This window comes from Stenella coeruleoalba, assembly GCF_951394435.1.
Source record: "Stenella coeruleoalba genome assembly, chromosome: 8".
NCBI lineage: Eukaryota > Metazoa > Chordata > Mammalia > Artiodactyla > Delphinidae > Stenella > Stenella coeruleoalba.
The window spans coordinates 8,804,488-8,876,034 of NC_137154.1; the positions used below are offsets into that span (position 1 = coordinate 8,804,488).

The window sequence follows — 71,547 nt, forward strand, 5'->3', positions numbered from 1 at the left end:
CCAGGAGAGGGCAGTTGAGCTGGGATTTCTCAGGCTCTGAGCATCCCCTCTTTCATCTGAGGCTTCTGCTCTCCCGCACCGTCTGCTCCCAGAGGCTCAGCCCATCTTTTTTGCTCAGCTCTTCCGCCAAGCTGAGGGAGACCAACTGCAGGGCGGGCCCGTGCGAGGGCTGGGGGTAGGAAAGAAGGTGAGCAGAATAAAGCACTGCTCCGTTAGGGAGACGAGGTTTGAGATGGGCTCCAAGCTCCCGGCCAGACCGGGGGACACCATACCCCATGACAGGGTTTGAGCTTACCACCTCGCAGGACCACAGGCACCCACCCTCCTCACAGCCCCAGAAGATTGGAAACATTATCATTGTGCCCATTTTGCAGGCAAGGAGACTAAGGTGCAGCAAGTGGGATCCAGGCCTGGATACTACCTCTGCTAAGACTGCTTCCTGAAAAGAGATCCGGGACTTGTGGACAGAATGCATCTGCCGAACAAGAACCCAGCGAGCTCCTACCATAAGCCCAGTATGCAGCAAATAGGTCAGAGTCAGGCCCTGCCCTTATGGCCTCACGTTCAGGGGCAGGGGAGACAGATAATAAAGCCAGCCCATGATTTCAGGCAGTGATAAATGCTACGAAGAGCATAAAGCCGGGGAGAGCTTTATGTCAGTAGGTGTCAGTAGAGTTAAGGATGCGACTCCAGCTAGCATTGTCCTGGAAGGCCTCTCTGAGGAGGTGACGCTTTAGGAGCCAAGAAGGAGCTGGCCTTGGGGACAGCAAGTATAAAGATGCTGAAAGAGAATGAGTGCGGTGTGATACAAATCCACCACCCTCACCATGGGTGATCACAGAGAGGAAACCACATGGCTCTGATGTGAGGCCTCAGTGGGGAAGCATGTGGGCCGGTGTCCTCAGGTTGCCTGAGTCCCGGCACGGGCTCCATGGATGCCTCCACTCTCCCTCCAGGGGTCTGTGAGTCCCCGCCCGGAATGTGGGTCTGTGATGCTCTGTGTCGTCTTCGTTTCCTCCCATCTTCAACACCTTTCTGCACAAGGCCCAGCCCAAAGCAGGCTCTAGATAAACTTTGCCGAATAAACAACCTCTAGAAGGCCCTGCTCGCCAAATCCCGAGGGCCAGCAAGGAGGAGGTGTGAGGACAAACCCAAGGAAATCCTACCTTCTTCTACAAGGAATCACTTGATGGAGTTTGTGGCTCCTGTCGGTGGAGGAAGCAGAAAAGACAAAGGGATTCCAGAAGGTGGGAGGAGGGGTCGCCTACACAATTGGAAATTTTCGCACAGAAGTCCAGATTTCAAGCTATTTTTAAAATATTTGAAGATCTGGCAACCCCGAGCCTGCATATCCCCATGGCAACACCAGCTGGTGCTGAGCGGCCCTGGTGACTGGACATGCGCTCTGCACTTCGCCGCGGACAGGCGGCTCACTGCTGCAGACACTTAACCCACACCACTCGTTCACATCACTGGCCCCGTGGGCATCTGAATCGGACAACCCTGGTTTAAGAGATCTGATGAGCAGAGAGTCGTGCAGGGGGCATGGGGACCATGGCATCTGTCGCGTCAGCCTGCAGCTAAGGAGAGTCAGACTGAGGTCCCCTCCCTCAGGTTCTTATGGCAGTTGTCCAGTGTGCGGGGGTTTCCAGGTCCACTTAAATCGGTTCGCTGTGCTGTACTCTGGGTTCGGGTGCCGGGAGGGCTCCAAAACTTCGGCCGTTCAGCCGAGGCGAGACGTGCAGTTCCCGATGTGCAACAGCAGGAGGCATCTCTCCCTACTGCGTCCTCAGAACTGCAGGGCGGTACGGCGCGGGGCGCGCCACTCCCGGCCTTGACGGTGCAGCCAGGGCTCCAGCTGCTGGAAAACAATCCCTCAGTCATCCCGGGTCCCGGAATGATCCTGTGTCCCTGCATTTTCTCACTTGGGGTGACAGCTGAGGCCCAGCCTGCCCGACAACATGATGGGCTCAGCGGTGATTAGCTGGGCCAGGACATACTCCAGGTGCCCGAGGACAGCCTCAAGAGGTCCACAACCCACCTTGGGCACCCCTTCTGCCCTCCCTTCTCCTAGCAACCTTCTCTTCCTCCTCTACTGGGACTGCTCAGCCTTGCTGGTCCCTCAGGGCTGACCCTCAAATTAAGTACTATGTGCTTGGCACTTTAAATCCCAACAACCCTATAAGGTAGGTATTAATCCCCATTTTACAAGTGGGGAAAGTGAGGTTGAAACAGGAGACATCACGGGCCCAGGGCCAACCAATTAGCGAGTGGTGGAGTCATGATTCAAATCCAGGCCTGTGGAACCCCTCTTCCCTGGACTGCTTTGTTCCCATGAAGGAAATTTTAGAATCAGCCCGTGGAAGAGGAGGGGTTGCTTAGGGTTTGAGGGCAGAGGACAATCCCTTGCCCGGGTCCAGCTGAAACCACCCCCACGCAGGCCACCTATCCTGTTGGAGCCGTCCAAGGACAGGGGCAGAATCTGGAGCCCCTAAACCAGTGATGAAAGCTCAGGGCTTCAGCATGGCCACCAGGGAGGAATAGCTCCTGGCCCTTGGGAATTTACTGAATGCCTCACGATCCCCACCTGGGGCTCTAGTCTGAGCAGCGGGATAGGGTCTCACACGTGCTACAGCTTCTGCCTTGAACCCATGATGGGTGGTGAGCAGACAGCGCCAGGCACAGGGACACCTGGACAGTTCAAATGGCCAACTCAGCTGGAGGGGACCTAGAAGAGGGGCAAGAGACCCAGAGTCTGTACAAGGTGAGCTTAAGCACCGCTGAGCATGACTCGCTGAGCCACAACCTCGGGAGCTCCCCGCTCCCACCTACAGTGAGACAGAGAAGCCCAGGGATCGTCAGCCCCTCTGAGACTATCACAGCGATGTGACCAAGGCCACCACCCTGGGTAGGAAGGAGGTTCTGTCCATGCTATTTCATCCAGTTTACCTCCCATTTTCCCACCATGCCCTGCACTCACACCGCTGGGTCTGCAAGTCCCTCCCCATTTCTGCCTGCGTAAATGCCACCTTCTATGGGCAACCCACCTTGATCTGATCCCTCAGATCTGGTCATTTTCTCCCTCTCCTGAGACCACTGAAACTGTGTGGACCTCTCCTGTGGCATTGAGGTCAGTCTCGTTTATGCTGTAATTGTTTCTGGAACAGTCTTCTCTGACAAGTGGACTGCAAGTTTCAGCAGGCACCATAGCTCCTAGCATGGGGCCCCATACACACAAAGTATGAGACACATTGGATGGATGGAAGGAAGGAAGGGAGGAAGGGAGGAAGGAAGGAAGGAAGGGAGGAAGGAAGGAAGGAAGGAAGGAAGGAAGGAAGGAAGGATGGGGAGATGACAAGATAAACAGATGAACAAATGAGTGGGTAGGAGGGTGCATGGCCCACAGAGATTCAGTATGGCCTCCGTAATTGGCCAGAACTGCCCCTCCAAGGGAATGAGATTTCCCTGTTTCACTTATCACAGCCCCTCCCCTGCCTCAGTGAATTGAAGACTTAGAGACTGTACTGTGTGGAGCTGCAAGGGACACGGGGAGTCAGATCTGTGTTCCTTCCCTCACTGGACCTCAGTCTCCCTTATATAAGATGAGGACATTGGACTAGATGATTCTTTGGGCCTTTCCAGAGCAAAACACATGTCAGTGCTGGGCCCCAGCAAAGAACAGGGCAACTGATTGAACCTAGTTCAGCTTAGAGGCTCTAGAAGAGTTCAGGCAACAATGAAAGGAAGAAAGAGAAAGAAAGAAGCGGGAAGGAAGGAAGGGAGGAAAGAAGGAAGAAAATCGATTCCCATGCCCCAAATTAAAAATGCATTTTTTAAAAATGCATCTAGTATGTAAGATTTCCCAAATGCATCATTTCTTTTAAAAAAAAAAGTTAATTTCAACATATTGAATTTAGGATCACAGCGTGTAAGAGGAGGTGGATCCTCTTACATGGAGGATCCTCTATAATGGGGTTTCCTCAGGCTGGGATGGCCTGGGGTGAAAGGTGCCCAAGGGAAGGATGGGCTGGGAGGCTGGGGGTGTGGAGGGGGCTTTTCTCCACCCCCTTCACCACTTAAGCAGACCACCTCCTTTAGGATCTGACTTATATGTTGACCTTAGGAACCCACTATATTGTTTGAATAAAAGGTTCGCGCGTGTGTGTGTGTGTGTGTGTGTGTGTGTGTGTGTGTGTGTGTGTGTGTGTGTGTGTGTGTTTTAAGCCACTTAACTAATAAAGAGAAACAAGAGGCCCGGAGGGAGGTGATTTGCCCAAGGTCGTACAGCCAGTGTATCAACACATTCCTTCGGTTCAGATTCAGGAATCCAAGCACATCCCTGGGGTCGGGGGCACCGTCCCTGACTGGGCTATACTCTGGCTCAGCTCCAGCAGCCGCAGTGGGAGGTCATCAGGCTCCTTTAAACAACATTCCACTAGGACAGGAACAATCAGATAACCCTGGCCCAATTAGGAACCGGAAAGTCTCACAGAGGGCGAATGCCCAGAACCGGGGGGCTCAGGGCGGGGGCCCAGCTCTCTGCAAGCTTCACAGTCCAAAACCTTCCTAAAACAACCCCTTGGCTGCCTCGGAGCATAATTGAATCTTCCTTTGATGACTCCGGATCTCGCCCTGCCTCGGGCCACTTGAAGAACATCAATTACTGCTGGGCCCAGGTGGGGAGCGAGAGGAGGGGCTGGACCCGGGTTACAGCTGACCCTGCCCTTGGGGCGGCCGGTAGGGGAGGAAGCGCTGGAGGAGACTTCGTGGGGAGCCTGAGCCTCCAGCCTGAGCCCAGGGAGCTGGATGCTGCCTTGGTGGAGAAGGGGCCAAGGAAGAGAATGGGGAGCCCCCTCCCCAACCGAGAAGGGGAGTCCTAGGTGGGCTCCTTCTTAGCCCCCTGAGCAGGCAGGAGGGGCAGCTCCTAGGGTCCCTGGAGGAAGAACCCGACAGCTAAAGGCAGGCAGGAGTGGTGCTGAAGGCCAGGCTAGGAGACCTTGCTAAGGGAGAGGCAGCACAGTGCCCCACGGACTTTGCAGAAATGTTGGCTCCAAGAGACCGAAGTGGGCTTAGAGCCACACTGCCCCTGCCCTGCCACTTCCTGGCTGGGGAACCAGGAGCAAATTACTTAACCTCTCTGTGCCTCAATTTCTTAGGATAATGCTAGAATAGTAAAACAAGGCTGCTGTGAGGGTTAAACGAGACTCACGTTGGCTGCTAGAAAGTGGGGGCTTAGGGGGCTTCCCTGGTGGCACAGTGATTAAGAATCCACCTGCCAATGCAGGAGACACGGGTTCGAGCCCTGGTCCGGGAAGATCCCACATGCCGCGGAGCAACTAAGCCCATGCGCCACAGCTACTGAGCCCGCATGCCACAGCTAGTGAAGCCTGCATGCCTAGAGCCCGTGCTCTGCAACAAGAGAAGCCACGGCCATGAGAAGCCCACACAAGGAAGAGTAGCCTCCACTCGCCACAACTAGAGGAAGCCTGCGCACAGCAACAAAGACCCAACGCAGCCAAAAATAAATAAATAAAATGAATAAATTTATTTTTAAAAAAAAAAAAGAAAGTGGGGGCTTAGACCGCGGTCTCATGAGGAAAGGGCTGGAAGCACATACATCAGATCGCTCACAGGCCTGGCTGTCAGGTGAGACTGGGCGTTTTGTTTTGTTTGACTTGTTTGTGTTTCCTGTACTTTATGCGAGAAACAGTTGATTATACAATTAAAATAATATTCAGAGGAAAAAACAGAACCATAGGGCCTGCAAGCTGTCTTTAAAGGGAAGCAGTTGTCAGAAGAGGAGCCCATCCACTGAGCATGGGGATGGAAGGGGGCGTGGGTATTCCTCTGGGTCTGAGACTCAGACAGGGGAGCCCTGGCTGCCCCAGGGGCCCAGGGGGTGACAGCCCGGAGCCCTCAGGGACAGACACAGGTGACATTTTCGGCCTGGACGGGCCCTACTATTTCCTGTGTCCTACCAAGAGGCACCAGGCAGGGGAAGTCAGTGCAGTACACGGGCAGTACCACTTCTCCCACTGGCTCTTCTCAGCTCCAAGTCTTCAGACCGTCAGCTCAGAGAGGACCCTGGGCCCTCAGGACTCAAGCCAGCCCCCCACCCCCTCCCCAGACTCCCCCTGCCCGGACCACCTAGGCTTCTGTCCCCCCCCACCCCCACTAGGCTCCGCCACGCCACCACACCAGCCTTTGCTGAGGCAGCCCTTTGAGGAAAGCTGGGCTTAGTGGGTCCACAGCCCTGGCCCTGCCAGTGTCATTAATCCCCCAAAGAAAGTCAAACATTAGCCTGGGAAAGAGCTTATGCCTTATATAAGCTCCCCTGGGGAAGGTACAAATACAGCTTGTTGGAGCCGGGCTGCCAAAACACAGAGCTGCCGGACCCTGGGTCAGAGCAAGGGTTTCAGCCCCATCGGCCACCGACCCCGCCAGAGGGAGGAGCCAGGCCCAGCCACCAGGTGAGGAGGGACCCCTGGGAAGCCCCCAAGGCCGGGCCTTGCTTCCACACTGCAACTGACCAAGCCCCTTACGCCCTCTGGGATCTGCTTGGCCCCTTTCTGCTGCCCTGCTATGGTGCACCCAGCCCCAGGGGATCCCCAAAACCAGGAGGCGCGGGGCTTGGGGAGACCTTCCCAGCAGGCAACCTGAGCTCCGCCAGTCCTTTGTGTCTGCTGGAGGCAACCAGGGACCCCTCCCACTCACTCCTGACATCCATCCTGTGGGGACAACGTCCAAGACGGGGCCCCTTGGTCCCAGCGGCCTGGCCTGCACTGCCCCATGCCTGCAGCGCGTGTGACCAGCCTGGCTGAACACACACTCACACCCACAAGTCCCCACACGCACACAGCGACACACCCGTGCTCACACAGCTGTGCCCTTCCACTCCAGCCTAAATGTGCACATCCCAGCAGACACTGCCGTGAACACACACCACACCTGCGACCCCACGTCTGCAGGCGCAGTGGGTACATCCTCATCCACACGCAAATCTGTGGGTACACACAGCTGAGCCCCACATCCTCACACACTGCTACATACACAGGCTTACACACACACCGGGGCACACCCTCCCCCTTGTGCTTCCACACCCATCCCCCTGCCCGCCCTCACCCCCGTGCACACTTCCCTCTCCCCGGCCTGGTGCCCCACCCACCCGTAGCTCTGGCTCATCTTGTCCGGTGCCATGACCTTCGCCGAGCTCGTTGACCGCGTGGCCAGCAAAGGGCCCTTCCAGTTCCTGCACACAGTCCTGCTCGGCCTCCCGATCCTGAGCATGGCCAACCACAACCTGCTGCAGATCTTCACGGCGGCCACCCCCGCCCACCACTGTCGCCCGCCACCCAACGCCTCTGCGGGGCCCTGGGTGCTCCCCATGGGCCTGAATGAGAAGCCTGAGCCGTGCCTCCGTTTTGTGTATCCACCCAACGCCAGCCTGCCCAATGACACCCAGGGGGCCACCGAGCCCTGCCTGGATGGCTGGACCTACGACGTCAGCACCAGGGACTCCATTGTGACTGAGGTATGCCCAGAGGCCAGCCCTCTCCCTCCGATTACAGCAGGAACCCCACACTCGTGGACAGGGGAGCATGAGACCCAGGGACAGGGCACTGGGCAGGCAGAGAGGAAGGACCTGGGTGCAGAGACACACCAACCTAAAGGTTCCGTCTCTTCACTTTCAGAGTGCAAACAGTCCTTTCTATGCCAGGCGCAGTGCCAACCTCTGGGGATACAAAAATGCACTGTCCCTGTTCCCACGGGGTCCACCGCCTAGCAGGGGTAACAGCAATTAACGAGAGGACCACACAAAGAAATGTCAAATTACAACTTCAAAGTACTTAAGGTTGTGACCTTAGACTACTGCCTACCCCTGGGCTGGGGGCAGGGGCCAGGGAAAGCTTCCTTAAAGAAGTGACCTTGGGCAGAGATAAGGGAGTCCAGCAAGATTTAGCCAGGCAATGGGGAAAAGGAGGAAAATTCCATCTTGTGCAAAGGTCTCAAGGTGGGACAGTGTGTGGAGGAGGGGATGGACAGAAGTGAGGGTTGGAACATGCCTGAGCAGACCCAGAAAACATCTCATCCTCTCCTGCCGTCACTTATGTGTTCATCTCCCATTCATTCACATCCTCATTTATTCACTGATTCTTTTTTTTTTTTTTTTTTTTTTTTTTGCGGTACGCGGGCCTCTCACTGCTGTGGCCTCTCCCATTGCAGAGCACAGACTCCAGACGCACAGGCTCAGCGGCCATGGCTCACGGGCCCAGCCTCTCCGCAGCATGTGGGATCCTCCCGGACTGGGGCACGAACCAGCGTCCCCTGCATTGGCAGGCGGACTCTCAACCACTGCGCCACCAGGGAAGCCCCTATTCACTGATTCTTTTACCCACCATCTCCAGGAGTTACAGAGTTAAATCAGGCTCTCGAATGACCTGGAGACCATGGTCAGATGAAGAGAGCGAAACGGGAATTGGCATTTATTGAGGATCCACAAATGGTCAGGCACGTCTTGGCCTCTGGCAGACATTGTCTCCCACACTTTGATTCCCACAATGATATTCTGTTGAAGGTGATTTTATCTCCTTTTTCATTCAAAAAAAAACTAAGACTGAGAGGAGGGAAGTGAAGGTCCAGTGGCAGTACAAAAGAGTGGGGGGACCACGGGATTCTAGGGAGGCTTCCTGGAGGGGGTGACATCTGAGCAGTGAGCAGAGGCCAGTGTTTTCATTCTCCCTTCGGGGACCATGAGCCCCTCGAGGGCAGGATCTTGCTTTTGCCACATTAGAAGAGATGCATTTCAAAGTCTTTACCTGGTGCCAGTCCTGTGCTGGGCACACTATGAGCGTGGGCTCCTGGAATCCCTGGAGATGGCATCTCAGTGAGGGAAGTATTGTTAGTACCTTCAGATGAGGAAACTGAGGCTCAGCCTGGTTCAATGACTTTCCCAGGATCACATATGATTCGGACCTGGCAGAGAGACGATTTGAATCCAGGACTATCTATGTTCAGAATCTACGATTGCTATTCATTTGTCTAGTGAATATTTATTTCTGTATAAAGCACTGACTGCGCGCAAGGCACTGTCCTAAGCGCTTTATACATATTAACCCTTTTAACCTTCCTGACACCATTATAAGATAGTATGATAGGGCTTCCCTGGTGGCGCAGTGGTTGGGAGTCTGCCTGCCGATGCAGGGGACACGGGTTCGTGCCCCAGTCCCAGAGGATCCCACATGCCGCGGAGCGGCTGGGCCCGTGAGCCATGGACACTGAGCCTGCGCGTCCGGAGCCTGTGCTCCGCAACGGGAGAGGCCGCAACAGTGAGAGGCCCGCGTACGGCAAAAAAAAAAAAAAAAGATAGTATGATAAGCCCATTGTTGCGATGGGGAAACTGAAGCACACAGAGAATGAGGAGATTGTTCAAGCTCTCGCCACTAGTAAGAGGCAGATTCGGGATCTGAACACAGGCACCTGCCCCAGAGCTGCGCTCCTAACCATCACATCTGCTGCCTCTCATAGCCCCGGATACTCCATCCCTGTCCTATGCACTTTTTCTCCCCAGCACCCAGCCCAGTACCTGAAATACATCCAGCATCCAACATTTGTTGACAGCGACACTCACAGTACTGAGGACACAGACTCAAGGAACTCATGAGCCCTGCCTGTCCTCCAGGTGTTCACCTGTAGTGAGGAAAGTCGCCAGCAGCGTGGTGGGGTATGCAGGCTTCCCAGGGCAGGGGCTTTCAGCTGCTTTGCTGTATCCCCAGCAGCTGGAACAGTGCCTGGCACAGAGGAGGCGCTCTGTGAAATAAATATTTGTGTAATGAATGGATACGAGCTTTATAAACTCAGGGTGCTCGGGGAGCCCAGAGGAGGGGCATGGAATCTGCCTGGAGGGGGAACCCAGGGGGGCTCACTGGAGTCAGCAAAGCCTGAGCTGAGGGTGAAGGAGGGGTCAGGGTTAGGGCGGGGGCTGATGCGGGCAAGTGCAGCCCAGGCGAAAGGAACAGAGTGCCTGGAGTCACATGCACAGTCACAGGAGCATAAAGAGAGCAAAGCAGTAAGGACTGCAAGAGACTCAGGAAGGCTGGAGAGGCGGGCAGCGGGTTGCGGAGGCCAGGGACACAGGGAGGAAGCGGGCCAGCAGGAGGGCCTGCCGTGGATGCCGGGGCGAAGGGCTCTGTCTCGAAGGCGACAGGGAGCCGTTGCATGGTGTTATGCGGGAGTGTGGCGTGCTCAGATCGCCTTCTAAGGATCTGCACTCTGTGATCTCGGGTGGCCTCGGCCTACAGCAGCAGCTTGAAGCAGGATCTCGATCCCCAGCCAGAGATTGAAGTCAGGCCGCAGCAGTGAGAGCGCTGAATCCTAGTCACTAGACCGGTGGCCAGTGACAAGGCCCTGGCCCTTCGGCTCTGTAGAAATGAATTCCCACACAGACAGAAAGTGGTGAAACAAGTAAAGTATTTATTAGGAGGTAAAAGGGTACATGTGGATAGACACATGGCCCAACTCAGAGAGAGAGTTGCACCCTTGTGGTAGTTTTTTTTTTTTTTTTGCGGTACGCGGGCCTCTCACTGTTGTGGCCTCTCCCGTTGCGGAGCACAGGCTCTGGACATGCAGGCTCAGCGGCCATGGCTCACGGGCCCAGCCGCTCCGCAGCATGTGGAATCCTCCCGGACCGGGGCACGAACCCGCGTCCCCTGCATCGGCAGGCGGACTCTCAACCGCTGCGCCACCAGGGAAGCCCCCTTGTGGTAGTTTGAATCACTTATATGGGGCATTTCTTCCGGGTTTCCTTTGGCCACTCATCTCACTTTGCCTGGTTCTGAGTCCATATTTTGTTTATCTCAGGGTCCTCCCACGTGTGCGCGCGCATCTCTTAGCCAAGATGGATTCTAGCAAAGAGGCCTGTGGGTAGGTTGAGGTCACTTACTATGGAGCGGCGCCCCCTCCGTTGTTGACCTTCAAGGAGCCTTTCTGAGTACGTATAGTTGGGAAGGTCTCCTTGGCTTCAAGAATGAGGCATATGCAATCTTTTATCTCTTATCTGGACAGGGCTCAGCTCTCCTCCCTCCTGCTACTCTGGCATATCTGTCCACAGGGGACGAACTCCGGCTGCTCAGCCTGGGGCCCATCTATCTCCTGCCCCAACTGCAGGGCGGAGAGTAGCTTGCAGAGCATTTTGGTCCAGCAGCTGCGAGACCAGTTAGTAGGTTGCCACAGGGACCCAGGACCAAGATGACAGATGGCAGGGGCAGTCGGAGTAAATACCAGAGAGGTTTGGGGGTCAGAATCTCTGGGACTCGGGAACCAAATGGATGTTGGGGTGAGGAACAGGGCAGGGGTGGGGGGCGTGGAAATGCCCCAATATCTGTAACTAAGTTTCCAGGTGTGTGGGCAACTTGCTGTACGTCTGGTCCCTGGAAGACAGAGAGAAGGGGTAAAGCCACCGTCCGTGTCCTCCAGAACCTAGACGAGGAAACAAAAATCCTACAGGGAGCAACGAAATAATAACCATCGCTACCCTTACCGTGTGCTAACCCCTTGCCAGACGGCTCTAATCAGTTTGCTCGTATGAACTCATTTAATCCTCACAACAACTCTCTGAGGTTAGTACCTATATTATGTCCTTTTTGCAGATGAGGAAACCAAGGTACAGGTTACTGGCCCAAGGCACCACATCTTATAAATGCTGGAGCTGGGAGCCAAACCCAGGCAGCAGGGCTCCAGAGCCACCTGCCCCCACTTCCCCACCCTGTGCTCCTGGGGACTGCATCCCCCGGCCACTGCACCCTGGGCTAGGTTCTGGGAAGCGCTCAGTTAATGCTGAATGAAGGCCATATGCCCTCAGAGCCCGGCAGGAGGGACTCAGACAGTGCTGACTGCTGGGAAGTGTCTTCCCCTCCAAGGTGCACCTTGAGCTCCAGGGAGCCTGGCCAAGAGCAGAGCTTGCAGGTTTTTTTTTTAGCTGCCTTGGGTCTTCGTTGCTGCGCGTGGGCTTTCTCTGGTTGCCGCGAGCAGGGGCTACTCTTCGTTGCGGTGTGCAGACTTCTCATTGCGGTGGCTTCTCTTGTTGCGGAGCACAGGCTCTAGGTGCGTGGGCTTCAGTACTTGTGGCACATGGGCTCAGTAGTTGTGGCTCGCGGGCTCTGGAGTGCAGGCTCAGTAGTTGTGGTGCACGGACTTAGTTGCTCCGTGGCCTGTGGGATCTTCCCGAACCAAGGCTCGAACCCGTGTCCCCTGCATTGGCAGGCAGATTCTTAACCACTGCGCCACCAGGGAGGCCCAGCTTGCAGGTCTTGTACCCCGTCAAGCATCAGCTCACATCTGTACCAGCTGAGCACCCAGTCACCATTAAAGCTGTTAGGACCATGTGAATCTGCATCCCAAATACGCGGGGTTTCACCAGGCCTTGAGGTCTGCCCCCTTCTCCGGGTCGGGTCCTGGTCAGGCCCAGGCTCCCTGAGGACTCTCAGCCATGAGAACCCCTGATCAGGGTCCTCACCCAGTCAGGGAAATGTCAGTGGCCAGACCCAGCCAGGTGCTCTTAGCAGCACAGCAAGGTCAAACCCTCTCTGTTTGTGGTTCAAGCCATGGCAAATCCACGCTCCATCACTTGGGGTGGGGTGGGGCTCCGGTCCCTCACGGGGTGGAGGTAAGACAGTGGCTGGCTCACCTAGGGGTGTGTCTCTGGAGTGGAGGCAGGGACCTGGGTGTGCCAGCCCTGGAGGGAAGGGTGGTAATAAGGAAGACAGCACCTGGCAACCAACTCAGTCCAGGTGACCCTGGTTAGTAGGCAAGGAGCCATCTGCCAGGTGGACAGCGTGGCACCATGAGCCAGGGCCAAGCAGCAGAGTTCACATTCTGACTCTGCTGTTTACTAGGGATGTTACAACCCCAGAAGTCTCAGTTTCCTCATCTGTAAAATGGGGTAAGAGAACAAGTGTGACCATTAAAAGAGATAATGCAAGGCCAGCATTAGCACAGGGCCTGGCACCTACAAGGTGTTCAGCTAATGTTTGCTGCCACTGTTGCTGTTGTGGTGGTCGTGATGAATAGAGATGTCCTGAGAAGTAGGGGGTTAGTCCCCCCAGAAGAGTAGGGGGACTCCCAGTAAAAGGAGAATCAGCTGTCACAGCTCTTCCCAGCTCACCCTGGCGGCCGGGCTTTGTCTCACTCCACCCCCCAACCCAGCACAGGACAGCACGCAGGGCCCAGCTCCACCCCCCGAAGGCCGGGACCGGTGAGTCATCTCCCTCCCCACCTCAGTCCCCTCATCTGTAGAATGGGATAATAAGGACCTTCCCTGCAGAGGAGGCGAGGGTGGGAGGGCTGAGCTGGGTCCAGCCAGGAGCACGGGGGATTTCCCTCCCCCTTCTGATCCCATAAGCTTTGCTGGCAGAGGTGACCACACATTCCTTTCTCTGGGTTCAGCAGAGACAAGGTAGGAATTTTTCAGAAGGAGCTTTACCAGGACGTTAAGAGGAAACAAAGGCCTTTCTTTTAAGTCTGGAAAGTGTGAGGAGTGAGGACTGTGGACTCTGGATTCCCTGGAGAGGAGCCCACAGCTTCCACACCACAGAATACAGCCCTGTGGGGGCCCGGCTCAGTCTGGGGGCTCCGGAAACCCAACCCTGCAGCCCTCGAAGGCCCGGGCCTGGCCTTGGATGAGCAGGCCCTCCCTCTGAGGCCCCTGTGAGTACTCTCTGGGCCTTGGGCCTTCCCGTCCTGTCTCCAGGGCCACAGAAATCCTGTCTCCCCACACAGGTCCCTGGAGGCCCCAAGTCAGCCGCTGGAGAAGCAGAGATCCCACTCAGTGGTCCTCCCAAAAGCGGGTCTCCACCCTGGAAGTTTCCCCTGCCGAGTGTCTGGTCTTCCTCCACGCTCACCCCCAAATCCCCAGGCCGCGCACCTCCCAGACCATCTGTCCACCTCTTGTCTCCAGCTGAGCTCCTGCATCACCCCTACTTGCTCACCCTGGCCCCTGCCCTGGGCGCCCGTCCTATCATCTCCCCTTTCCTAGCCTCCAATCTGACTCTTGCGTAATGACCAGGGGGCCCCAGCTCAGCCACGTGTCTGGGCCAGCCTGACCCCACGCCATGGCAGCCCTCACCTAGGAAGCTGTAATCGCAGGCAAGAGGAGCCCGGGGCCATCCCCTGGGCTCTCCAGGGTCGAGGTGAACGTCTACCGTGTGCAGGGCCCTGGGCGGGTGCTTTGCTTTCCTTCTTTCACGACCCTGCTAATCTTCTTTTATGGCCACTGTGAACTTTGCCCCTTTTTACAGAGGAATACACTGGGGTCAGATCCAGAAGGTGGCTCTCTCAGCCATGATGGTGAAATCAAGTTTTTGTAGGAAGAGGGATGGGGGTCCTGACTGCAGAATCCACGCCCCTTCTACTGCATCACATGTCCCTGTGAGCACAGGCCTTACAATGACATGTGACAATAATAATAAAACACTATCACACAGAGTGCCGACTGTTTGCCAGGTATGGTGCTGGGTGCTCTTCATTCCTTATTTTATTTACAATCTTGAGAAGCAGGTATTAGTATTACCCCCATTCTACAGATAAAGAGACTGAGCCCCAGAGAGGTTAAGTAACTGGCCCAGGAACTCACAGCTACTAAGTGGCAGAGCTGGAGACGCATGCCTTTTTGAGTCTTCCCAGGTACCTGGCTCTCTGGCCGTTGCGTCCCAGCCTTGGTTCCATCAGAGGTCCAAGAGTAGACAGAGGCAGAGCAATTCTCCCCAAGTTCTAAACTGGAGCTAAAAGGCCCCAAATCTAGGGAAGTTTGTTCCCCTTGTCCTTGCTCTGGAGGGAGTACGGACCATGTGTGGGGTCCCCTGGCAGAGTCAGCCTACACACACACACACACACACACACACACACACACACACACACACACACACGGAGCAGGGTCCCCATCCTTGATCACACGTGGCTCGCCCTGACCGTTTACATCACGCCTTCTTCTTTGCCGTCTGAGGGGCCTCCTGGCCTATGATTTTGCTCCGCTCCAGCTCCTGAGCCTGTCCCTCACCCTTTGGGCCTGACATCAGATCAGCCCCCTTGGCTCTGGCCTTGGCTGCCTCCTTGACCATGACTCCAGCCCATCCTGTGCTTATGTCTTATAGTGACGCATGGCTACAGCTCCCATGGACTGAGCCTTCCCTCTGGCAGCTCAGGACTCAGAGCGCTAGTTGGGCGTCCAGAAGACCTGAGTTTGAGTCTCTGCCTTGAAATGAACCAAAGCTGTGCTTGGGCAAGTTATTTACCCTCTGAGTCTCGGGTTCTTGGTCTGTAAAATGGAGATAATAATAGTACCTGGGCTTCCGTGGTGGCACAGTGGTTGAGAGTCCGCCTGCCGATGCTGGGGAGGCGGGTTCGTGCCCCGGTCTGGGAAGATCTCACATGCCGCGGGGCGGCTGGGCCCGTGAGCCATGGCCGCTGGGCCTGCGCGTCCGGAGCCTGTGCTCCACAACGGGAGAGGCCACAACAGTGAGAGGCCCGCACACCGCAAAAAAATAAAAATAAATAAAATAAAGTAATAGTAGCCACTTCATACATTTATTATGGCATCATTTGCAAAGCTTGCTCCGGAGCAGAGTAAGCCCTCTCGTTCTCCCCCACCACCTTCCTGGTATATCATCACTCAGGAAGACACCGCAGTGGGCTTCCTGTTCTTGCCTTCCTGAATCCAGCTCCCTAAGGAGTAAACATTCCAAGAAAGGAAAAAGAAGGCCAAGAACATTGGAGGGGATATTGGGAGCAAGAACTCTATGTGGAGCCGCCAAAAGCCGATAGACAAGAGGTCAGCCCAGGCCATGCCATGGGCTAGATAGAAGCTGAGTGACCGGTTCCCTCCAGTCAGCTGGTTACCTCTTCCTCTCTGGGCCTCATCGGTAAGCTATGTATAGCAACCCCATTAATGATTCATTGGACAAACATTTAACATTTACTGTGAACCACCTACTCTGCTAGCTGCTGGGGTTAAAGCGTCAAATGAGATGTCTCCGCCCTCGGTGTGGTTACGGAATGCAGGAGAGATAGACAAGCACATAGGCAGGTAGCGTGCTATGTAATCTGTGTCCTCTTCGAGGTAAGAACGGGATGCTGAGTGTGGAAGGAGAAATGAGGAATTGCACTGGGAGTCTGGATGTGCTTCTCAGACACTTATCCATTCCACGAATATTTACTGACTAGCTGCTTGTACCAGGCAGCCAGAAAAGATGCTTCTGGCACCAGAGTAAGTGATCTTGACGTGTCTTTTGAAGGACTGACAACCTTGCTAGAGTAGGGGAAGATATCAAGTACAAAAGCAAAGAGGAACACAATAGCCTGAAGCTTCTGTAGGATTACTAGTGAAAACCTGATTACAACCACGGACCCCACGTGGCCAGGCCTACGCATGGAGTCAGGGTCAAAGGAAACATAAATCACTCTCTCAACACCTTGAAGAATGGAGACTTCAGCTACGGGTTTTCTTAACACAGAAAGCATGCCAAAATCCCTCAAAATATCTTCCCTTCCCCCCCAAAATTCCAGGATGCCTTTAAAAATCTCTCCAGGGCTTCCCTGGTGGCGCAGTGGTTGAGAGTCCGCCTGCCGATGCAGGGGACGCGGGTTCGTGACCGGTCCGGGGAGGTCCCACATGCTGCGGAGCGGCTGGACCCGTGAGCCATGGCCGCTGAGCCTGCGCGTCCGGAGCCTGTGCGCCGCAACGGGAGAGGCCACAACAGTGAGAGGCCCGTGTACCGCAAAAAAAAAAAAAAAAAAAAAATCTCTCCAGTTCTCTCTATATCTGGTCCCATGCTCTTGTGTTCCCAGTCCCCTTCCGAGGTCATTCGGGGACCGAGACACACAGCAGCTCCGCCATCTTCAACACGTGGCTTCCAGAGTTGCTCTAGTTACCACCATTCCTAACCAACAGGAAGGGAGAAAGCACGCAAGTCCAGGCCAGGGATTCCCTCTTACTCAGATGAAGTGGAAGCAGCACCCACTTCTTCCACTCACACATCACTGTCAAGAATTACACGGCCCCGTCTCGCTCCCGGATGGCCTGTCCCTTTACACCGCATGCTACACAGTACAGAATGTCTCTCTAGACACCCGCTGGCCTACTCCTTTCACACCACCTCCCTTCCTCCTCTACTCCTTTCCCTCCCCCATCCCCACACATGTACCATGCAGGCTCCCTTTCCAGCCAGAAGAGCCCTGGGTTTGCTGGCCACTCTGGGCCACTGTGAGCAATCTGGAGGACCTGGAGACTTCACCCTCGCCCAATCCCCCTCGCTCCCCGGGAGGAAAGCAGAAAGAGCTCCCTGGGATGTGTGGTCCTTTGCCCGCACTGTTTTGCTTCCAAAACATTCTCATCAGGCATTTCCAGTGAATGAGCTTCTTCACTTCATTACACAAGTAATTCAGGATAACTGGACAAAGGGTGCGTGCTGGGGATTAGCGGGAGGTTAGGCCAGACAGGTGGGCAGGGGCCAGAGCCTGAGGGCTGCATAAATCTGTGTTAACAGAGCTTTCTCTTTACCCAGAGGGCAAGAGGAAGCCAGGGGGTGCCTTAGGCAAGGCAGCAAGCTGACCCCCGAGAGGTGCTTCAGAAAAGCCCCTCAGGTTACCAGGGAAAGAATGGACAGGAAGGACTGAGGTCGAAGGTTGGGAGACCTGTCAGAAGACTGTTGCCGATAATACTCTCTGGGCTCAATTTCCTCAACTGTAAAATGAGGATGACAGCAGCTCTACATCGTAAGGTTGCTACGATGACTGAAAAAATTAAGGCATGGAAAGTGCTTACTTAGAACAGTGCCTGGTGCAGAGTAAGCCCTCAATATATATTGGCTGTTATTCTTTTTTTAAAATTTATTTTATGGACGTATAGCAGATTTACAATGTTGTGTTAATTTCGGCTATACAGCAAAGTGACTCAGTTACCCATATATACACTCTTCATATTTTTTTCCATTATGGTTTATCACAGCATATTGAATATAGTTCCCTGTGCTATACGGTAGGACCTTGTTTTTTTATCCATGCTATATACACCAGCTTGCATCTGCTAATCCCAAACTCTCAATCCATCCCTCCCCTGCTCCCCTCCTGCTTGGCAACCACAAGTCTGTTCTCTATGTCTGTGAGTCTGTTTCTGTTTCGTAGATAAATTCATTTGTGTCATATTTTAGATCCCACATATAAGTGATATCATATGATATTTTGTCTTTCTCTTTCTGACTTACTTCACTTAGTATGATAATCTCTAGGTCCATCCATGTTGCTGCAAATGGCATTGTTTCATTCTTTTTTATGGCTGAGTAGTATTCCACTGTATATATGTACCACATTTTCTTTATCCATTCATCCATCAATGGACATTTAGGTTGTTTCCATGTCTTGGCTATTGTAAACAGTGCTGCTATGAACATAGGGGTGCATGTATCTTTTTTAATTATAGTTTTGTCCAGATATATGCCCAGGAATGGGATTGTTGGATCATATGGGAACTCTATTTTTAGTTTTTTGAGGACCCTTCATACTGTTTTCTATAGTGACTGCACGAATTCACATTCCCACCAACAGTGTAGGAGGGTTCCCATTTCTCCTCACCCTTTCCAGCATTTGTTATTTGTAGACTTTTTAATGATGGCCATTCTGACCGATGTGGGGTGATACCTCATTGTAGTTTTGGTTTGCATTTCTCTAATAATTTGCGACATTGAGCATCTTTTCATATGCCTGTTGGCCATCCGTATTTCTTCTTTGGAGAAACGTCTCTTTAGGTCTCTGCCCATTTTTCGATTGGGTTGTTTGTTTTTTGGTTTTGAGTTGCATGAGCTGTTTGTAAATTTTGGAAATTAAGCCCTTATCGGTCTCATCATTTGCAAATATTTTCTCCCAGTCCATAGGTTATCTTTTCATTTTGTTTATGGTTTCCTTTGCTGTGCAAAAGCCTGTAAGTTTCATTAGGTCCCATTGCTTTCATTTCTACTGTATATTGGCTGTTATTCTTAATCCAAGTATAAGAGGATGAGGCCTGCACTAAGATAGCAGTAATGGAGATAGAAGAATCCAGATTCGAGAAATATTAAAGGACTTCCCTGGCGGTCCAGTGGTTAAGACTCCACGCTTCCACTGCAGGGGCCATGGGTTCGATCCCTGGTTGGGGAAGTAAGATCCCACATGCCGCTAGCGGCGGCCAGAGAAAAAAGAAGTATTTAAAAAGTTAGAAACTGGAGGATGAAGCGATTGTAACATGGGAGAGGAAGGAGTCCAAAAAGGGCTGCCAGTCACTGTGCTTCAGACCTCACAGGGAGAGGGTGGCAAGTCTCGCTGACTCTGAGATGCCCAAAAGACACCCTCCAGGTGGAGATTTCAAGTAGGCTGCTGAGTCGATGGGTCTCAAGGCCAGAAGAAAGGTTGGGCTAAAGAGAGGGGTTTGGAGTTTTCACCATAAAATAGTCATTGAAGCCACAGGAGCAGGTGGCATTTCCTGGGGAAAGTGAATAAAAAGAGAAAGATCCACGAAGAGGCCTGGGGAACTTTTAAGGGATAGAGAGAAGGAAGGCCGCAGAGGGAGGGAAAGGAGGAAGACCGGAGGAGGCAGAGGTCAGCAGGGTCACGGGCTGCCGAAGGGAAGTCAGGTCAGGAAACAGAAGGTTCCATTGGGTTTGGGGAGCAGAGTTTCAGTGGAGGGTGGGGGCAGACTCGGGAAATGAGTGGGACACGAGGACGGGGTGACAGCCAGGATGGCTCCTTGTTCAAGAGATCTGGCTTTGAAAGGAAGAGAGAAATGAAGCAAATGTGGAAGGGAAAGAGGCTTTAAGTGGAGAGACTGGAACATAAGCAAATGACGATGCAGAGCGGTCAGGAGACAGACCGAAGGTGTGGGATGGAGGGAGGTGGCGGCGGGAGTGGCCCCTGGAGGAGAGAGGGGGCGAGCAGAGGGGCCAGCCTTGCACAAGCGAAGCTGGGGAGCAGACACACAGGTAACCGCAGGACGCAGGTGAGCCTGGAGGAGCTTGAAGACAGACCTGGCTGTGGCAGCTGAGCAGACTTCACGAGCCATATGGCAGGCCACATGTGCCGAAGGGATGTTGTCATTGCAGAACCACAGGGCCAGCCCGAAGGGGGAAGCAGCACCGGGAGCAGGGGCCAGGCTCAGGGAAGCCAAGCCCCGGCGCTGGGGGAGGGAGCGCACACATGGGGGGCGCAGGCTGAGCGCAGCTGAGAGGCTGGGCTGGGCTGAGCCGGGTGGCCGGGTGGCTCTCCCTCTCTCCTGCGCAGTGGGACCTGGTGTGCAGCTCCAACAAACTGAAGGAGATGGCCCAGTCTATCTTCATGGCGGGCATACTGATTGGGGGGCTCGTGCTGGGAGACCTGTCTGACAGGTGAGACGCGGGGGCCTCGCCAGGGGAGGCACAACCCATGGAGACCCCCCGCCCCTCTCCATTACACCCATGCACCCCCAAAGAGGCCAAGAGCTGGGGTAGGGGGGAGAGATGGTCCTTGCTGTGTGGCCAGCCCCTTTCGGGGCCACAGCCTTCTCCCTGCCCCAAAACCCCTACAGCTTGAGTCTTCCAGCCTCCCCAGACCCAGGGAAACGGCCTCAGGGTTTTCAGACCCAGTAGTGGCTGCATGGCCATGGAGGTGGGTGGATGAACGGCTTGGAGAGGAGACGTCCTTTGACCCCTGCTCAGGTAGCTAAGCTGGGGGTGGAGGAGATCACTCATTAACTCAAACGTCTAACTTGTCAACAGAAAAAAGCAATTACCAGCAAGGCTCTGTCTGGGGAGGGAGTTACACGCCCTGCCTGGCCCTTTGGGAGGTGGAGGGTCCAGCCCTTTGCCCCGCAGAGTCACTGCCCTTGGCCGGCTCACAGCAGCTAACGACCCTCTTCTTGTTCGAGCTGCAGATTTGGCCGCAAGCCCATCCTGACCTGCAGCTACCTGCTGCTGGCAGCCAGCGGCTCAGGCGCAGCCTTCAGCCCCACCCTCCCCATCTACACAGTCTTCCGCTTCCTGTGCGGCTGCGGCATCTCGGGCATCACCCTGAGCACCACGATCTTGAGTGAGCCACCGGGGGAGGGGACGGGGACCAGGAGTTTGGGGAGCACCAGCCTGAAGCCAAGAGCGTGGCTCAGCCCCAGGCACCGGGCGACCTTGGTCAGGCAAGGCGCTGCCCCTCTCAGGACCCCAGAGGCCCCCCCTGAACGTAGCAACAAGCAGAGCAGCAGCAGCTCCCCCGGGCCGGGCACCTGCCGGTACATGAGCTCGTTCAGCCCATACGCACAAGTAGGTCAAACAAGGCACGTCACCCGCCACTGGAGAGGCAGTCAAGACTGCAGGCTTGGGAGTCAGTCAAACCTACGTTTGAGTCCTACCTTCTTGACCCTCAGTCACCGCATCTCTAAAATGAGGGCGATGAAACCCTAGGATCAGGGTCAGCTCAAGTAGCCAACGGAGGGGCAGGAGCTGGTGCCCCTTCTCAGGAGGTGCCCACCGCCCGGGAGGGTCTTAATCTGGTCCTTGGGTTCCTCCTGCAGGTGTCGAGTGGGTGTCCACCCGGATGCGGGCCATCAAGTCGATTTCACTCGGTTACTTCTACACCAGTGGCCAGTTCATTCTGCCTGGCCTGGCCTACGCCATCCCCCAGTGGCGCTGGCTCCAGTTAACCGTGTCCATTCCCTTCTTCGCCTTCTTCCTGTTGTCCTGGTATGTGACCCTCTTTTCTTCAGCCCCCTCCTTAGAGCCGCCGGGATCAAACAGGAGGAGCCCATGCCTGACCAGGCTGGCTGACTCTGTCTGTCCCGAGACACCCCATCCCAGAGTCGGGAAGGGCGTTCCAGGGAGGAGGAACCACACACCGAGGCATGTGGGAAGGGAGCGCTCGGCTGGGGGGGCGGTGAGGGGGTTAGGGTCTGGCTGTGAAGAGCACAGAAAGCCAGAGGGGCCTCGGTTTCACGTGGAGGGACAGAGAACGCCCCTGAAGGTGCCCGGGGTGCTGAGGGGCCTGAGCAAACTTCCGTTCGTGACATAATCACACAGAAGGACACGCCCAAGTGGGTGGGGACGAGAGACAAAGGGGAGTGACCGCGTGGTCAAGAGGAGCCTGAGAGATGAGTCTGAGGGGCATTTTGAAGGCGAAATCCTCAGAGTGTGGGGACTTCTGGATTTGAGGTATAAAGAAAAGGAAAGCTCCAACCTGAGAACCTGGGAGAATCAAGGGGTCTGGGGCAGAGACCCCGAGTAAGGACATGTGGAAAACAGGAAACCCATCTGTAGGTGGTAGTTGATAGCTGGGCCCAAAGAACAGGAGGTAATGAACAAGCCCAGGAGCAGAAATGAAGTCCTGGAGGATCCTTTATCCGGCACTTACTACGTGCAAGGCCCTGTTCTGGGCACCAACCCACAACATACCAGCACTCAGGGCATCTCTGTGTGAAGGGGACATTAGTATTCCCATTTTACAGATGAGGAAACCGAGGATGAGAGAGGTGAAGCAATCCTCCAAGGTTTCACAAAAAGACGCAGGACTGGAATGGGGCCTCCATTTGAAAATGAGAATAAGCTCCCAAGGGGACGGGCAATCTTGCAGTGAGAGAGCTGGTCCGAGAGTCCAGAGTGGAGCTCGGCATGTCCACAGCCTAGGATGGGAGCCGAGAGGTGGGAGGCAAAATAAGGGCAGATTGTCAGCAGGTCCCTTCACTGGGTGACTTGGGGCAAGCCTCACCCACTCTGAGCCTCAAGATTTTTCTAGGCAAGGTGGAGATACCGATGCCTGTCTCCCAGAGTTACACGTGCCTGGTCCACAGGAAGGCTCACTGATTGGAAGCCACTGTTGTCATTATTCTCAGGGAGAGGGGGATGGAATCCAGGCCCTGGCTATGGGATTTGGGAGGAAGTCACCCATCATCTTGGTAGGCGCAGGCTGAGAAGACTGTCAGGGCAGAAATAAGACCACAAGGCCAGAGGGCAGGTAGCAATGGGCCCCGGAAGCTGCCACTACCAGCAGGACCAAAGGTCTGAGGCCAGGTGACCCGTGTCCACTCCCCTGAGGGTCTCACTGGAGCCAGGTCCTGGGTGCCTGTGGGGTCCACAGTCGGAATGGACCCCACCTGGGACCAGACTTTTCCAAGCATCCCTCCTTTCTCCCCACGCCTCTGCCTCCTCCATTTCCCTTCAATTTGTGACCCTCAGGGTTTGCTCAGGGGTGAACCAATCCCAAAAGCACAGCCCAAGGGTGGGGGAGAGTGAGGTTGGCCACACGCTTGCCAACCCCAAGGCCCCATGTTGCGCTTGCAAACCGTCCCCCGACCCAGCAGAGTTGGCCTTTTGCAGGGAGAATCAAAGCATCCTCGGACCCCTTCCCTAGACCACAGCCCTAAACTTAGCCCCCTTCCTAAGCGGCCCTGGGACTGCAGCCCTGCCCCCGCTTCACCCAGGACCTGGAATTGGGCCCAAGGACGGCTGGGGACATGGACGTGTAGGACCCTCCAACTGTCCAGCCTCGAGCATGCCAACCCTTCCCCAGGCCCCACCTGCCTTGGCCTAGGGCCCGAGGCTCCTAGCTAAGAACAACACCCAAGGATAACACGCTGCCCGGGGGTCAGGGGCAGGGGAACGGCTCTTCTGGAAAGGGAAGAAGAGATCTCTGGAATTTGTGCCGGCTGCAGGCAGCCCAGGTGCAGAGCTTGACCAAGTGTAAATTCCATGAAACCTGCAGTAAGGCGGCTCGGGTTTCTGGTCCTCCTAGCCTGCGGCCCTGGCTCTTGATCGTTTTCCAGCCTCTCAGAATAAGGTGGGGGTGGGGGTTTGGGAGCCACTGTGACTCGGTTCTGGCCCCCAGGTGGCTGCCAGAGTCCATACGCTGGATGATCCTGTCTGGAAGGTCCTCCAAGGCCCTGAAGACATTCCGGCAGGTGGCGGCCTTCAATGGCAAGAAGGAGGAAGGAGAAGCACTCAGCCTGGAGGTAGAGACCCAGAGGGACTGTGGTCTTGGGCACGAACCTGGGCTCTGCGCTTGGACTGTCCCCTCCTCTTGCCTCTGTTTCCCCTGCTCACAAACTACATCTGATGCCCTAAGCAAGCTCTTCCAAAGGCACCAGGCCTGCACCTCCCTCTCTTCTCCCTCTGCCCACCAGCTGGTCGCTAACGGACCCCTCCCCTTCCTCTGCCCCAAGGAGATCAAACTCAACCTGCAGAAGGAGATCACCTTGGCCAAGGCCAAACACAGCATAGCTGACCTGTTCCGGACACCCATCCTGCGCCGTGTGACCTTCTGTCTTTCCCTGGCCTGGTAACCCACCACCCCTCCCTGCCCACACCCTAGCACCCCTGCCAAGCAGGGGTCATGTACAAGGCCTCTGGCAGGCTCACCTAAGGGCAAGGCCTAAAATACCTGCAAGAAGAGTCAAGGGATCCCCTCCTCAGGGTTGCCCCAGTCCAGCCCCAACCCCAGAAATCTCTGGCATCCCTGCCCCACACCCAGGTCCAGCCATAAGGGTCTGCTTCCTCCTGGGGTCACACCCACCTCACCCACAGGGCAAATTTTCCAAACACCTTCACCAGCTCACATCCCTACCATGTGAGCTGTGCCTCTCTGTCCCTGCCCCCCACTGGTTCCGCTCTGCCCTCTGGGACCCCACAGAACAAGCCTGGCTCTCAGGGCTTCAAGATTTAACGACAGAAATTGTGATTCTTCTAAGTCTTCTCTTTTGCCCGACATCCCACATCTCCTTCAAAGCCCCTTCCGTGACCTGGTTCTGACGCCCTTCTCATCCTGGCCACCCCCATGTGAAAAGGATTCAGTATATCCAGCAACTCTTCAAAAGGGATTCCACAATTCTGAGAGGGGGAGGGGAGGCATCTGACCCATGTGTGCAGCCCTGGGGACTTTCACCTCCCCCATCTGAATGTTAAACCATTACCCAACAAAGAGAGATTGTTTACTGCCTCCTTTGGTCTCCAAGAGTCCCTCCAGGACCGATATTCTCTGGAGTCAATTATATGACACTTTGTCACCATACCCTAGACCATGTCCATGTCAGACATAACCAATCAATCCCAGCACTCTCTCACTGAGCCCAGACACAATCTCAGAGGCCTCAAAACACCACTGAAGCAGCCCCTATCGATCTGTTGCAGTTGGGACAAGAAATGAAACTATTCATCATCCTGGTGACCCAATGAGCAGTATGGGGAGAGGCCCCCGCCTGGCTGTGGGTCCTAATCACTCACTCTCTGACCCTCAGGTTTTCCACCGGTTTCGCCTACTATAGTTTGGCTATGGGTGTGGAGGAATTTGGCGTCAACCTCTATGTTCTCCAGCTCATCTTTGGTGGGGTCGATGTCCCAGCCAAGTTCATCACTATGGTCTCCATAAGCTATCTGGGCCGGCACACCACGGAGGCCGTCGTTCTGCTCCTGGCAGGAGGATGCATCCTGTCTCTCATCTTTGTGCCTTCGGGTGAGAAGCTGGGTCGACCCCCAGAACCCTCCGAAAGAGGCTGACCCGTGAGACCAATGTGTCTGTGGGCCTCACGGGCTGGGAAGCGGGGTTCCAGGGACGCCAGATCTGCTCAGTCTGCCTCTAATTCACTGTGTTACCTTGAGCAGCTCCCTGTACTCCCTGGGGCTCAGGTTTCTCGTCTAGAAAATAACACAGGTGGGCTAGATGACATCAAAGCTCCTTTTCAGATCTGACTCAGGGCAAAGTATGGTGGTGTCTACACAGTGAGAGGAAGTGCTCGGGATTTGGGTGTTGCCCGGGTGACATCGCTGCAGAAGACAAGCTTGGATGGGGAAACCTCAGAGCCCAGTGCTCAAGGAACACCCCACAACCTACTCCACCATGACCTTGGAAAAGCCACTTTTAGTTTATATAGATGTTTGTGTGTTGATACACCTATATCCTTCCAAAGGGACTGGAGATATTTTTGGACAAAAACAGATACAACAAATTATGAGAATAGGGAATCAGAGCCAGGGAAAAACCCAAATGCAGCAGGACACAAGCCTGCAAAGCACTGGGAATAGCAGAGGGGCTACTACTCAGCTTTAAGTTTCGATGTGAGCTGCCCGGCAGCCAAAGCAAAGAGGGAGACAAGGTCTCTGAGGAGTGAGAACACTCAGGGGCTCCTGAGCCCGCAAGGTCTACTGCCTTTTCTTTCCTGTGCAGACTTGTTGACCCTGAGGACAGTACTGGCTGTGTTTGGGAAGGGATGCTTGTCCAGCTCCTTCAGCTGCCTCTTCCTCTACACGAGCGAGCTATACCCCACTGTCATCAGGTAGGTGCTGGGCCTGGAAGCGGCCCAGCCAAAGGATACAGGGGCAGGTGGGATTGTGGCCCCTGTCCAGGGGTCCCAGAGCTGTTTTTTGAGAACCCGCACAGAGGCTGCCAATCTCTGCTCTGAACTCTCCCAGGCAAACAGGTATGGGCATAAATAACCTGTGGACCCGCGTGGGAAGCATGACGGCCCCACTGGTGAAAATCACCGGGGAGCTGAAGCCCTTCATCCCCAATGTCATCTTTGGGACCATCGCCCTCCTGGGAGGCAGTGCAGCCCTCTTCCTGCCTGAGACGCTCAATCGGCCCTTGCCAGAGACTGTTGAAGACTTAGAAAACTGGTCAGTCCCCTGTTTCTGGCCCCACCAGTCCTCCTCCTTGGGGAAGCCCAGGGCTTTTCCTGAGCTCTCTTTCCCTAGGTCCCTGCAGGCAAAGGAGCCAAAGCAGGAGCCAGAAGCGGAAAACGCATCCCAGAGGATCCCTCTGCAGCCTTGTGAACTGGGCCTGGGCCCCAACTGAAGGCAACAGACCTTCCTTTCCCTGCCCTCCAGAGACTAATCCCAGCCGGGCCCCTGCCTGTCTCTGGGCTCCGCAGGCACCTTGGGGAGGGCCCTGGGTGCAACTGTGCTCCTAGGACACAGTCCTCTGAGAGCTTGGTGGAGGTATCTTCACCACCCCCGGGGCTCCCCAACCCAGCCCTGGCCAGTTCAAAAGTTTGGCCACAGGCCTTTGCACACCCCACCTTGCCCTCACCCTCCCTGCAGCCCAGGCCCTGCCATTCTTCTGTCCAGCCCTTCCCCACTGGCCACTTCCCCCATTGTTCCCACTCCCTTCCCCTTCTTGCTCCCACCCCTTTCTTCAATGGGAGGTTTCAATAAACAGCAGTGAAGAACTCAAGCCATGCTGCTCAGGAACAGGGGTGGGAAAGGGGGCAGGGCCTGATATGGACGTGTGAGCATGTGCATCTGCCCATCCACACTGGCATGTACATACAGGTGTGGGCACACAGGTACACGCAAGGTGGGCTGATGTGAACACGTGTGTCCAGTGCGAGCACACTGACGTGTGTATACGCCAAGCCTGTATTGGCCGACTTGGACTGCTATAACAACACGCCACAGATAGAATCACTTAAACAATTTCTTCCTCACAGTTCGGGAGGCTGAGAAGTCCAAGATCAAGGTGCTGGCAGACTCAGTTCCTGGTGGGGGCCCCATTCCTGGCTTGCAGATGGTCAGATACCTTCTCACTGTGTCTCACATGGCGGGAGAGAGATGAATCGAGCTTTCTGGTTTCTCTTCTTTTTTTTTTTTTTTTTTTGCAGTAAGTGGGCCTCTCACTGTTGTGGTCTCTCCCGTTGCAGAGCACAGGCTCAGCGGCCACGGCTCACGGGCCCAGCCACTCCATGGCATGTGGGATCTTCCCAGACCGGGGCACGAACCCGTGTCCCCTGCATCGGCAGGCGGACTCTCAACCACTGCACCACCAGGGAAGCCCTCTCTTCTTTTAAGGGCACTAATCCCATCATGAGGGCCCCACCCTCATGACCTCATCTAACTCTAATTACCTCCCAAAGGCCCCACCTCCTAGTACCATCACATTGGGTGTTACAATGCAGTCTATAGCAAGTCCTGTCCTTGGAAATACCACATGTGTATCTATATGTCCCATCATGTGTGTGAGCACTTGACTAGATAAGCCCAGAGTGGCTGCAGACGGAAGCCAGGGCTCCTCCAATCCCAACCTCCTTCTCCCTGCTCACCCTGAGTCTCTGATCCATGTCCCAACCCTGCGCCCGCCAGGCAGCTTTGTCTCCTATTTAACTGAGAAAACTGCAACCGTAACTGAACACTGTCGACGTCTGCCACCATGTTTCCCAAGTTTCCCCCAATCACAACAGAAAGTCCAGTCCTCCCATTGGGGCTCTGCATCCAGCCTCTCCCACCAGCAGCCATCTGCCTTCTCCTTGGGTCTCTGCCCTTTCCCTCTCTCCTGGCTCCTTCCCATCACCAGTTAAATAAACCCAAGTCTCTCCTACCTTAACTCAAACCAACCAACCAACCTTCCTTGGAGGCCACGTCTCCCTCCAGGGCCACGCTGTCTCTTTCTCCACTTCACAGCCAAACTTCACAAAGCTCCCGTCTGCCTCCCCTGCCTCCACTCTCTAACCTCATCCAAACTGCGCTCTGGCTCCCACCCTTCTCTGAAATTGTTTTCACCAACAACACTCATCAGCCCCATAGGTCACTTGTCACCCCTTGTCTTGCTTGACCTCACAGCAGATTTCGTTCTATTGGTCATGGCCTCCTCCCTTGGTTTCTGAGATGCCACGTGCTTACAGCTCCCTCCCACACTCTGGCTTCTCCTTCTCAGTATCCTTTGGGGTTTCCTGTAAAATGCTATGGTGATCGCTTTGTCCTGCACCCACACCTTCCTCAAGGGTCTACATCGCCCAGAACCTGCTAACTGAACAGCTAACATGACCCTGCGCCTCTGGTCATGACTGACTGGACCAGAGGGCACTTCAGATCCAAACCTCGTTAATCACGTGTTCCCTCCAGGCTGGAATCTGGGTCATGGAGGTTCTAGTCCATCTCTGGTTTCTTGTCCTGAGAAGGCAAGTTAGCATGAAGGTGGGCTGGCCCAGGTAAACGTAGAGCAGAGAAAATCAGTTGCAGAGAAAGAATGAAGCAGGTGCACAGAGGGGGAAAAAAAAGACATAAACAGATAAACAAATGGTGAGACCATTTGCATTTATTCTTTTTTTTTTAATTTATTTTTGGCTGCTTTGGGTCTTTGTTGCTGCGTGCGGGCTTTCTCTAGTTGTGGCGAGCAGGGAATACTCATCATTGCGATGCGCGGGCTTCCCATTGCGGTAGCTTCTCTTGTTGCGGAGCATGGGCTCTAGGCATGCGGGCTTCAGTAGTTGCAGCATTCAGGCTCAGTAGTTGTGGCGCACGGGCTTAGTTGCTCTGCAGCGTGTGGAATCTTCCCCGACCAGGGCTCAAACCCATGTCCCCTGCATTGGCAGGCAGATTCTTAACCACTGCGCCACCAGGGAAGTCCCTGCGTTGATTCTTAATGGATTCCAGGTCCCAATTCCCTCTCAGCCCTGGATGCACTTTCTGCCCCTGGGTTCTATCAACTATTTTGACTTCTCTGAATAAACTTCTTTTTTTCAAAGATAAACTCAAGTGTTTCTGTTCCTTATAACCAAACAATTCCAAAGGCAATTCCTTTATCAGCTCTTAATGATCATCTCTCAAAACTCTTCCTAGGACCTCTTCCTCTAGGATTCTTTACCAGCACTGCCCAGTGAAAATATAACGCAAGCCACTTGTGTAATTTTAAAATTCCTAGTAACTATTAAAAAGATGAAATTAATTTTAATACTATAGTAATATTTTTAGTTAACCCAATATATCTATATATTACCATTTCAACATGGAATCAATAGAAAAGTTATCAATGAGATATTTTATAGCCTTTAGTTCATACTGAGTCTTCAAAATCCATAGGTATTTTACCCTAACAGCATATCTCCATTAGGATTAGCTCAATTCAGGCGCCCAGTAGTAGCTAGTGGCTACCGTACTGGACAATTCAGACACACAGCAGGGCTTCAATTATCAGCCACGGAGCTAATTACTCTCAAGTCTGTATTTAGATATTTGTGAGAGAGTGCTTAATAAACGTGAACTAAATCATACTGCCCCCACGCTTCAATTTTTTGGTAACGTCCCATCGGGATGAAGTCTAAACTCTGTTACAAGGCCCATCATGTTCAGGCCCCAACCTGCCCCAATGGCTTCAGTTTTTAATACCCTCTACCTTGCACCCTGAAATCTAGCCTCATTTCACTTCTTTCGGTTCCTAGACTGCAATAGCTCCTCTTATGCCTGCCCCTCATCACTGCCCGGCACCTGACTTCTCTCCATCCCACCTCCACAACATTTGACTTAGGGTCAGCTGAAAATGGGACCACCAATGTCTCCCCTTGGCTTGAGTGGGTCTCAACCTGCAGGGAGAAGAATTGGGTTCAGTGAAGAACACTGGCTCTCTCACCCCATCCCCATCTTTCAGTTTTCCAGAATTCAGGGTGGCTCCCAGGATGTCCTAGCTGTTCCTGTGCCGTATCCGGGGGTTTACTGCAAAGACACACAGGAAGGGAAGGGAAGATGCCCAGGAAAGCAGCTCCTAGTCACATGTTCAGGACTCCTGGTGACCTGGGATGCTGGTGTCAGGCTGTACTGACCGCCCCCCCCCCATATATGCCATTCCTCTGGCCATTCCCAACTCCCCATCTGGATTCCACCCTCTCTCCTTGTCTGCTTGTTCCTCCACAACTCCAGTTCCTCCTGCTTTCCCTATTAGCCTCTCTCTGTCCCTGAACTGGCTCAGTGAATTGCCACCCAATGTGGAGCACCTCACTTGGGGGGCGTCCTCATACTGAGCCACTTCATTGGTTACTAGACTCATATCCAGCCTTTAAATGGCAGTCTTTGGATTCATTTCTAACTTATACACTAGCCATTGGCCAGAGTAGCCAAGCCACAAGGCATAAAGCTCACAGTCTGGCTCCTTGCTCCGAATGTTGTAGACCTGGCGGGCGCTTGGAGTCTGCCAGACCTCTCTCCAGGTCAATCATTTCAACTCACACTTAGGGCCTGTGATCTGAGCAAGAGTGTTTTCTTTATCTGTAAATTATTTTATTTGAAAAGTCTCACAAAATAATCAACACCAAAATCACAGGTAGTCACACACCTTAAATCCCACTTATTTAATGGCATAAAATTATACAAAATCTGGATGTCTCAGAAAGTCTGGGATATGTGATGGCTGCTAGCACAGTAGAAGAAGCAATGGAATCAAGAGGCCTGAGTTCTAGATTTGCTTGCTGTGTGATCCTAGACAAATCCCTTGCCTACTCTGGGCCTTGGTCTCCTCATCTGCACAATAGAAGTTTTCACCTGTGTGATGGGGTTCATCACTAATGGCACGTGGTTCTGTGGCTCTTGGCCAGTCGGAAGCCCTCAGATTTGACCCCTTCTCGGTGAGCGTGGCCAGAACTTAAGTCCACATTCCAGCGAGCACAGGGGAGTCCAGCTCTGGGTGTTTAATGACCCAGAATGTCCCTAAAGGATAGTTCCTGGCTCTACAAATCATTTGCCAAGGGAGCAATTCCATCCAGAAACTCTCCATGAGCTGAGAGGCTGGTGGGGAGTCCCCTCACTAACCAGATAATTCCAGGAGCCAACCACAGTTCAGTCCCTAGAGTTTCCAGTTGAGCCTTCTCCAGACTTAGGCTGGCTTGGAGCTGGTCAGACACTAGGGAGGGAGCTCTTCTCCCGGGCAGGACTGGACACAGGCTCAGAGAAGAAGGGTGCTTGTAGGGGCCCACAATCTCCCCCACTGCACTTGGCACTCCACCCACTCCCCCATAAGGGCACCAAGTCCTCGCAGGAGACTGGCCCCAGAACCCCCAAGCTGTTTGTCCAGCTGTCCTCACATCCCCAGGCCACAAGGTTCTTATATACCTTGGCCTGGAAAATGTTGTCAGGCATCTGGACACCCATGGGGTCCCAGCCCAGAACCAACACAAGGTGGGAGGAGGGAAGCTGGGCTGAGTCTCATACCTCTCTGGGCCTCCCCTATTCTCTTCTGTACGTATGAGGTCACGTGGTCACCAAGAGCTCTTTAGCTGGGCAGTCCACACCTCCAGAGTACCAGTTAAGAACTTGGTTGGCTTTGAAGTTAGACAGAATAGGTTTGAACTAGCGTAAGACTTTATGTACCCAGGACTTCGATAGACAATATATACTCCCCCAACTTCATACACAAAAGTGTAGTTTGTGTAAACTGTGCGATGCTAACAGAGCATCTTGACTCCTTACAACAGAAGTCAGAAGTCAAACTGCTTCCCCTCAATAAGACTTGGAGATTTGTGCCCAGAAGAATTGAGAAATACCTTCCCTTCACAGCCCTTGGCATCAGCTAATTTGTACAGGGCCTGGCATACCTCCTGTAAAACTATGGAACCCTAATAATCCATTGTGTTCAGACATATGCCAACATCTCTGAAGTGGGCCAGAGGAGCAATCGATGGGTGGCAGATTACAGAGAGGGACAGCCAGAGACCCCAAATGGAAACACACCATGAAGGGCAAAAAAGAGTCTAATACGGTAACCCAAGCCCAGCGATCGAGTTAGAACATGGTGGGAAAGGGTGTTGGCCTGGACACAGGGAGACCAGGGTCTTGATTCAGCCACTCCAGTGGCAAAACTGGCTGGGTAGGCGCAGCTAGGGGAAGAATTGCAGCACTTTGGAGCCTGCAAGTCTGTTGTTATTCTGGGGAGGCAGAGGAGTTCTCATGTTCACCTTGCAGACATTTGCCCATTCACATAAGCGTGTGGGGGTTCTTAGAAATATGTTGGTAGGAGTCATCCGTCTGACTGCATCGTCCTTTGCCAAGTAGGTGTGGGATTGATCACTATACAGAAGAAGTTTGAGGACATCTTCTAGGGTAGGGTTTCTTAGCACTATTGACATTTTAGCTCCAGAAAATTCTTGGTTATGGAAGCCTGTCCTGTGCACTGTAGGATGCTGAGTAGCATCCCTGGGACTCTACCCACTAGATGCCAGTGGTACCAACCACCCCCAGTGGTGACAACTAAAAATGTCTCCAGATGTCCCCTGGGGAAAAATCTCCCCCAATCGGGAATCACAGTTCTGAGGGTAAGATGTGCCTAGGCACATTTTCTCTCTAAAAATCAGTGTGATAGTGTCACCCTTTTACCAGAAACAAATAATAAGAACAGCTCATGATCACTGAGCCACAGGGCAGGAACCACCTTAAGATCTTTACCTGTATTTGTTCATTTAACCCTCCAACAATCCAATGAGGCATACACAACCATTATCCCCATCTTGCAAACAAGAACACTGAGATACAGAAAGTTTAGCAACTTGCCCATGGCCAGCAAGTGTGGAGCGAGGATTTGGATCCAAGTAAGCTGACTCCAGAGTCCATGGTTTATATAATATACACTATGCAAAGTAAAAGCAAGAAGCTGTAATCCACTCTGCTGACCTCCCCAACCCATGATCCAACCAATCGGATCCCACAGAAACCCATCCAATCAGAGCTTGGCACTGCCCTGAGCAGGAGTGAACTGGACGCAGGAACCAAACCATTGGGGAAATCAAGCAAATGTCTTAGAGTTGTGGCTAAAAGTAAAATAAGTTCATGGTCATTGGGAAGAAGGAGGAGAAGGAGGAGGAGGAGAAGAAGGAGGAGGAGGAGGAGGAGGGGGAGGGGAGGGGGAGGGGAGGGGAGGGGGAGGAGGAGGAGAAGAAGAAGGGGAGGGGGAGGGGAGGGGGAGGAGGAGGAGGGGAGGAGAAGGAGGAGAGGGAGAAGAAGAAAAAGGAGAAGGAGAAAGAGAAGAAGAAGAAGAAGGAAAAGGAGAAGGAGAAGAAGAGGAAAAAGGAGGAGGGGAGGGGGAGGGGGAGGAGGGGGAGGAGAAGCTATAGACAGAAGACAAGACAAAGGGAAATTTTGAATGGGGATGAGGAAGAGAGTAAAAGCTGAGATACTGGAAGACTCAGTCTACATCACATAAGATGTTGGTCTTAGGTCCCACTGCTTCAAAAGCAGCCTCTGACCTCTACTGTGTCTTCCAATTGAACAAAGCCGTGGTCCTATAAGATGTAAGCTGTCCCCAGAAGACCAAAGACCGGGGTTGCCAATTTTAGCAAATAGTACAGGATAGTGGGAAGTAGCCGCATAGCACAGGGAGATCAGCTCGGTGCTCTGTGACCGCCTGGAGGGGTGGGGTAGGGAGGGTGGGAGGGAGATGCAAGAGGGAGGGTTTATGGGGATATATGTATACATATAGCTAATTCACTGTGTGATACAGCAGAAACTAACACAACACTGTAAAGCAATTATACTCCAATAAAGATGTTAAGAAAAAAAAAAAGAATACAGGAAACCCAGTTAAATTTGAATTTCAGATCAATGAATACTTTTTTAGTAGAAGTATGTCCCATGTAAATATTAGGGACATTCTTAACACTAAAGAAAAAAATTTATTTGATGATCTGAAATTCAAATTAACTGGGCAACCTGTATTTTCTCTGGCAACCCCTCCCCAAGACGGTCCCTTTGGATCCTGCCCACTAAAAGGGACAGAAGCCCCACAAGAGGCCAGCACACTTCCCAGAGCCCAATCTCCTCACTAAAAGGAAGACAAAAGGTCCCACACTTTCCCCTCCTGCCCCCAGGTGCCCAGTACAATCTGCTCCCATCACCCCCGCTTCAGTCCACCCTCTCCTGCCCTTTATACCCACGTGGAGAAATTCCACTGATACAAGGATACTTGGAGGGTTAATCCTTCTGATACCAAGTCACACTTTAACTCATTCCCTCCAGGCCAAGGATTAAATACTGCCCCTGTAGGGGTCAGGGCTACAGCAGACCCTGAAAGCTGAGAAACACCCCACACACTCACATCAAGTGAGGAGAGGCTGCCAAGGAAAGGGAGGGACGGAACAAGGAGAGAGAAGAAAGGAGGGGCTGCCTGGCCGGGCTGCTGTCCCCCCTACAGAGCCAGCTCAGATTCAGTTCCAGGAGCAGCTTGGCTGCGGAAGCAACGGCAGTCCCTCTCCACCAGGGAAGGGCAGCGGGCGGACCGGCACACAGACGGAGGGCCTGGGACTGGAAGTCCTCAGCCCCCAGCCTCTCGGCCAGGCCTGGCCCCATGGCCTTCAATGACCTCCTGCTGCAGGTGGGGGGCGCCGGCCGCTTCCAGCAGATCCAGGTCACTCTGGTGGTCCTCCCCCTGCTCCTGATGGCCTCCCACAACACTCTGCAGAACTTCACCGCCGCTGTCCCCACTCACCACTGCCGCCCGCCTGCCGACACCAACCTCAGCAAGGACGGGGAGCTGGACGCCTGGCTGCCCCGGGACAGGCAGGGGCGGCCCGAGTCCTGCCTCCGCTTCACCTCCCCCCAGCGGGGGCTGCCCTTTCCCAACGGCACAGAGACCAATGGCACGGGGGCCACAGAGCCCTGCGCCCACGGCTGGATCTATGACAATAGCACCTTCCCTTCCACCATCGTGATGGAGGTGAGGAGACCTGGGCCCCTCGGTACACCATCCAGAGTGTGCTTTCCCCTCTGACACACACACACACACACACACACACACACACACACACACAGACTGTCTCAAATTCTCCAGAGGCCAAGACTGGAAAATGGAGAAAGGGGTTCAAGATGGGGGTCTTTGTAGGAAAGGGGGAGGTGGGAGTTGTAGGGGTCAAGAAAAGTCTCTCAGCTCCTGGGGCCAAAGAGAAGAGTCAGGGGAAGAGGGTGACACAGGCCTCAGAGGACCAGCCGGAAGGAGGGCGAGGGGCTGCCCTGCAGCCCAGGCTCGCCTTGGCCTGACCCTTGCCCCCTCTCCCCACAGTGGGACCTCGTGTGTTCTCGTAGGGCCTTACGCCAGCTGGCTCAGTCCTTGTACATGGTAGGGGTGCTTCTCGGAGCCATGATATTCGGGCACCTGGCAGACAGGTCAGTCCTGGGCAGGGCCAAGGAGCCGGGCTGGGACTGGGGGCTCCTCAGCTGGGCTTGGGGGGCCTAGGTGGGAGGTTGGCATCACCAGCTGGGGCTCATTTGAGGACCTATAGCACAGCCCCATGATCAGTCAAGGGTCCTGCAAAGACCCCCACCCCAGGGACCCACCCAGGGCCAGCGCCCCTCTTCCAGCTTAGCCTGGCCCTGCTGGTCCTCAGGACCCGTGCTGCAGGTCTTCCTTCCCCCGACAGGCTGGGCCGCCGGAAGGTGCTCATCTTGAACTACCTGCAGACGGCTGTGTCAGGAACCTGCGCCGCCTTTGCTCCCAACTTCCCCATCTACTGCGCCTTCCGGCTCCTCTCGGGCATGTCGCTGGCGGGCATTTCCCTCAACTGCATGACACTGAGTGAGGGAGGCCGGAAGGGCAGGGCAGGCCCCTACCCACTCCCTTCCGACCACCCAGCCCTGCAGCCCCTTTCCAGCCTCCTCTCCCAGCCCACCCCTCTTGCACTCAGCCTGTCCCGCCCTTCCAGCCAACATAACAGCCTTTCTCCCGGGGCTCACACCTTCCTGACCTCTCATTTAAACATGTGATTGCAAAGTCCATTGTTAGGGCCAGGTAATTCCCATAAATGACTGAAGCAGACAACAGGCCCTAGGCAGTGGTGAGGACTGTCTCTGAAAGAGAGTCACATCCATCCAGAGGGGCCACAGCCACTCAGCCGCTCCAGCCAAGAAGTCTCGAGGCTGTCAGATCTTCCCCCACCCTTTTTTATCAGTGTAAAATATCCCAATTTTTTTTAACATTTGCAATTAATTCTCATATTTTTAACATAGGGCAAGCCAGCATCATATAGACCAAACACACTTATGGACTGAGCATGGCCTGTCCATGAGTCATCAGTGTGCCTCCTTGGATAAGTCACCCGCCTTCTCCCTGTTTCTCAGATGAGGAACCTGAGGCTGGGGAGAAGGGAAAGGATTTACCCAAGCCCAGAGGGGAATCTAAGGATTTGGGATTCTCCAGACTAGGGCTGGGGCAGGACACCTAGAGAATCCAGTCCCAAAGGCCAATCTAAGTCTTCAAGCCACTGCCCCAGCTGCCAAATCAGGAGCCCACAAGGAACGAAACTGGACCTCTTCAGACAGAAGCAGAGAGGTGGTCCCACTCCCACCTCAATTCTCCAGAGTAGAGGAAAGCTGCTGTCTCCTCTGAGTTGCTCTGGCCGCTGAGGCTGAAATCCAGCCCAGACTGAGAAGGACCAGAGGGGCGGGTGCTGTTGAGGATGGAATGAATGGTCAGAGATGCTCTGAAGGGAAAGAGGACCCTGGCCAGGACAGTAGGTTGGAGAGGAGCAAAAACACACAGCAAGGGAGTGGAGGGGACAAGTCCTGGGGATTCCAAACCTACCTCCCATCCCCACCTCCATCACAAGCCCCCCACTCCCCCTCCCATGGCCCCCAAGCTCATTTGATATATCTTCCACTGAGCTTTGGGACAGACCAAGGTTTGAACAGAGAGAGGGGTCTTGGCGGGCTCCACGGGTCTCCACCCACCTGGCACCCAGTAAGTTCCACCACTCTGTTCTAACCCTCTTTTCAGATGTGGAGTGGATGCCCATCCACACGCGGGCCTGCGTGGGCACCCTGATGGGCTATGTCTACAGCCTGGGCCAGTTTCTCCTGGCTGGTGTGGCGTATGCTGTGCCCCACTGGCGCTACCTGCAGCTGCTGGTCTCCGTGCCCTTCTTTGCCTTCTTCATCTACTCCTGGTGCGTGGGGCCCAGAGGGATGCGAGGGACGAGACTTCCCCCAGGTGTCGCCCGCAGAATCAGAGAAGGTCAAACCCAGGCCAGTGACTCAGTGTGACCAATGTGGAAACTGAGGCTCTGGGGGGAAGGACTTGCCCCAGGGTGTCCGGTTCTCTGGCTTCCCCAGCTCCCCCCAGCTCTCCAGCCTACCTGCCCTGCTCCCTATACCCAGCACCCAAGGGCTGAGCTCCCGTGTTGGGGAATAAGTCATCACCAGGCTGGGCACTGCCTTATGGTCCTAGAGATTGGGGTGGGGCAAAGTCCTGGGTTCCCAATCTTACATAAAGTCCCACTGCAGACCTCTGGAAAGCTCATGTCCTACCTCCAGCCCCAGTGACTGGAACTGAAGCCACGCCAACACCCACGCTCACCCCTGCTCCCAGGTTCTTCATCGAGTCGGCCCGCTGGTACTCCTCCTCTGGGAGGCTGGACCTCACCCTGAAGGCCCTGCAAAGAGTGGCCTGGATCAATGGGAAGCGGGAAGAGGGGGCCAGTCTAAGTATGGAGGTGAGACCCCTGAGACCTCCCATGACACCGCACCAGGGCTCCATCCCTAAACCCAGGACTCACAGGGCTTCTCTGAGTGAGGAGCTAGGCTGGGAGGAGCTCCTATGGAAGTCCAAGCCCTGAGCCCGGTCCATCCCGGCAGGTGCTCCGGGCCAGTCTGCAGAAGGAGCTGACCCTGGGCAAGGGCCAGGCCTCGGCCGTGGAGCTGCTGCGCTGTCCTGCCCTTCGCCGCCTCTTCCTCTGCCTCTCCATGCTGTGGTAGGCCCAGACAGACAGACTGATGGACAGAAAGACAGACCAAGAGACTAAAGACTGGTTGGGGAAAGAGTGGACACAGGGGATGGAAGAAGGGAGACGAGAGGGAGGAAGTCTGCAGACCAGCTATGAGAGGCAGGAATCCCCCACCAGAGAGAGTCTTAAAGAACCAGATGACCTCCAGCCTCAGTTTGCCTCCAATCCCCAAACTGGGCATCAATCTCTCCATATTCTTCTCCTTTTATCAGCTCTGTTCCAATATGGAAACACTTCATCGGTACTGATGGCCCGCAGAGTCAACAGAATTACATCACAAAGGCAGAGACAAGGATGGCTTGCAAAACATTGAGAGACATCACTGGCCTTGTGGTGCCTGCCAGAAACACCGGCACAGGCAAAACTCGTCTCTGAAAGTACACTCTGGCCAGGGTTGGGACCAGCCAAAAATCTTCCTTTCCCACTGCAACATCACCCATTACCCCTCTTACGTGCTACTCTCCCAACCCCATCATCATAGCAATCCCATGACAATTAAGAGAAACATGGTCAGAAGGAACAATCCTGCCGGTGATTTCTTTGCTTCCAATTTGGGCTTTACTCCAGGTTGTGGGTTCTGTCCAACAACCTGAGCTTTATATTCTGGGCTCTTGACATCTTAAGAAGCACAACCACCATCCCAGGACCACGGACAGGTCCTGGAACACTCCGGCCTCTCCCAACACCTTGGCCCTAAATGCATGGCTTTGGATATCCACTTGTCCTCCCTCAGTCCAGTATCAATAGATAAAATAAAGACTAAAACTGTGTAAATCCTACATGGCAACTAAGTGAAAATTCCCTAACACACTGGGGACACGATCAGAAGACTGAGAAATCTGGGGTATCGGAGGACTACCCCAATACTTAAAGTGCATACTAAATGACAGAAGAAATATTAGGCAAGGTAGATTCCAGGTTCTTAAACAGGGTAACCTGTGCAGCTCACCCCTGTTCTGGACGAGCACTCCCCCGTCTTTAATCTTCCTAACAAACTCCATACCCCTTATCCCTCCCCACCAGGTTTGCCACTAGCTTTGCCTACTATGGGCTGGTCATGGACCTGCAGGGTTTTGGGGTCAGCATCTACCTAATCCAGGTGATCTTTGGTGCTGTGGACCTGCCTGCCAAGCTTGTGGGCTTCCTTGTCATCAACTCTATGGGCCGCCGGCCTGCCCAGATGGCCTCACTGCTGCTGGCAGGCGTCTGCATCCTGATCAATGGGGTGGTACCCCAGGGTGAGCACCCGTGAACATCTTGGCCCCTCATCCTTGGCCACACCCCCAGACATGACCCAACTTCTCAGCCCGCACTCCCGAGATCTGCTGACCCCCTCTCTTCTCTCTAGATCAGTCCATTGTCCGAACCTCCCTTGCTGTGCTGGGGAAGGGCTGCCTGGCCGCCTCCTTCAACTGCATCTTCCTGTACACTGGGGAGCTGTACCCCACAGTGATCCGGTGAGTGGGAGCTTAATGGGAGGGGCTTGGGGACAAGACATTCCCCCGCACACAGGTCAGACCCAGAGCAGAGTCCAGTATGCCCCAGCCCAAGGCCCCCTCCCAGCACCTAACAGTGAAAGGTCTATATCAGCCGCTCAGTACACACCTAGGCGCCCCACTAACCTCTTACCTGACATAAGGGGAAGATTTGAGCCACCAACTGGGACAGGGCTGGAGGCCAAGAAGACACATCTCAGAGGCAGTTAATTGAAGTCCCCTCCTTGATCTCCAAAGCACAAGTTAGAAGCTGCCACAAAATCTACATTCCATCTTTAACCAAGTAGTATGTCTAAAACCAAAGACCACAAACATGAAAGTGATTTTTTATCACAGAGCAACCACTTAATAACGGTGTTTCTGGGAGTTGTATGGATAAACACGGCACTGCTTTTTTGAGTGCCAAGGTTTCAGGGAGGGGGTATTTTTGCATTAAGACACCAGAAACACATATCTATTTTAAGAATGGGATGCACAACAACAACAACAAAAAATAGAATGGGGTGCAAAATTCATATGAGATGTCAAAGAAATGCCAGGCTTCCCTAGGCTACTTGGAATGAGAACCGCAAGGGGTCATGGTTACTGTCCTGTACCTTCAAAGGATTTCAGCTGAAAGAACGATAGTATAAAGTAGTACTATGTGCCAGGCACTGTCAAACTGTTTACAAATATCAACTCTTTTGGTCCTCATAACAAGCTTATGAGGTAGGTACTATGATAATTCCCATTTTCCAAATGAGAAAACTGAGCCACAGAGAGGTTAAGTGCCTTGCCCAAGGTCACACAGCTTATAAGTCAGGAAGCTTAGATTTGAAAGCAAGCAGTTTATCTCCCTAGGCAAAGTTTTTAACCTCTGCTCTCATAGAGAATGTTCTTAACGTGCAGAGTCCAGGTCCCTTCCCCTGGGGATTCTAATCCAACAGGTCTGTGTGGAGCTGGGGCAACTGTAAATCAAATCCCTCAGGTGATCTGAGAACAACTGGCCGAACTAAGCTAACTCTACAGTTCAGGAAACTGTCCAGAGAGGGCAAGAGACTTGCCCAAGGTCACAGAGCAAGTTAAAGGCAGAGGCAAAATTCAATCTCCTGATTCTCTGCCCAGAGCCTTTCCCAACCTGTTTTGGTTTTGTTTTTTTTTTAATTTCCAAAATAAATGCAACAGAGCAGGCACCAGTGGGTCTCCCGGGGCTGGGCCCGAGCTGCCCTGGCCCCAAATTCAGCCAGAACCGCAGCTTTCATGCCAGAACTCTAACCAGCACCCATCCCCCTGGGTCCCGCAGGCAGACAGGCTTGGGAATGGGCAGCACTCTGGCCCGAGTGGGCAGCATTGTGAGCCCACTGGTGAGCATGACCGCCGAGATCTACCCCTCCGTGCCTCTCTTTATCTACGGCGCTGTCCCCGTGGCCGCCAGCGCTGCCACTGCCTTCCTGCCGGAGACCCTGGGCCAACCCCTGCCAGACACGGTGCAGGACGTGGAAGACAGGTGGGCCTCCACCCAGAGACAGCAGGGACTCTCCCCGGGTCACACATCCAGGCTGGGGTGGCATTAAGACTCAAACCCAGGCCTCCTCTTCCAGGCCAGGGCTCTTTGTCCCTGTGTCCCCAATAGGCTGAGAGTCTCCTGGAGTCCTTCCTGGGGCTCGCGGCTCCAGGGAGTGGTAGATGCTTGGGGCAGAGAGCTGGTAGCTGGGCACAGCTGAATGGAGAGCCCCCTGGGAGCCCCAGGCTGGCCTGGGGGCTGCATACCGAGGGCACCACTCTCCTGCCCACCCACCCACCCCGACCTGCCACAGGAGGAGAGGGAAGAGGAGGCAGCAGCGACAGGAGCGAAAGCAGATGGTCCCGCTCCAGGCCTCAGCACAAGCGAAGGACGGACTCTGAGCGCTGAAAAGGAGCCTTACAGAGCCCTAAAGGAAGACAGGGTCCTACAGGTCCTGGGCCACTCGCAGGAGAAGGGGGAAGGGGGAATGGCGGTCCAAGTGCTGGGGCTATGGTTCAGGGAGCACTCCCCAGGGGCCCCCCTCTCTGAACAGACACCACGAAGACCGCGTATTAAAAGGTTTGTGTGCAGCACCTCCCTTTGTCTCTCCTGTCTCAAAAGTAACAGCCACTCCGCTTCAGCCAGCTTCCAGTCCAAAAGAGCATACCATCCAGTCCCCCCACCCTCAATCCCCAGGACTTTACAAACCATCCCAGGCAACTGGAGAAGAACCTCTTACCTCGGCCCCCTCCCCTGGCCCTGCTTTCCTCCCTCTTCCCTCCTTCCTTCTCTAACCTATCTAAATATTGCTATTTCTGAGTTTTAAATCCCTTACACTCCACCCCTTCCCTATCAGGCTGGAAACTGACAAGGGACTAAAATGAAAGCAGCCAATCAGCGGCTTTGTTTCAGGATCCTCCCTCTCTGTGAAAGCTCCTGGGAACTTCTGGCAGCAAAGGAGGAGAAAAAAGAGAGCAGCTGTGACGTCAGGATGCTGATCCCTGCTCCTCTGGATTCCAGCAGGGTCTGGACTCAAAACCAGTTTGCCACTTCCAGCTGTGCCCCTGGAGATTCAGCCTGCTAGCTGTCCTAACCCTCCGCACTGCACTTCCCGGCCTTTCTTTGCTGCTCTGCCTCCAGCGGGCCCTGGGTTGGTGGAGGGGAAGGAGGAGGAAAAGGGAGGGTGGAACCCAGCCAGAGAGCCACCTCTGAGTGCTAATTTGGTGCCAGGCATGGTCCTAAGCACTTTGCATGTATTAACGCATTCAGTCCTCCCAGGAGCCTTCTAGAGATAAGTGCTGGTATTATCCCCATTTTACAGGGAAGGAGATCAAGGCACAGAGTGGTTAAGTAACTTGCCCAAATTCACACAGCTATTAAATTGCAGAGTCAGGGTTAGAAGCAGACCACGTGGAATGTGTGTGCCAGGACATCCCCCCTCCCCACCAAATGCCCTGGGGGCTGTGAGGCACTGAGACTTTGGCCTCTTCCACCCCCAGGGCTGTGCTTCCACTCCTCCCTCCTGAGCTGAAAAGAGACCGAGAAGGGGGGGGTGGGGGGGATGGAGGAGACCGGATCACATGGTAGGAACCATGTGAAAGGAGGGATAGAAGGCAGTTTAGGGATCACAGCCAGGAAAAGAGGAATATCCAGTCACCTGCATCAGCAAGGGAGCTCCCTTCCGGGAGGCTGGGGGTGGGGGGTTAGAGTGGGGAGGCCATGGGAAAAGATAGTCCTCTTAACACCCACAGGTGGCAGGAAGGAGGGGGCCAGCCGTGCCCTCTAGCACATGTACTTGCTTAGTCATGCTTGTCTGCTGACACACTGCCCCTTACTCTTTCCCCTGCAAGCGACCCAGCTGCCCAGACCCTCGTCCCCGGGAGAAAGTTCACACTCTCAAGCTGTACACATTGCCTTCCAGGTGGGACCCGAGGGCTCGAGCTGAGTCAGGGCAACCTGGAGAGGGAAGGTGGCCTGGAGCTCCCCTGAAAAAGCCACAAAGCCCTGGGAGAGCTCAAGGCAGCTCAGAAAGCCAGAGGACAGACTGGGCAGAGCTGAAATCACCGTAACCCACCCCACATCCTGGAACATCTGAAACCTCGGTGTTCCCCGATGGTGCTGACATTCCCATGCTCCCCGAGAATTTCTTGGCCATTGTAGGACCCAGTAGATGCCGGAGCACCACCAGCCCCACCCCTGCTGCTATTCCTCAGGCAGTGTTGCCCTCGTGGCTGGTGAGGGGCACCTAGGATGGCATCTTCTGCTTCTGCAGATGTAGGGGTTTGGGGACCAGTGACTTGCCCTACCCCTGCCTCAAAACCCTGCTAGCAGCTCTGACATGTTCTGATTCCTGTAGGTCTGTCATCTCTGTGCTTAGATCACCTGGTACCTGCATCTGTCTCAACCAGAGCCAGTCCCTGGCCTGTCCCAGCTGCATACACCCCCAACTGGTAAAGACCTGGTGCTGACTCAGGTGGCCTGCACCATCTGCACGGACTCCGTTTCCCCAGCTCCTGGCCTGAGACTTCCTGCACTCACCCCATGCCCTTGACCAAATGGAATTCTACCTTCCTCCCACTCTTAAGTCACCAGTAAGTGACTTCTGACCGGGTCTCCCCAAGGAGTCAGCCCCCAAACACTGGCTCACATCTCATCCTCTTGCCTTGGAGGGCCAAGTTCTAATACAGTCATGCACCACCCCAGTGGCCACAGATGCTGTCCCCAGTTTTGAACACAAGGTCCCATCTTCAGCCAGGGTAGGTAGAGCCTTTAAGGCCACCCTCAATTTCTCTGCCTACAGCCTTGAGCACTTCCTGGACAGGAAGGCACATTCAAGAGGTTCTTCACCTGCATGACGCTGGTAGAGGGCTCACGGGAAGCCACCTTCCCAGGGCCCCACCCTTGCATCCCAGGTCCCACCTCAACAATTCAAGCTTCAGTTCCACACCCACACCAAGCTCCTCCATCAGGCTCTTCTCCCCACTTCCCAGGAGTTACATGGCCCCTTGGAGAGCAGATGCCCAGCCAGTTAAGCTTTCATTTCGTGTGGTAGGCTGAATAATGCCCCCCAAAGATGTCCACATGCTGATCCTGGAACCTGTGAATATGTTACCTTACATGGTAAAAGGGACTTTGCAGATGTGAGTAAGTTAAGGATCTTGAGATGGAGAGATTATCTTGGATTACCTGGGTGGGCCTGGTGTGATCACAATAGTGATTTTTTTAAAATAAATTTATTTATTTTATTTTTTGGCTGCTTTGGGTCTTTGTTGCTGTGCACGGGCTTTCTCTAGTTGCGGCACACGGGGGTTACTCTTCGTTGCAGTGCGCGGGCTTCTCTTCTTGTGGAGCACGGGCTCTAGGCGTGCGGGCTTCAGTAGTTGTGTCACATGGGCTCAACAGTTGTGGCTCGCGGGCTTTAGAGCGCAGGCTCCGTAGCTGTGGTGCACAGGCTTAGTAGCTCCGCGGCATGTGGGATCTTCCCGGACCAGGGCTCGAACCCATGTCCCCTGCATTGGCAGGCAGATTCTTAACCACTGCGCCACCAGGGAAGTCCCAACACAATAGTCTTTTTAAGAGAGAGGCAGGAGATCAGAGTGGGTAGTGGGAGATGTGACAACAGAAACAAGAGGTCCTAGTGATACAGGAAGGGACCACAAGCCAAGAAATGCAAGCAGCCTCTAGAAGATGAAAAACGCAAAGAAACGAATTCTCCTCTGAAGCCTCGAGAAGGAATGTAGCCATGCCAACGCATTGATTTTAGACTTCTGACCTCCAGAACTCTAAGAAAATTAATGTGCGCTGTTTTAAGTCACTAAGTTTGTGGCAATGTGTTACAACAGCAGTAGGAAACGAATACACACCCCTTATTCTCAGACTCCTCCAGGAGTCTCAAACTGGCCCATAGAGCTTTTATTTTCCCATGCATTATGTTTTTGGTGGGGATAGGGCTGTACTGTCCAAATCACCATAGGCCTCACCACTGCCTATTGTCTTACATCTGACAGATTCACATATTTATGTTGCCCTCTGACCCTTGTAGCCAGTTAAGTTTAGGACCCCTAGACCCCTCTCTGTTTAACCCCTACCTTACCTTCACATTTTTTAAATTGTTGAAGGAAAGATTTTTGTTATAGGTATAGAGAGCCAAAGAAAAACACTGGGTGGGCCCCATTGCCCCATTGTTCCTCGTCTTTCAAGAAAACCACTTAATGTTATTCTCTGAGATGTGACCGTCTCCATGTAGTTCATGCTGTAATCGTGGAACAGTAGCTGACTCCACTGCAAAAAGCTGGAGTAATAAGCTAGATGACCTTGAGCCTCGGTTTCCCTGACCAGCTCTAGTAAGGTCTGCTCCTGCTTCCCCTAAATGTCTCCCCCAAGAGAAACCCACACCCCAGCAGCAAGTTCCATGTAAGCCACACCCAGAGAAGAAACCAAATAGCCTGTTCGGGCTAGATTAGATTTAGCTGACAGACAATGCTGAGTCTGGATGGGATGTCTGGAACCGTGGCAGCCTTCTTGTCACCCAAGAGGGAAACAAGAGCAAAGAGGAAGGCAGCAACTAAGAGTAACCAAGTGGAAAGATGGAACTCACCTAGGGGGTTGATGGTGTCACTGAGCCGCTGATTTAACCAATCCTGGAGCCACCTACATCTACTCTAATGGTAGAAGGTAAGAATTTAAATTTAAGTTCTCCTTAGCCTCTTGATTCTTTAAGCCATTGTAAGTTGGTTTTTCTGTGATTCGCAGCCAAAGACATGTTAACTAATATATTTTTACAGCTTTTTTGAAATATAATAGACAATTAGTTGCCCATATTTACAGTGTTAAATTCGATGAGTTTTGACAGATGCATATACCCATGAAACCATCACCAAAATCAAGACAATGAACATAGCCATTGCCACCAAAGTTTCTTCATGCCCCTTTTTGTGTGGACATGGCTTCCATTTTTCTTGAGCAAACATTAAGGAGTGGAATGGCTGAGTAATATGCAAGATGTACGTTTAAGTTTTTAAGAAATAGACAATTTTCCAAAGTGGTTGTAACAATTCACATTCCCACCAAGTATGTGAGAGTTCCAGTTGCTCCACATCTTTGCCAACTCTTGGTATGATAGATATTTTAAATTTTAGCCATTGGAGGGAATGTGTAGTGGTATCTTACTGTAGTCTTAATTTACATTTCCCTAATGACTAATGATGTTAAGAAAATTTTATGTGCTTATTTCCATCTAGATCTCTTCTTTTGTATATGTTCAAAACTTTTTGCACATTTTTAATTCGGTTGATTTTTTATGATTGAGTTGGAAGCTGTTTTTTAGTGTATTCTAGAAACAAGAATATACTCCTTTCATTTTAAATTTTTCAAAGTTGTTTTGGCTAGTTTAGATACTTTGTATTTCCACATAAATTTTAAAATCTTTTGCCAGTTATGTGTTTTGCAAATATTTTCTCTAAGTTTATAGCTTGTCTCTTCATTTTTCTGAGTGTCTTTTGAGTGGCAAAAGTTTTTAAATTTTAATGAAGTCCAATGTCTTTTCTTTTATAATTCTTTTAAATAAAATTCTTTAATTTTTTCTTTTATAATTTGTGTCTTATTTTTTAAATCTTTGCCAAACCCAAGAACACTAACATTTTCTCTTATGTTTTCTTATTGAAAGTTTATAGTTTTAACTCATATTCAGGTCTATGATCCATTTTGAGTTAGTTTTGTAAAGAGGGTTGTGGTTCATTGTTTTTTGCATATGGTAACCAATTATTCCAGCACTATTTGTTGAAAATTTTTCTTTTCCTCATTGAATTGCCTAGGTATCTTGGTCAAAGGTAAACTGGCTACGTGTGTGGCTCTATTTCTAGACTCTTCTATACCATTGATCTGTTTATGTGTCTTTACATGAATATCACACTGTCTTAATAACTATAACTTCATAACTAGTCTTGAACTCAGTGTAGATCCTTTAATTTTAACTTTTTCAAAGTTGTTTTGGCTACTCTAGACCGTATGCATTTCCACATAAATTTTTAAATCAACTTGTAAATTTTTACCTGAAAAACTACTGAAATTTTGGGCTTCCCTGGTGGTGCAGTGGTTGAGTCCGCCTGCCGATGCAGGGGACACGGGTTCGTGCCCCAGTCCGGGAAGATCCCACATGCCGCGGAGCGGCTGGGCCCGTGAGCCATGGCCGCTGAGCCTGCGTGTCCGGAGCCTGTGCTGCGCAACGGGAAAGGCCACAACAGTGAGGCCCGCATACCGCAAAAAAAAAAGAAAAAAGAAAACTGAAGGAAACGTGGGAAACTATAGTCAGCCTTTGAACAACAGGCTATGGAGATTTGTAATTTCTTTGATAATAGAAACAAATGATGTGAGACCTACCTATCATCACCCAGGCTTTCTTCCTGGAAGCAGTTTCCAGACTTCAGTGAAGAGAAGTGGACTTCAAAGAAGCCTGGCAATCTCATTGAGTTGAGGAGGACAAAAAAGTTGAGTGGCCAAGGCAGCTAGAATTTGCAGGACAAACTTCTGGAGGGGAGAGAGCTATGCAAACATAGTTCCACAAATCTGTAGCGTATATAAAGAAGTCCACAACTCAATAACAAGTAGTCAAGTGCTCCAATTCAAAAATGGGCAAAAAAAAAATTTGAACGTGCGCTTTTTTTTTTTTAATTTTATTTATTCATCTTTGGCTGTATTGTGTCTTCGTTGCTGTGCACAGGCTTTCTCTAGTTGTGTCGAGCAAGGGCTTCTCATTGCGGTGGCTTCTCTTGTTGTGGAGCATGGGCTCTAGGCGTGCAGGCTTCAGTACTTGTGGCCTACGGGCCCAGTAGTTGTGGCTCGCGGGCTCTAGAGTGTAAGCTCAGGAGTTGTGGTGCACGGGCTTAGTTGCTCTGTGGCATGTGGGATCTTCCTGGACCAGGGATCAAACCCATGTCCCCTGCATTGGCAGGCGGATTCTCAACAACTGTGCCACCAGGGAAGTCCCTGAACATACGCTTTACCACCGAAAATAAATGGAATGGCCAATAAGCAAATGAAAAGAAGTTCACCATCATTAGTCATGCAGCAAATGCAAACTAGGCCATGAGATATTACTACACATCCTACTAAAAATGGCTAAAATTCAAAAGATGGACCATACAAAGGGTTGGAAAGAACATGAAGTAACTGGAACTTTCACACATTGCAGATGGAAATATATAATTTGGAAACTCTTTGGAAAACAATTTGACAGTTTCTGATGAACTTAAATATACACTTACCATATGACCCAGCAATTCTACCTCTAGACATTTACCCAAGAGAAATTAAAACGTGTGTCCACACATTGTACACAAATGATCAAAGCAGCTTTATTTGCAGCAGCCCAAAGCTGGAAACAACACAAATGTTCGTCAACAGGTGAATGAATAAACAAATGGTGGTATGTCCATATGCTGAACCACTACTCAGCACTAAAAAGAATGAACTGTTGGTACACTGCAACATGGACGGATCTCAGAAACATTGGGCTCAATAAAAGAAGCCAGATGCGGACTTCCTTGGTGGCGCAGTGGTTGAGAGTCCGCCTGCCGATACAGGGGACACGGGTTCGTGCCCCGGTCCGGGAAGATCCCACATGCCGCGGAGCGGCTGGGCCCGTGAGCCATGGCCGCTGAGCCTGCGCGTCCTGAGCCTGCGCTCCGCAACGGGAGAGGCCACAACAGTGAGAGGCCCACGTACCGCAAAAAATAAAAAATAAATAAAAGAAGCCAGACGCAAGAGTATACACTGTATGATATTCATTTGAAACTCTAGAAAAGACAAATCTATTGCCTAGGACTAGGTAGAGCTATCTGGAGTATGGTACCAGGAAATTTGGAGGTGATAAAAATGTTCTATATAGTGGTTACATGAGTGTATAAATTTGTCAAAACTTGTCGAAATGAGCCCCCAAATTGAAGCATTTTATTGTATATACTAAATCTCAATAAAGATTTTTTTTTCCCAGTTTTGAGGATGGTTAAGCAGCTAATGGGATAGACGATGGTGGACATTTCCTTGGTTTTAGCTGTTACAGTTGAGGGAAAGAGAAAAATTGGGAGTGGATTGTATTATAATGAGAAAAGAGGCCCTGTGGGTATTTACCTCTGAGGAGGGTTCACTTTTTTTTTTTTTTTTTTTTTTTGGCCGCATGTCATGCTTGTTGGACCTTAGTTCCCCACACCAGGGATTGAACCTGGCCCCCGACAGTGAAAGTGCCAAGTCCTAACCACTGGACCACCAGAGAATTCCCAGGCTTCACTCTTTGAGTGGAGGTTAAGCGGTGGCTTAGCTGAAGGCCCAGGTTCTGGGATGAACACAGAGGCAGTGCTCACAGGTTGGGGCGTGCTGACAACCGCAGCACAATGGCATTTCTGTGTGAGCTCTTCAGAGCTTTCACCCAACTCCATGTGGCCCAAGTGGCCTTGAGAAAAGGGAATTCAGCTGCGGCTATGTGCTCAAAGCAGCCTGGGCCTCCCTCTGCTCTCTCCTATCTCCTCCAAGAAGGAGGTCGCTTGCTCTGGCCTGGGGTGGGGAGAGTCAAACCACCAAACTTTGGGGCATCACGCATATCCCTCCTTCACAAGAAGGTGGTTTCTTCCACCCCATCCAACTTTACCTGCCCTTTAGATCCCCTTGAACAAATCACTGACCTGATGAGTCTTAATACTTGAACGTCTTACTTTCAAGTCACAGTTTAACTTGGTGCCTCAAAAGAATTTATAAACACGAGTCTTTAGCTCAGGTGACTTAGGGCCACAGCAGACACAGGAACTGATGAGCTGAGGAGGCAAAGGGCAGTCTGTCTCCTCCCCCTGCACCGAAAGACAGGAAACAGGCTGTGGGAGGGAGAGGCCTCAGCTCCAGTGCCCCTGCGAGATCCTGCCCCACGGCTTTCAATGACTTCCTGCTGCAGGTTGGGGGACATCGGCCGCTTCCAGCAGATCCAGACCACTCTTGATTGTGCCCCTGCTCCTAACGGTTTTGCACAACACCCTGCAGAACTTCACCACTGCCATCCACACCCACCACTGCCGCTCACCTGCCGACACCAACCTCAGCAAGGACGGGGAGCTGGACGCCTGGCTGCCCCGGGACGGGCAGGGGCGGCCCAAGATCTGCCTCCTCTTCACCTCCCCCTCAGCAGGGACCATCCTTTCCCAATGGCACAGAGACCAAAGGCACGGGGGCCACAGAGCCCTGAGCCCACGGCTGGATCTATGACAATAGCACCTTCCCTTCCACCATCGTGACTGACGTGAGGAGACCTGGACCTCCTCCTTCCAACCCCTGTGTCCCCATCTTACCATCCCCCCCCCACCCCACACACAGACTGTGTGAACCTGACCTGAGTTTGTCTGAAGACCCTGGAGCTATGAAGAGCTCTGCCTAAATGCAGGTAAGAGAACAGGGGTTGGAGTTGAGGTCTTCCTGGTAGAGGAGGTTATGGAACTCCTTGCAGAAAGCTACTCCCTGCCCCTCCACCTCCACCAGAGAGAGAGATACTATTACTGGAGTTTGATATTCTACTTTGGTTTCCCTGAGAGGTTGCAATTCCACGGGGTAGGGAGGTGGGGTGGTGGTTCAGAGGAAGCTAGAAAGGAGGCATGCAGATAGTGGAGGGCAAGGAGGGTGTTCCTGAGCAGGGGATTCTGGGCTCAGAGTCCTAGAGACAAAAACAATTTCCTGACTTCATCTAGAAATAGCTCTCGGCAGCTGGGGCCAGGAGATGGAGAGCAGCCAAGGAACTAAGACGGGAAAGAGAACAGGGTTATGGGAGGGTCCTTTCATCTCTAGTGATTTAACACCCCTCCCCCGAAACACACACACAGTCGACTGTAGCGTCTCCCTGGCCTGCTAAGTGGTTCATCCGGCTGAATTCTGCACTTCGTAGCTGTCACATGGATCGTGCTCTTAACATCTGTGCTTGTCAATGATCTTTTGGTTGCAAGGAAGAGAAGCTCTCTCAAGTCAGCTCACGAGAAAAGGGATTTCAGGGAACGCAAGGGCAGGAAACGAAGTGTGTCCAAGCCTCATGGAATCTGGAACCAGGGATGGGAGCACCAGAGACATCCCTATACACTTACTCTGTAACTCTCTCCTCACCCCATTTCGTCTGTGTGCCCATTTGCAAGACAACCACTGGTCCCAGCTCTGATCCCTTACCCCTCAGATTTAGGGCCTACCACCAACCAGAACATGTCTGTGAATCTTAATTCAGAAAAGGCTTCAACTGGCCCAGCTCAACACACTGGGGAGCAGCCCATCCCCAGCCCAGCAGCTGGCTCAGGTGTCCACACTTCATCTAATCACCATGCCAACGGACAATACAGTGCGATTACGTGGTCCCTTGTCCTTTAGTCAGGGCTCTGCGGAAAAGATGCCTTGAGAAGAGGCTGTGGTCGAGCAGAGCCCCCAAACTCGCCTGATGCAGCATCCGTCTGAAAGTGATAAAGGTGAAGCCACACTTCCCACTAGACAGACCCAAGCTGCAGAAGCAGAAGGCGACAAAGGCTGGCTAGTCCTCCCTCTGGGCGTGCAGGCATCGTAGGCCATCCCACCCCTGCAGAGTTGGGGAAGAACCTTCTTCATTATTCTCCAGCCTCAACCCAAATCCTGAGACATTCCCCTCCACCCACCTTAACGTGTATGTTATCAAGGCTTCCAATTCTGCTTTTCCATTTCCCTTCTTAGAACTCTACACTCTGCTTTCCAAGTCTGACAATACTCTGGGAACTATCAACCTGGCTGCTGTTCTTCTGTTCAAAACAGCAGGCAGTTTGATCCAAAGCTCAAATTTCTTGCCCTCTGGAACAAAGAATCCGGGTAAGTGTGCACCTTAGCTCTCCTTCTAGATGGAGGCTTAGTAGTAATCTCATCATGTTTGGTTTCAATGACTGACAAAACCAGATGCACACAGTTTTCCTGAGTTGTGGGGAGACGCCAAGGATAATCCAATCCTCTTCCAACAGGCACTGTGAACGGGACCATTCTCCACCACCACACATGGACGTAGGGCACTAAAAGGTCTATTTCATAAACACAACCGGGATACTTCTTCCTTGGGCCAATAATGCCAAAGGCTGCACCAGAGACCATTTCATTAGGATAATAGGCAGCTTACATGCATAACCTAACGTGAAGCTGGGCCTTCTGAGTTGTGAAGCAAATGAAACGGCTCACAAGTTATCAGGGGTCGCATAAGCAAGAAGCTTAGTCGCAGTGAAGATACTCCACCCAGACCACGTGGCTGTATCTGGTAGGCACAATGGCACAGGTCACCTGAGAAACATAAGTCTCAGCCTGCCTCTTGGAAAGAACTCCCAAATGGCCCAGTATCCCAAAGGGATACTTCTGCATTGTAAATGCAAAGCAAAAAATAAATACATATAATAAGGAAAAGATGCTGTCTCTGGGTTCCGATAAAAACTCTGTCTGAGCTCTTCTTCTTTCCTTCTGAAGTAAGGTATCCTAAGTAGTAACCAGCAGCTTCTATCTGAACTATATTAGTCAAGACTCTTGTTTGCAAGTGGCTGCAATTCAACTCAAGCTAATCTGAGCATGAAGAGAGTGTATAAAGGCTCCCATAACCAAACCACGAGATGAGCGGAGGCAGGGCTTGCTCTAGGAGCTGTGGGAACCAGGGCCATGCGAGCAGGACCCTTGCTGGCTCTTATCTTTACTTTCCTTTGCATGTTGGGCATGTGACTCTGCCGCGGATCCTTCACAATGTGGCCATTGACCATTCTGGGCTCTCTCCTAATAACTGTCTCTCCGCTTCAACTTTGAAAAATTCTAGGAAAGACTTATTTGCTGGCCTGGGTCAGGTGCCCACCCCTGGGTCCAATGACTGTAGGGCAGGGAGGGCGTGAGCTGTTATGAATGACCGGCCTGAGTCTCCCGTTCACTTCTGTTTTGCAGATGAACAACAGTTACCGTTTCACTGCTCTAATTCCTGGTGCCACTGTCATTCGTTTCCTCTTTTTCTTTCCCCTGAGGCCAGTCTCACAGCATCTGTCATTTATCACAGCCTTTATCAAGTTAGCAGTGCAGAGCTTTCCTAGGCAGCAGTTCTCTGAGTCTCCCTCAAATCCACCACTGCCTATTCCTAGACTTTGGTTCCTGTTACTGAGAAAGTAATTCTATATACATGAGGCCAGGAGCACACAACTATACGACCCTCAAGTCTCAGGTGCACATGAAGAGAATATATATAGTAAAAGCCAGTGCTAAACCTACGGTGATGTAAGCCCCACCCAATTGTTGCTTTTACAGATGACAAGCACCTTAGGGCAGAACAGAGGCAGAAAAATTCTGAGTACATATTGTATACTCATTTATCAATTCCTATTCTGGACGACACCCAGATTTCATCACCAGACTGCATACAGATTTTGTTCTCTTTGCACGCCTTGGTTCTTTTTTTTTTTTTAACAAGTCCTTATTTTTCCATTTTCTCTAAAATCGATACACTTATTTTTTTAAATTTTATTGATGTATAGTTGATATACAATGTTGTGTTAACCTCTGCTGTACGGCAGAGTGATTCAGTTACACGTGTGTATATTCCTTTTCATATTCTTTTCCATGATGGTTTATCACAGGTTATTGAATATCGTTCCCTGTGCTACACAGTAGGACCTTGTTGTTCATCTGTCCTCTATACAATAGTTTGCATCTGCCAATCCCACACTCCCAGTCCGTCCCTCCTCCAGCGCTCCTCTGACCTCTTACCTCTTTCCTATACCTCTTGCTTCTCATATTTCCATTCCTCAGTTCTGGTCTATCATATCCCTAACTCCACACTACAGTGTGTCCCACATGCATCTCCGCGGTAGTATTTCATTCACAAGTTTCCATTAAAGTACTGTTAAAAATGAATTCCCAGGGCTTCCCTGGTGGCGCAGCGGTTGAGAGTCCGCCTGCCGATGCAGGGGAGGCGGGTTCATGCCCCGGTCCGGGAAGATCCCACATGCCGCGGAGTGGCTGGGCCCGTGAGCCATGGCCACTGAGCCTGTGCTCCGCAACGGGAGAGGCCACAGCAGTGAGAGGCCTGCGTACCGCATAAAAAAAAAAAAAAAAAAAAAAAAGAATTCTCAGTCTGACACAGCCCCAAAATCTTTTTTAAATAAAAATTATATCGGATAACACAGAGAACTACAGAATAGCAGTTATTTGAATAAAACAGCAATAAAGTCCATTGCTCTTCGGAGAAAGTGTTCAAATGCCAACCACCCAAACTTTACATCATATGGTGTGTGCACAGGGTATTAAAAGTCTCACTGTAATAATTAAATTCACAAATAAGGATTTCTCTCCAATCAAATCAAGATTATCAAGTAATTACACTTGAAGGATGAATTCATTTGGATATATATTAACACGTCTTAGGGAGCATTCCCTAAACGTCCTGGTCATCCCTGCCCCCTTTCCTTTTTCTTCTGTTAACAAAAGAAATGAGTTTTAAAATCCACTCAAAAGTATACAAAAATTCGCTTTTATGTAAAGGAAATACCACACCTATTTGTCATTTTGATTTAAGTCACATCCTTTAAGTCACATCCGTCGGTGTGACTTTTGATTTTAGTATGATTTTCCTGCAGGCTGTGGAGCTGTTTTACTCCACCTAGAAAGGAAGTACTTTTAAAAGGAGAATTTTTTTCTTATATTCATTAAAAAGAGCAACAAAATTTAAACTATTAGTTGAGGTATCCAATTGCCACTTATTCAGGATTGCAAATAACTACACCCCTCTCAAATTTGCTTATGGAAAGTTAACGGAAGGATGCAAAGGTATTTCACAGAACCCAAGGTCAAGAACTTGAGCCCAGCCTTATGAAAGACTGGGATCAGGTGGTTGAGGAAAACCAGGAGAGCTGAACTCTCTATCTTCACCTCTCGGGCACTAAGATCTCACCTCCACTTCCCTCTGACTAAATTACTGCATTCTTTTCCCCTCTGCCCCTCCTTCCCTCCCCTTCCCCCCTCCCTCCTTCTCCCCCTCCCTCATCTTTTTCTCCCTCTCCCTCTCCCTCTCCTTTTCCCTTTCCCACTCTCTGTCTCATGATTTCTCAGCTCCCCTTCTGCGTCATTCCAAACTTGGTCCTCCCACCCCAACTTTGGGTGTCCTTAACCAAGCTTGCTTCTCTGAGTCGCTTTTCCAAATTTGTAAGAAAACGAACCTGGGGACTTCCCTGGTGGTCCTGTGGCTAAGGCGCAGTGCTCCCAATGCTGGGGGCCCCGGGTTCAATCCCTGGTCAGGGAACTAGATCCCACATGCCTCAACTAAGACCCGGCACAGCTAAATAAATAAAAATTAAAAAAAAAAAAAAAACGAATTAGCTCTGTCCAGCTCCAGGGTCAGTTTTCTTCAGCTGCACCCGGGGAGAGACAGGTTAAAGAGCCCTGAAAGAGGGTGAGGGGTTAGTGTTCAGAAAAGGGCGAGTAGTCTGAGCTGTCATCCCAAAAGATACCTCTTGCATGTTTTGAAATAACTTGAATCATTCTCACTAGGAGAAGATGATGAGAAAGAGTGTGTGACTTAGGGAGGCAAGCCCTCCTTATGTGCCTGTCCTAATCCAAGACCCTCAGCTCACCAGGAGAGAGGGCATGAGCTGCTGCGGGGCCGGCCCATCTCTCCTTGACCCCAGTTCTTCCTTCCTCACAGTGGGACCTCTTGTGCACACACAAGACCTTGCCACAGCTGAGTCAGCCCATCATCATGGCAGGAGTACTGGTCGGAAACTTGACGTTGGGGATCATGGCAGACAGGTCAGTGGTGAACAAAGCTGGCTCAAGGAGCAAAGGCATAAGCCCTCTAGGCTGGACACAGAGGGGAGACTGGCATCCCTGAGAACCCAGAGAGGGACACAGGACTGATCCACCCAAGCCTGACCACGTCTGGAAATTCTGTAGGAATCACACAACCGTCCATCAGCACTTTCCATGTCTTGCCTCATTTCAATTCCTCCTCACAATACCCTTGTGAAGCCAGCATGAATGGTACTATTAACTGCATTTTACCAATGAGGACACTTAGGTTCAAGGATGTTGGATAACTTGCCCAAACTGCCTAGAAGGAACCCAAGAAAATGATGCTGTTAATTCTGAGGAGTGGAATTGAAAAGAAGAGAACTTTTCACTTTTCATTACTATATTATTTGAACTTTAATGATAATCTATTACCTTTATAATTGTATAACGTAAATAGTTAATGTTTACTTTTTTAAAAAGTACAGTCACACAGCTAATAAGTGGCCAAAGCAGGACAAGAATCCGGATTTTCCAACATCCTGAGGAAGTCACCTCCCACCACTCTGCCTTATATGTGACATGTGAGTGTCACAGAAACAAAGACCTAGGAACCAATAACAGCTAGAGACAAGCTCAGATCAGCCACAACTGTGTGCCCATGAGGAGTTATACAAACTCTCTTAGACTTGTTTTTTCCATCTATAAAATAGGGGTTATGGTGAGGGTTAAATTAGTAGCTGCAACTCAGTGTTAATACCCTAAACTTGACTATCTTCCAAGACCATAAAAAGATCATGGGATGAATACTAGGAGGCAATTTTCTAAAGAATAATATCTAAAAATATTATAAATGTCACAGCAGACATTTCAGCAGACACAATCGGCGTTATTATTCATAAAATACAAGCCACAATCATATGCATTTTGCAAAATGATAAGCCTTGCATAGGTTTCCCAGAAATAAAAATCACATAAACCAAGCTCATAGATATAGAGAACAGATAGGTAGTTGCTAGAGGCAGGGAGTCAGGGGTGGGCAAAATGAATGAAAGGGGTCAAAAAGTCCAAATTCCAGTTATAAGCGAAATAAGTCGTGGGAATATAATGTACAGCATGGTGACTCTTACTGTATTGCGTATTTGAAAGTCGCTGAGAGAGTAGATCTTAAGTGTTCTCACCACACACACACACAAATTGTTGTAACTACATGTGGTGGTGTATTTTAAGTAGACTTATTGTGGTGATCATTTCACAATGTATACAAATATAGAATCATTATGTTATAGACCTAAAACTATTATACTGTGGTATGTTGATTATACCTCAATGTTTTTAAAAAAACTCACAAAAGGCTGTCTCCTAACCGGAGTCACCATCGACCAACATTCAAACAATCAACCACACCCCAGAGCAGTAGTTCCCAAACCTTGGGAGCTTGTTAAAAGTCAGGTTTCTAGGGCTTCCCTGGTGGCGCAGTGGTTGAGAGTCCGCCTGCCGATGCAGAGGACGCGGGTTCGTGCTCCGGTCCGGGAGGATCCCACATGCTGCGGAGCGGCTGGGCCCGTGAGCCATGGCCGCTGAGCCTGCGCGTCTGGAGCCTGTGCTCCGCGACGGGAGAGGCCACAACAGTGAGAGGCCCGCGTAACGCAAAAAAAAAAAAAAAAAAAAAATCAGGTTTCTAGCTTACCTTCCAGATATCCAACAGGCCTTAAGTGGGGCTCTGGTATGTGGATTGTTTTCAACACACCCTCTATGATACTGATGAAGGCGCGTGGCTCTCTCCACAGAGGTATGCTGGGATGCGTCAGGACCCTGGACAGCAGCAACCCAAGGATCCTCCCAACACCAGGTCCCCTAGATGCCAGCCCTCACCCAATTATTCCCTATCTCCCATCTCAGCATCTACATGATGGGCACAGGTGGGCAGCCTTACAAGCAGCTGTTAGATTGCCCAGGGCACCAAGGATGAGACAGCCAGGGACATGGGGCAGGGGAGCAAGCAATGTGCTCTCCAGACCCAGGTTTCCCCTCCTTTCACAGGCTGGGCTGTCAGAAGGTGCTGATCTGGAGCTACCTGCAGTTAGTCTCAGGGACCTGTGCTGCCTTCGCACTCAACTTCCCAACCTACTGCGCGTTCCATTTCCTCTCAGGCATGGCTGTCGGGCGCCAGCAGCACTTCCATGACTTTGAGTGGGAGGGAACCCGGGAGGGCCAGGCTCGTGGGGACTCCTCAATCACAGGGATCCAGTGAACCAGCAGACCTGACAAAGTCAAACCTCAGTTCCTTCCCTGAGTACAAAGTGGAGTCTACCTGTTCCAGCCGATCCTGACCTATCTGGGCCTCTCCTGGAGTAGGCAGTGCCCCGGGCAGAAAAAAAAGATAAGATCATGACCTCTTTGGTAGCTCTGATTACTGGGGGCTGGAATTCATCCTAGATATTTAGGGATCATTGTAAGGATAAACTAAATAAAGCCTCAGAGATTGGAGTAGGGTTGCTTAGAGAAGCCAGTCACACAGGGAGTCTTTAATTCAACATTTCTTTATTCAATACAATTTTGAAAGGCATTTAATTTGTGTAACATCCTGCACTGGGAATACACAAGTGAACAAGAGGACACTACCCATGACCTCAAAGAGTTAATAGTTGACTGGAGAGAGTGCCAAGCAGTTACAAATTGGTTTACTAAAGGCTAGGATGAGGGCCATCCTGGGTGATGTGGGAGTTCAGAAGTGGAGTGTTCAATCAGGACTTGGGGAGCCAGGAACTCTCCCCAGAAGAGGTGACATCTAAGCTCAGAACTGAACAAAAAGTGAGACAGAAAGAAAGGAGTAAGGTTCTGGGGCAGAGTTCTAGACAAAAAGAATAGGGATTTCCCTGGCATTCCAGTGGTTAGGAGTCCAAGCTTCCATTGGAGGGGGCCTGGGTTTGATCCCTGGTCAGGGAACTAAGATCCCACAAGCCAAGCAGAGCGGCCAAATAAATTAATTAATTAATTTTAAAAAGAATATACAAGGCCCAGAGGCCAGAGAGCGACCCATTGGAAGAAACGACAGTGGTGCAGAATGGCCTGAGGGTAAGGCTCATTCATCTCTATTTCCCAGGTCAAGCAAAGGGCATGGCACAGAGTCCTCACCTCTAAATAACTGCTGAATTAAAATGAGTTGAAGGAGGTGCAGAGGGAGTGGCTGGAGGCCATTCAAAAGAGGTTTGGGAGAAGTGAGGAAACATGAATGTTGGGGTTGGGGACACTGAATAGGAGAATGCCTGGGAATTCAGAGTCTTCTAGCCCATTCCTTTCTCCACACACACGGAACCTAACCAGAGATCAAACCACCCTTGCTTTACCCTGTGAGGGACCTAGGGGTGCAGAGTAGGACTGCGCTCAAGAGAAGAGCCCTTCTACTCCAATGTGAGGAGCGTCCTCCTTCTGGAAGCGACAACCACCCCCAAATACACACGTACTCACACAGCCCTGACTTCAACCTAAGCTCTGCTCTTCTCCCCAGATCTGGAGTGGCTGCCCACCCATGCCCGGCCAGGTCTGGGCCTCTTCTTTGGATTTGTCCCCACTGTAGGCCAAGTATGCGCCTATCAAAAGCAGGTCCCTTAGGGCAGGGAATTGGAAGGAGGGGAAGAGGACCTATTGCAAGGTAAAAACATTGTTTTCTCCTAGGGGTGTTGGGGAGGAGTCCTGGAATGGAACAATGAGGTCCTAGAGCCAAAAGGTTTCCAGCCAGAAAGGATACAAAGGTCAATCAATTATTTTTTAAGGCAACAAAGGAGAACAAAAACATACAGAAATTAGAACAAATTAAAGACAAAAAGTAAGATGGTATCAATAACTCAAAATATATGTCACAACAATAGATATAAATAGATTAAACCTACCAGTTAAGAGGCAGAGATTGTCCAAGTTGATTTTATTTAAGTCTAGTTCATGAAGTTTACAAGAGACCCATTTAAAATGTTAGACCATGAAAATCTTAAATGTGGAGAAATAGAAAAGGTTATACTAGACAAATGTTAACCAGAAGAAAGTTAGGTAGATATAGAAGCCGAAATAGACTTTAAGACCAAAAAAAGTACAATGGTTAAGAATATGGCTCAGAATTCCCCAGCAGTCCAGTGGTTAGGACTCGGCGCTTTCACTGCTGGGGCCCAGGTTCAATCCCTGGTTGGGGAACTAAGATCCCACAAGCTGCAGGGCATGGCCAAAAAAAAAAAAAAAGAATATGGCTCTGGTATAAAAGGTAACTAGTCCAAATGCTCAGTCATCTTATCTATAAAACACAATAATAATAGTACCAGAAACAGATTAAATAGAAAACAAATGTATAAAAAAGAGGGTCAACAAAACAAAAAGTCAATCTTTGAAAATATCAGTGAAATGGACAAATGCCTAGTAATAATAATAAAAAAAAATAGAAAACTGGACACGAATAAATATTAGGAATTAAAAAAAACTGAACTATAGATCTAGAGAAATTAAGATGCAAACATTTAATTAAGTAATTAAAGATGCAAAAAACTATAAACCAGTCTATACTGATAAATTTTTTTTTTTTTTTTTTTTGGCTGCATCGGGGTCCTCGTTGTGGCTCAGGCTTCTCTCTAGTTGTGGCGTGTGGGTTTTCTCTCTCTGGTTGGGCCACACAGGCTCCAGAGCATGTGGGCGTTGCAGTTTGCAGCATGCGGGCTCCCTCACTGAGGCGCATTAGCTCAGTAGTTGAGGCTGTGGGCTTAGTTGCGCCATGGCATGTGGGATTCTAGTTCCCCAACCAAGGATGGAACCCGCGTTCCTTGCATTGGAAAGCAGATTCTTTACCACTGGACCACCAGGGAAGTCCTGATAAATTTTAAATTTAGATGAAATTGACAAATTCCTAAAAAAAATAATATAGGAAAACTGATTCTAGAATAAATAAAAATTCTGGGGGCTTCCCTGGTGGCACAGTGGTTGAGACTCCACCTGCTGATGCAGGGGACACAGGTTCGTGCCCCGGTCCGGGAAGATCCCACATGCCACGGAGCGGCTGGGCCCGTGAGCCATGGCCGCTGAGCCTGCGCGTCCGGAGCCTGTGCTCCGCGACGGGAGAGGCCACAACAGTGAGAGGCCCGCGTACCGCAAAAAAAAAAAAAAAAGAAGAAAAAGAAAAAAAAAATTCTGAAGAGTAAACTTTAAAATCTTGCCTCAAAGAAAACACCAGACCCAGATATTAATACAGGTGAGTTCCACCACACTTTTAAGGAACAAATCTTCCAATGTTATACAAACGCTTCCCCAAAAAAGAGAAAAAGGGAAATTATGCCAAATACATTCTGTGAGGTCAGGTGATCCTGAAACCAAAAGAGGATAGTTGTGAAATAAAATTACAGGCCAATATTACTCATAAACAGATACAAAAATCTTAAACAAAATATTAGAAAAATGAATCCAGTGATGTATAAAAAATGATAATACATTATGACCAAGGAGAGCTGACTCAGGAAAGCAAGGGTAGTTTTACTTTAGAAAATATATTAATATCACAAAAATTAAAATATATTAAGATAGATCTATTAATCTATATTAATAGATTATCATCCCAATAGAAACAAAAAATATTTAATAAAAATTAGCATCCATTAAAAATAGTCTTAGTAAAACAACAATAGAAGGAAATTTAAGTTGATATGGAACATCTACTAAAAATCCACAGCAAATATTATTTCTTGATGGTGAAACATTAGAAGAACTGTCTCTCTTTTTTTTGTATTTTTTAAAATTTATTTTATTTATTTTTGGCTGCACTGGGTCTTCGTTGCTGTGCGCGGGCTTTCTCTAGTTGCAGAGAGCAGGGATTACTCTTCGTTGCGGTGCATGGGCTTCTCATTGCAGTGGCTTCTCTTGTGGCAGAGCACAGGCTCTAGGGTGCATGGGCTTCAGTAGTTGTGGCACACGGGCTCAGTAGTTGTGGTTTGCAGGCTCTAGAGCACAGGCTCAGTAGTTGTGGCGCACGGGCTTAGTTGCTCCGCAGCATGTGGGATCTTCCAGGGCCAAGGCTCGAACCCGTGTCCCCTGCATTGGCAGGCGGATTCTTAACCACTGCACCACCAGAGACGCCCCAGAAACATTCTCTTTAAACTTGGGAATAAGACCAATGTGCCTGCTGTCTCCTCCTCTATTCAACATTATCCTGGAGAGTGTGGTCAATGCCTAGGATAAGAATAACAAATAACAGAAATAGGACTGGAAAGGAAAAATCAAAACTACCACTATTTAGAGAGGATATAACTGTCTGTATATAAAATAGATAACTAATAAGAACCTACTGTATAGCGCAGGGAACTCTACTCAATACTCTGTAATGACCTATGTGGGAAAAGAATCCAAAAAAGAGTGGATCTATATATAGGTATAACTTTACTGATTTGCTTTGCTGTACAGCAGAAACTAACACAACAACTGCACTCCAATAAAAATTAATTTTAAAAATCTATATAAAAATCTAAAATTATTAGAAATAGTAAAGTTTGGCAAGGTGGCTAGATACAAGGTCAATAAACAAAAGATCAACTGCATTCTCTACTCTTCTAAAAATTAGACTTTTTTCAAGAAAATTTTTAAATTATATTAAAAGGTATTAAAGAAAATGTAAATAAATGTATTATGTGCATGGAGAGGAAATCTCATAATATGTCAACTCATAATTGACATAAGATGATATTAAAATGTTAGTGATTCCAAGATTGATTTATAAATTCAATGCAATTTTGATCAAAATCCCAATAGATAGGACTTCCCTGGTGGCGCAGTGGTTAAGAGTCTGCCTGCCGATGCAGGGGACACGGGTTCGTGCCCCGGTCCGAGAAGATCCCACATGCCACGGAGCGTCTGGGCCCGTGAGCCATGGCCGCTGAGCCTGCGCGTCCGGAGCCTGTGCTCCGCAACGGGAGAGGCCACAACAGTGAGAGGCCAGCGTAACAAAAAAAAAATCCCGATAGATATTTTCAAGAAACTAGCAAGCAAATTCTAAAATGTATATAAAAGTGCTGTGGGGGCTTCCCTGGTGGCACAGTGGTTGAGAGTCCGCCTGCCGATGCAGGGGACACGGATTCGTGCCCCGGTCCGGGGGGATCCCACGTGCCGCGGAGCGGCTGGGCCCGTGAGCCATGGCCGCTGGGCCTGTGCGTCCGGAGCCTGTGCTCGGCGACGGGAGAGGCCACAGCAGTGAGAGGCCCGCGTACCGAAAAAAAAAAAAAAAAAGTGCTGTGGACCAAGTATAACCAAGGTACTTTTTTAAAAAGGACAGAGGGGAAGGACTTGCCCTACCAGAAATCAAGGCATATTATAAACTCTTATTATAAAATTGTAGTAATTAAGATAGTGGATGCTGGAGCAGGAAAGAACAAATTGTCCAATGGAAAAGAATAGTAAGCTCCAAAACAGACACACACGTAGGAAAACTTGCAGAGGAAGCACTGCAGATGACAGGATAAAACGTGGCCTATTTAACAAATAGTTCCAGGACATCTACTAACCCATCTGGGAAATAAATAAAATGCAATCATATTTCAACCTTAAAGAAAAGTTAATTTCTGCTGAAGAGGGGAGGATTTCTGAAGACATAAAGAAAAAAAGGCTAACCAAAAAAGGCACATTGATAAAGTTTTCTACGTTGGATTTTTTTTAATCCTGGTCATTTGTTTCACTATAAACAAGGTGAAAAGAGAAAAAGAAGGCATTTACAGGGATTTGTATGCAGCATTTATAAAGAACTTCTGGAAATCTATTAGAAAAAAAGGACTTCTATTTCCATTAAAATAAAAAAATAACATTGACAATAACCCCCAAAAAGTATAAAGTATTTTTAAATATCCTTAAAGTATTTTTAAACGTCCACCAAAGAGCTGGAATAAGAGTCAGGGAAAACTAGGCCAACCATCTAAGGGAAATTGGGAGCCCAGAGAGTTAAGCAGAGCACCTGAACAAACACTATACATAATGAAGAAAGTCATGTGCATTCGCTTTGATCTTAGAATCAACTGTTTAACACAGTACTGGGGGTCCTGGACAGCACAGCTCTCCTGGGAAGGAAACAAGCACTTTAAAAGACAAGCGTTTAAAACATCATTATTTAGAGAGTATATGATCATTGACCTAGATAAACCAATAAAATCAATAAGCAATTAAAACTAATAAAAGAGTTCAGCAGGATGCTGGATACAAAATCAAATTACCAAAATGTCAATAGCAATAACCTAGAAGCAATAATCTAGAGAAATAATCCAGAAAATAACATAGAAAATCTTTGAAAATGAAGACACCATTCAGGATAACACCAAAAGCTAGATAGTATCAGGAAATTAACAGAGGACAGCCAAGACTTCCATGGAGAAAATTTCTGAAACATTTTTAAGATCACAAAGATTATTTTAGTAAGTGGAGAGACATTCCACACTCTTGTTTAGAATGACATAATAAAGATGTCCATCCTCTCGAAGTTAACTCTTAGAAATTTATAGAAATTCAACAGAATCTAATCAGAATTTCAATTAGATCATTTTTTAGGAACTCCAAAAACTTACTCTAAAATTTATATGGAAGAAAAAAGACCACAATTGCTAGTCAATTCTGAAACAGAAAAGCAAAGAAGAGAGTCTCACTCTACCATCTATTAAGACATACAACAAAGCCATGGCTTTCTTGGTGCAAGAAGAGACCAGCAGAATTGAAGAGAGGGCTTGGAGATAGACAGATAGAGATGGAGATGCAGACGCAGATGGAGATGGAGATGGAGGGGAGCAGGGAGCGGGGAAAGGAGGGGGAAAGAAAGGGAGAGGGAGGAAGAGGAAGAGAGAAACATGGTAGCTATATCAATTTCATTATATCAAAAAGGACTTCTGCTTAGTGAAGGACACAATGGACAAATTTAAAAGACAGAGCGGAATTCCCTGGCGGTCCAGTGGTTAGGACTCGGCGCTTTCACTGCCAGGTTCCAGGTTCAATCCCTGGTCAGGAAACAGAGTGCTGAGTGAAATGAGAAATAGAATGATCTATTACCTCTACCATTTAGGTAAGTTAAAATATTTGCACACAAAACAATACACATTTTACAAGAACATATACAAATAAAAAATGCAGGGACTTCCGTGGTGGAGCAATGATTAAGAATCCGCCTGCCAGTGCAGGGGACACGGGTTTGAGCCCTGGTCCGGGAAGATCCCACATGCCTTGGAGCAACTAAGCCCGTGCACCACAACTACTGAACCCGTGTGCCGCAACTACTGAAGCCCACGTGCTTAGAGCCCGTGCTCCGCAACAAGAGAAGCCACCGCAATGAGAAGCCCGCGCACCACAACCAAGAGTAGACCCCGCTCGCCACAACTAGAGAAAGCCCACATGCAGCAGCAAAGACCCAATACAACTAAATAAATAAATAAATAAATAAATAAACCTTAAAAAAAATGCACATCAAACGCAATAGAATGGTTGACTTTGGCAAGGAGGGGATTAGGAGTGGGTAATGATAATAAAAGGAGTAAACAATTAAGGGGGGGGAATAAGGAAGCCTTTCAAGGACAAATGATAATAGAGGGTGAGGGTCATGAACTGAGGGTTATGAGTAACTCAACCCTCTGCCTCTGAGATCCAAAAAAAAAGTAGAAAAAGAGAGTGACTGGGTAGCTTTAGTTAAGATGATCAGGGTAGGTCTCCTTGGTAAAGATCAAAGGCAAACACTAAAGAATAAATGAGGAAACAAAGGGATAGGGCACAAGGTAAGAACTTGGTAGGCAAGGAGCAATCATGTAGGGATTTAGGAGGAGGTCGGATTTTATTCTAGCATGATGAGATGTCACAGGATGTTTTTAAGCAGAGGGTGAAAATATCTGAGTTACAGTTTTAAAGATCACTTTGGCTTCCTCGTGGAGAATAGGCTGGGGATAGAAGGGCCAAGAGTGAAAATGGGAAAACCAGTCAGGAGGCTACTGCGATAGTACTGTCAAGAGGTGAAAATGGGGACTTCCCTGGCAGTCCAATGGTTAAGACTTTGCCTTCCAATGCAGGGAGTGCGGGTTCAATCCCTAATCGGGGAGCTAAGATCCCACATGCCTCGTGGCCAAGAACAAAGCAAAACATAAACCAGAAACAATATTGTAACAAATTCAATAAAAGACTTTTAAAAGGGTCCACATCCGGGCGTCCCTGGTGGCACAGTGGTTAAGAATCCGCCTGCCAACGCAGGAGACACGGGTTCGAGCCCTGGTCTGGGAAGATCGTACGTGTCGCGGATCAACTAAGCCCATGCGCTACAACTACTGAGCCTGGGCTCTGGAGCCCACGAGCCACGACTACTGAAGCCCGCGCGCCTAGAGCCCATGCTCTAGGGAGAAGCCACCGCAACAAGAAGCCCGCGCACTGCGACGAAGAATAGCCCCCGCTCACCGCAACTAGAGAAAGCCCACGCCCAGCAACAAAGACCCAACGCAGCCAAAAATAAATAAAAATAAAATAAATAAATTTTTTTAAAAAATGGTCCACATCCAAAAAAAATCTTTAAAACAATAAATAGAGGTGAAAATGGCTTCGCATGAACTGGAGGGCAGTGGTTGTAGAGATGGAGAAGAGGAACTGACTCTGAATGTGTTCTGGAAGAAGAGCCAACCAAATTCATATTTTGGATGTGGGGAAATAAGGGAACAGGAGGTATCGGGGATAATTACAGATACTTGAGCTTGAGCAACTGAGTGGTTAGAAGTGCCCTGTGCCAGGATGGGGAAATCTTAGCAAAGATTTGGAGGTAGAAACGAAAAGTTCTTGGCCATCTACAATTTGAGGGGCCCTCTGGACATCCAAATTAAGGTGTTAAGTAGGAAGCTAGATATAGCATCTGGAGCTTGGGGGAGAGGTTGGTTGGGGACATGTTCAGTTATACAGCAGGTTCAAACTGGAACTGGAACCCAGGCTTCCTGGTTCCAAAACCATTTGCTTCCAACTTTCCTCTTAGCCAAGGTAAGTGCAAGCATTTGGCTGTGTACGGAATGTGAAAAAAGAAAACACCATTGGCAGGCAGAGTTAGGGCACCCACAAGCCTCACCGGCCTCACCAAGGTGCTCTTCCTCTCCACAGGCAGAGAGGTCCGAGTGTGACAACCACCTTGGCCAACATAGGCAGCATTCTGAGCCCACTGGTGGGCATGACCTCTGAGCTCTACCCTTCCCTGCCTCTCTTCATCTACGGAGCAGTCCTTGTGGCTGCCTGCCCCATCCCTGTTCTCCTGCCAGAGACTCTGGGGCTGCCACTGCCCAACACACTGCAGGACGTGGAGAGAAGGTACGCTGCCCGCTCCCCTCCCCTCCCTACACTCAGAGCTATAAGGCCCTCACAAATCCTTGATCCAGCCCCATTAAACAAAAAAAGGCCAGACCCAGGGGAGAGCAGGGACTTACCTGGGGTCATTCAGCTGGACTCTGGTGAAGCCACAGCCAGAATCCAGGCTTCCTGCTTCCTTTGGCTCCTGGTCCTGTTCTCACAGATAGGCTGAGTCCCCTAGAATCCTTTCTGGGACTCTTGGAAATAGTGGGAGATTTGGGCATAAAATGGGACAGCTGAGCACAAACATCTAAAAAGCATCCCCCATCTCTACTCCCACACCCTGCCTCTCCTTCCCCCGTAGGTGGAAAGAGAAATCGGGGCACATGCAGCAGAGCAGCAGATGGTCCCACTCCAGTCCTCCTGAGAAGTGAGAAGGGGCAGAGAGTGGCCAGAGCCCCTGCATCTCCTGTACGTCCACACCAAGTGGAGGAATGGAGAAATGGCAGGCAGGGGAAGACGGGAGGGACCTCTACTAGACCTGTGGTTCCAGGGAATACTTCCCCTGGGCCCCCCACTCCTAGCCAGATCCACCCTACCATTTCATTAAAAGTAGCTATGCACAACTTCTCCCACTGTTTCCACAGAGGCCGCTGCACTTCAGCTAACTCTCTGACCAAAAACTCATGCAGCGATCGTCTACGTAGAAAATCCAATGGAATCTACACAAATGCTACCACAATGAAAACAAATTTAGCAAGGTTGTGGGCTGTCAGATCAATATTTTTAAAGAATTGCATTTCTAGAAAGAGAGAGACAAATACCGTATGCTAACACATATATATGGAATTTAAAAAAAAAAAAATGTCATGAAAAACCTAGGGGTGAAACAGGAATAAAGACACAGACTTGCTAGAGAATGGACTTGAGGCTATGGGGAGGGGGAAGTGTAAACGGTGACAAAGCGATAAAGAGGCATGGACATATATACACTACCAAACGTAAGGTAGATAGCTAGTGGGAAGCAGCCGCATAGCACAGGGAGATCAGCTCGGTGCTTTGTGACCGCCTGGAGGGGTGGGATAGGGAGGGTGGGAGGGAGGGAGACGCAAGCGGGAAGAGATACAGGAATATATGTATATATATAACTGATTCATTTTGTTGTGAAGCTGAAACTAACATACCATTGTAAAGCAATTATACTCCAATAAAGATGTTAAAAAAATAAAAAAATAAAAAAAAAAAGAATTGCATTTCTAGGATTTCCCTGGCGGCGCAATGGTTAAGAATCCGCCTGCCAATGCAGGGGACATGGGTTCAAGCCTTGGCCCTGGAAGATCCCACATGCCGTGGAGCACCTAAGCCCGTGCACCACAACTACTGAGCCTGCGCTCTAGAGCCCACGAGCCACAACTTCTGAGCTCACGTGCCACAACTACTGAAGCCCGTGCACCTAGAGCCTGTGCTCCACAACAAGAGAAGCCACTGCAATGAGAAGTCCACGCACCACGACGAAGAGTAGCCCCCACTCACCGCAACTAGAGAAAAGCCTGCGCGCAGCAAGGACCCAACACAGCCAAACATAAATAAATAAAATAAATACATTTATTTAAAAAAAAAAAAAAACAGTGAGAGAGAAACCACCGCAATGAGAAGCCCACGCACCGAAACAGAGTAGCCCCCGCTCGCCGCAACTAGAGAAAAGCCTGCACGCAGCAGCGAAGATCCAACACGGCCAAACATAAATAAATAAATACATTTTTTAAAAAAAAGAATTGTATTTCTATATACTAGCAATAAACAACCGGAATTTGAAATTTTAAAAAGAATAACATTTACAGTAGCATCAAAAATGTGAAATCTATGGGGCTTCCCTGGTGGCGCAGTGGTTGAGAGTCTGCCTGCCGATGCAGGGGACACGGGTTCGTGCCCCGGTCCGGGAAGATCCCACATGCCGCGGAGCAGCTGGGCACGTGAGCCATGGCCGCTGAGCCTGCGCATCCGGAGCCTATGCTCCGCAACGGGAGAGGCCGCAACCGTGAGAGGCTCGCGCACCGCAAAAAAAAAAAAAAAAAGTGAAATCTATGAAGACAGTAAAAACATCAGTGGTTGCTCAAGGCTCAGAGGGAGGGAAGAAGGATGAATAGGAGGGACACGGGGGATTTTTAGGGCAGGAAAACTATCCTATATGACACTATAATGTCATTATATGTGCCAAAATGCTTGATAAGCTACAAGGTAAGTAGTAGTATTATCCTTAGGCTGAGGAAGGTTGTGAGACACAGCTAAGAAACAACGGAGTCCCCACTTGGACTCAGTTGACTTGACAGCAGAAATCATGTGTGTACACACACACACACACACACCGCGCTCCCACGTTTCTCGCCAGTTTCCTCTGCTCCCTTCACGGCTTTCTTTTAGTTACACTGAAAACCTTTATGCCTCTTGCTTCCCCCACCTCCCTATTCAGTCTTTCCTGGAAGCAGAGAAGGGACTAAAATGAACGCAGCCAATCAGGAGGCTGTGAAACTCTTCCCCCTCCCTGAGGCAGATGCTAACATCTGGAAACAAAGGAGAAAAGAAGAAAGGGGAGAAGAATGCTGAAGCAGGCTAGTCTCAGCCCTCCAGGCCGGATCCTGGCTGCTGGAGCAGTGTGCCTCTTACACCTGGGCTCTTGTCCAGGAAGTTCAGCCTCCCAACTCATCCAAGCTTTCCTGCTGGACTCCAGGCGCTTCTCCTCCTCTTCTCCGCCTCCAGTGAGCCTCGGGTTGGCACTGATGAGGCCCAAGAAGGCAAAACACAGCAAGAGGAGTCACTGAGATCTGGTCTCATCCCTCCATCCCTCAGGCCCTTCTTCCTCCTCAGCCTCTGCCTGCCTCTCCCGGGATGGTAGGAACCAGTACTGATGGCACTGGGAAGACCACGTGAAAGAGGGATGGAGGATGGCATGATCTGCAGTCCAGAAGAGAACCCAGGATTCCTGGTCCTTGCACCCGTTCTGGGCTGGGGGTGGAGGCGATGAGGGGCTCTGGCAGCGGCTGCAGAGAGGCAGGAGCGGGTGGACGCGAGCTGTGGCTGCCCAGCCCGGAAAGCCAACAGTTCATCCATGCTCAGCTGCCTACCCAAGGCCTGCTCTGGCTCCTTCCTGAGCTAATGGGACTCTACACTGGCCCAGGAAGCCTGCCTCCTGCCGCATCCACAGACAGGCACCTATTGCCCCAGCCCCAGGGAGGGGCGGAGGAGGGCCCGTGCGACCTGTACCTGGCTCTGAAGCTGCTGGCGCAAATGTGCAACCGCGCATCGAAACCGCAGGTACCCGCCGGAATCCCACTCGTCCTGGTCTCTGATTCTACGGACGCTTAGCCTTGGCCCTGCCCCGACCCCGGCTTCTGGCCGCCCCCTCATCCTACCAACCCAGCCTTCAGAGCCTCAGCTGCGTCTCCGGCCCGGGCCCCACCTCTCGGCCTTGGCGCTGCCCCTGAGACCTGGCCCCAGGTTCGAGCTCGAGCTCGAGGCCTCATCACCTCGTCCCACCTCTCAGCTCCTTCACCTGCTGCACTCCTCCCTTCCTGGCCGGATGACTGGTTCGGGACCGTCCTCACCTGAGTGAGCCAGGTGAGTGCCCCTTCCCCCTCGCAGCCCCGCCCCTGTGCCATGCCCCACCCCTCTCTGGCCTTTACCTGCCTCCCAACCCAACCTGCACCACCACCAACGCAGGGTTTCTCTCCATTATCTCACTAATCCTCCGGGGTTCCTGCGGGACAAGACCTGCTACCCGCATTTTACAAACCAGGAAAGTCCTGTCCAGTCCCTGGGCCGGGTCTCTGCACCTCTTTTTCTCCCTGGGCCTTCCCAGTGGTATCCATGTGCAGTTCATCCTCCCAGAAGGATTTTGAGTCCAGGGCTGGGACTAGGATGAAAGGCACTTGGAGTCACCTCTCCTGCCTCACCCTGCCCCTGTCTTCCCTTCAAAGTTTGACATTTTGGGACTTCCCCGGTGGCACAGTGGTTAAGAA

General features: G+C 51.0%; 1 protein-coding gene across 1 annotated transcript; it reads left to right on the forward strand.

Annotated features, from left to right (window-relative positions):
• Positions 1–7,195: 7,195 nt before the first annotated feature.
• SLC22A6 (solute carrier family 22 member 6) lies at positions 7,196–41,990 on the forward strand (the record flags this gene model as incomplete). The annotated part of the gene is given in 21 exon segments (XM_079928354.1): positions 7,196–7,531; positions 20,296–20,399; positions 20,924–21,078; positions 21,554–21,722; positions 23,857–23,980; positions 24,191–24,306; positions 25,262–25,476; positions 26,188–26,296; positions 26,433–26,636; positions 26,725–26,839; positions 26,841–26,957; positions 34,903–35,424; positions 35,767–35,870; positions 36,125–36,279; positions 37,477–37,645; positions 38,068–38,191; positions 38,334–38,449; positions 39,506–39,720; positions 39,831–39,939; positions 41,261–41,464; positions 41,775–41,990. Coding segments are annotated over 21 exon segments (3,570 nt in total). The 3' UTR covers positions 41,863–41,990.
• Positions 41,991–71,547: the final 29,557 nt, after the last annotated feature.